The sequence below is a fragment of the Zingiber officinale genome, chromosome 3B (assembly GCF_018446385.1).
Source record: "Zingiber officinale cultivar Zhangliang chromosome 3B, Zo_v1.1, whole genome shotgun sequence".
Lineage (NCBI taxonomy): Eukaryota > Viridiplantae > Streptophyta > Magnoliopsida > Zingiberales > Zingiberaceae > Zingiber > Zingiber officinale.
This window is the reverse complement of record NC_055991.1, coordinates 36382815-36454903: the sequence shown is the minus strand read 5'-3', so window position 1 is coordinate 36454903 and position 72089 is coordinate 36382815. Positions and strand designations below refer to the sequence as shown.

Below are 72089 nucleotides of genomic sequence, written 5' to 3'. Positions count from 1 at the left end.
AATTTTGCAACAAAAATTTTTTTGTTGCAAACTTAGCAACGAATTTGGGGTCGAAAATTTTTGTAATTTGGCAACAAAATTTAGCAACGAATTATATTTTCGTTGCCAAATCCGTCGCCAAATTTGCAACAAAAACCCTTACTTGTTGCAATATTTCATACAATTTTGGGACGAAAAATTTTTTTGTTGCAAACTTTGCAACGAATTTGGGGACGAATTCAGTGACGAATTAATTTTTGTTGCTAAGTTTGTCCCTAATTTTGCAACGAATAAGATATTTGTTGTAAATTTGGCAACGATTTTGGCAACAAAATTTGACAACGAATTAAATTTTCGTTGCCAAATCCGTTGCTCTTTATATGTGGGATTCTGGGACGAATCCACATATTCATCCCAGAATCTGGGACGAAATTTGCAACAAAAAATCTTTTGTTGCGAAGTGATGATAGAATGGCAACAAAAATTATTTGTTGCCAAATTCGTTCCTAATAACAAAACTACATTCCAGTTATAGCTGATTTCTACAATTCAATCCATACATACATATACAACAAATTCAAATAACACATTCAAATACATTCAACACATCCTAATTAACATTATCATATCTTAATTAATTCACATACATCTATTCACAACAAATTCAAATGTTTCAAACTCAACAAGTCATACAAGATCATAATTTGTTTTTAAGCTACTCAAAAATATTTCACAAGTTCAACACTCCAACAAGTTTCCATACAAGTCCATCAATCCAAGAAGTTAAACAAACTAAGATACATCAAGTCATCTTCTTATTCCACAAAAGCTTTCATCCCCATCAAGTCTTCTTTTCCTACATAAAAACAAACAAATAAACTATATCATATGTAACCAGAAAGATAATTACTTAAAATGTAACAGTCTTATAATTAGTTTGCTTGCATGGGAGTGTGGCATCACAAACTTGGTTTGAGGCTTGGTGCTTGAGGATGTTATATAACTTGTATTGTTGGCATAAAACAGATCCAACCAGTAGCCCTAGTATTTGAAGATGTCAAACACACGTAAAAGATGCAGAGGGAGAGAGTATTAATCCGAATTATATTGAGTAGTGAAACAAAAGGTAGATAATCGAACTATCGCTTCAATGTTCTTAAATTGGTATAGGAAACAACACATAATTCTGAAATTCCTTGAACATTCAAAAAAAGGCCCTATTTATCAACGGTATCAACTATCCATTTCATAGCAACGGTAAATTAAAATATAAGAAGTATCTTGAAGCTAGCTAATAGTTTCTTAAATATAATACATCCTATTTCACCATAGCAAATAAAAGCTACAAATATCCTATTTCCATTTGGCATGAATAGCATGAGATATATTCTTAAAAATCCTAACATATGAAAATATCTCAAATGAATAAAACACAAACTAGGTAATATCAAATTGGTTCCAAACACCTCCCTCAAGTAGATTAAAGACATCACTGAATTAGTTTGTTTCAAATATAATCAATCAAATGACCTCCAGAAGATATGATTGGCAAATCCGTCAATATATAACGCAGTAGTAGCAAATCCTTCTATATTAATCTAATTTGATAAAATTTTAAATGATTTAATTCTTTCTTCGTGCTGACCTAATTTTAATTGATTCCCTCCTATATGAACTAATAATGTAGTAGTAGCAAATTTTAACAAATTTATAAAAAGAATGATACCCTTATTTAACTTTTCAAATGCAACTAGAAAAATAAATAAATCAATAAAATTAGATTACATAATACTTACTTTTTTCTCCGACATACATTTCATCTCACCAGCCCTGTTAAAAACAAATCAATAATATTAATTAAAATAAAAATTAGAGAAGTTAAGAAGCCATTAATTAATGTTGAAAATACTAATTAGGAGACATTTAATCATCGTACATAATTAAAATCAAGAACAACCATCACCACCATCATCGTTATCATCATAACCATCATCATCATCATCATTGGAAGGAACCTGACTTTGAGCGGAGGTCAACTGAAGGTGTTGTATGATAAATTCTTGCTGTCGGCACAACGCTCTCATATCTTGCTCCATTTTCTCCCTTTCTAGGTCTCTTTGCACCCTTTCTTGGTTTTTTTACGATATTATTTCCTTCAGATTGCTAACCTCATCAGTCAAGGTATTTACTTGGGTCCTAAGTGTTGTTGAGGAGGAAGATGATCCAACTATTCTTTGGGTTCTGCTCAAGGAACACATTCCCAAAATCCTTCCCCCTTTTGGTCCTCCACTAGCCTCCAACCATAAACTCAAATTATTGCCAACAGACTCCTCAGACCCCTGACTATCGACACCAGCTTGTGAGCATGATTGGGCTAGCTCGAGTTCATCATATTTGTCCTATTTTTTAAAACACATACAGATATTGATTAGATATAATAGAAACACATATAATATTAAGACAGAGAAGATACTTAACTAATAAAATCTAAATCATATATTACGATCAAATAAATATTTATTCAAACCTTGACTGCTTTTGCTCTCCCCCCACTCCAAGTGTTATTTTTTTTTAAAAGTGCGGGTGAAAGTATCAATGAAAGAGGGCTCCTTCCCTAGCTCCTTGGTCTAAAAAAACATAATTACAAATAATGAAATAAGATAATTAATTTGTGGAAGAGTTAAAAAATTACCAATCTACGTCTATGCTCATATATGTTAATGGAACCTCCCGCATATATAGCAGATGAGTCACCAGAATTGCGAGATTGATTCATTTTATTCAGGTCACTCCTTTGCTTACTCTCCTCTGTTGCCCAAAACTGGGTGATCCTCTCCTAATTTTCTTCGGTGATGAAGTTTGGTTTTTTTTCCCGATGCTTGGCGTGACTTAATACATGTCTGATGTGATAGCCACATTTTTTTTTAAATATTCTGCAGATCTCCATTTCATCATTAGGGTCCCAATTATTTAGCCGCTGAAATGGGAATTTTTTTAATTATATATTAATTTTAAATTTGAATTAAATTCAAGAAAATATACCTTGAACTCGCTCCACCATAGTTGTTTTATGGCTGGTGGGGTGCTTGAATATGTCATCGAATCTCCTCCCCAATGGTTATTCACAATTCTATTAATTTCGCGAACAACTCGTATAGGATTTTCAAATTTGCATTAAATTACAAACAAATGATGTTAAATAATTAAGATAAATAAAAAAAATAAAACATTTTATAGTACTTACAAATCTCCGATGGGGACTAAAAAAACTCTATTATTTCTAAACTTAGCAAATGAGCTTCTTGCAGAGTCAGGAAGATTTGTGGGGGCTGGTAACTGCTCTGGGGATGGTAATGGCGGCGGCGAATTTGAAGCCGGTGGAGAAGGTACATGTGATGGTCCTGCCTAATCAGGGGGTGGCATAGGTACACTGATAGGTGATGAATTTGTTTGGTCCTGTGAGCTCCGTCTACGTCCACCACATCGAAATATATGCTGAAAATTCCATCAATATAGGATAAAGTAAATTATAGATATGATACATAAAAAAAGGACATTTAAAAACTTACCATTTTTACATAAAGCTTATAGAATAAGGAGGAAAAAATATGAGATAGTCATCTCTAATGACGTGTAGGAACAAATACAGTGTATTAACAGATAAAATAAATAAAGTTATAAATGAGACACTATAAAAAAAAATATGGTAAATTTCTTTAAATGTCACACCCCGGGGAAGTCCCTGTCTGAAGAAATTTCGGCAGCACCTCCCCTGTACGGGTAACAATCTGAAACATTTCTACAGACACAATATACATCAACCACAGGCGGCTGGAATATATACACAACCACGCAGTTATATATACAACCTACTCGGCTGATACCACAAAAATACAACCACGCAGTTATATATAAATCAAATAGCCCACTCGGCTGTACCAAAACCAAACACAGCGGAAATCCAATAGACAACACATACAACTATAAACAAAGACTGCTAGCCGGCTAGGCTTACACCACACAACAAAATAACACTCTAGAAACATAACTGGAACACAAAGCTAAATACAGAAATTTCATATACCAAAAATGTAAATAAATAAAAACGGAGACAGTTCTTCTGATGTGACATGGGGACTGGCAGGTAGGATACTCCAAGCGACTCCATAAACAACCTGGTACCTGAAAAGATAGTGTCCACGGGGGGTGAGTTCAACAACTCAGCGGGTAACAACTGATATGCATAATAAAGAAAAAAACAACCAGCACTAATCATGCGTACAGTCTCCTGATACAAGAAGGGTAAATGCAACTGAAATAAGTAGGAGAAAACTGTACTAACCAGGACCAAGGTATAAGTACAACAAGGTCGTCAGACCGAGAGTGTCATAAATCCTGTATGCATGTCAATCATATGCATCCATATAAATGTAGCAAGTAAATGCAGCAAACACAAGCAATAAATGCATCATGCATATGATGCAAATGTCATGGTCATCCTTGACGCCAGTCAGCCATCTCACACACAATGGTGAGACCGAGTGGGTAGGGCTATGACAACCGTGCACTCTGATATCACTACTTCTGATGAGTGACCGAGTGGACGAGATGCTGTTGGAGTACACCTATCCTCCTGCCCCAAATCATAAATGGGGGAGCTCAATGCTCTCATCTCCTGGTACACGATGACGGGGAGGAATCTCTGCCGGCTACCACGCTGCGTCACACTACCCATGAGCGGACCAACGGAGCCAAACAGAGTCCAACCGCCTGCCGGTTACCACGCTGCTATACTAAACCAGCGAAGCCAAACAGAGCAGAACTGTCTGCCGGCTACCACGCTGAGTCACCAGACCAACGGAGCCAAACAGCAGAACCACGACACATCTGTTTGATATACCACTAACCCATGAGTGGTGGTGTGTACAGATATATGTAACTGGTGATGTGCTCGACAATAATGGAGAAGACTATCACACAGCATGCAATCATGCGAGATGATGCATGACACTAAACATGGCAATATCCTGAACAACATAGCAATAACCATATATATAAATATAAAATGTGTACCACAGGACAATGAATCAAATCAAAGGTACACAGATTAGATAGGGTATCAAATAAACCCTAGGTCCTGAATATAATATATAACATGGTTGTGTCACTACCTCTATAAGCATGTATGATTTGGTAAATACTAACATGATGTGCATAAAAATAAACAAACAAACATGTAATAGATCGGGTAGTGATCAACCGAAGCAAATGAGAAATACAATCATTGCTATATGTTAAAAACATTATTATGCATATCGAATGATATAAAGTCAAAGTACCCGCCTCCAATATAGATCAAGCTAAACGACCTCTGTGTCAAAGTGCTCGTCTCAAATCAATGTCCTGTAATATCAAACATATACGAATTTAGCTAATACCCTTATGCATTTAATTAGCTAACCAACCATTAATCCAAATCCAACTAGGTTTAACCTAACCCATTTCACCATTACAATGGATTAGGTATCCCCAATTATCTACAATCAAATTGGATTAGATTAATACATGAACTAATCCAAAACTCACCTAACTCGATAATGTTCACTGATGGCTCATGACCGGAGAAATTCGTGATCGGAACTCAGCGACCTGATCTATAGATCACCCTCAATAGAAATGGCTAAAACTACAAAGATTGATCAACCAATTAAACATAATATACCCATACAAAAAAATGCAATCAGATCCTTACAAGTCTGATACCAAACACATCGTACCCCAATCAGGTCCGAAGTTTTCTCTGGTGAAATCCCAATGCCACTGTGGTGCCGAGCCGGGACAAAAAAAGGTGGCGACGATGCTAGGGCACAGCATCAACGATCAACCGATGGGGAAGAGGGCTCGACAGAATCCTGCGACCACAGTTAGGGCTCACGGCAACCGGCGCTAGGGCTCCTGTGGCCGGCGGTGTCTCGGAAGGGTGAGGGAGTCGCAGGTCGGTCGACTAGGGCAGAAGAAGCTGCGGCGGCGTAGGCTGTGGCGACAACAGCGGCTCTAGGGCAGAGGACGATTGGTGTCGGACTAGGGTGATCGGCGATATGGCGGTGCCGGCAGTGAAGTCGTCGCCGGTTGTTGGGTTCGGTGGCAACACAGAGGGGGAAAAGGGCATCGTCGACGTCGGGCAGAGGAGAGGAGGGTGTGCACGTGAGGGAGATGAGGAGAGAATCGAGTTTGGGAGAGGAAACCAGCGCGAGGGGAAAAAGAAGAGGTGAAGGGAACGACTTCGGTTAGGGCACGTCGTCGAGTTCGGCGGGGGAGAAAAGAAAACAGAGGAAAGAAAAATAAAAAGGAAAAAATAAAAAGAAAAAAATAAAAAGGAAATCCAACTTTTCCTCATTAAAATGGGATAACCTAAACAGGCTTTTCCCGGGGCCCAATATGTATCCCCGTAAACTCGTCATACGAGCTCCGAAAAATTCCCGAAATTTTTTCAAAAATTCCCGAAAATTCCCTTATCATTATTCGTCATTTTTTGGTATTTTACATTCTCCCCCACTAATAAAAATTTGGTCCCCAAATTTCGTCATCTACCATCAGCAAGTACTAACAACAGGTAAAGAGTATAAATGTTGAACAGTAAATTAAATCACATACCTCAAGTAAAAAGATGAGGATATCAAGCTCGGATCACATCCTCGAGCTCCCAAGTAGCCTCCTCGTCCTTATGATGCTGCCATCCGACTTTAACAAGTCGGATCGTCTTGTTCCGTAACTGACGCCCTTTCCGGTCCAAAATCCGTACCGGAACTTCCTCATAAGTAACGTCAGGCTGAATAGGAACTGAGATATCGGTCAACACATGTATCGAGTCGGATATATACCTCCTCAGCATAGACACATGGAATACGTCGTGAACGCCTAACAGGGACGGTGGTAGTGTCAGACGATAAGCTACCGCTCCAATCCTCTCCAAGATCTGGAAAGGTCCAATGCATCGCAGAGCTAGCTTACCTCTGAGGCCAAATCTCTTCACCCCCTTCGTGGGTGAAACTCGTAGAAAAACATGATCACCAATAGAGAACTCCAAAGGTCTGCGTCTTCGATCATCATAACTCTTCTGGCGGTCCTGCGCCGCTGACATCCTCCGTGTGATAGTACGGACCAACTCTGCCTCATGCTGAGCCCTATGAGGTCCCCAAAACTGGGCCTCCCCAACCTCATCCCAAAAGGTGGATGTCCGACAAGGCCTACCATACAACGTTTCAAACGGTGCCATCTGGATAGCCGAATGAAAGCTGTTGTTGTAGGCAAACTTTACCAACGACAAATGATCCTCCCAACTGCCTCCGAAATCCAATACACATGACCTCAGCAAGTCCTCTAGAGTTTGTATGGTCCGCTCTGACTGTCCATCTGTCTGCAGATGGAAAGCTGTACTGAAACAGAGCTGAGTGCCCAAGGCCTGCTGCAGACTCTGCTAGAATCGAGACGTGAACTGAGGGTCTCTATCCGATAGTCAAAGGAACACCAGGTAATCTGATGATCTCCTGACCATACAGATCTGCTAATCAATCCAGGGAAACGGTCTTCCGGATCGCTAAGGAGTGCGCGAATTTGGTGAGATGGAGGTACACATAAGGGGCCTCGGAAATATATAATACCCGCTTCATCTGGGGGAAACTCAGTCTGCTGCCCAGAAGCTATCCGGCTGCTAATGGACTGTAAATGCTGATCACCAGCCTGGGCCTCTCGGATCCTCATCTTGATCGACAACTGAGCAACCATGGTAACCAGAATACCCTGCTCTGTCTGTCCCTATTCCTGAAGGCCTAACTCAGCAAAACCCTGAACCAAATCTGTGACCACTACTTGGTGATAAGCTAAAGTCCCTCTGGACTTCCGGCTGAGTGCATCGGCAACCACATTACCTTTTCCCGGATGATAGCTAATGTACAGTCATAATCCTTCAGGAACTCCATCCATCTCCTCTGTTGGGGATTAAGTTCATTCTGAGTAAAAATATATTTGAGACTCTTATGATAAGTGAGAATCTCAAATGTAATACCGTACAGATGATGCCGCCAAATCTTCAAGGCAAAAATAATGGCGGCCAGCTACAAATCGTGTACTGGGTAGTTCTTCTCATACTCCTTCAACTGTCAAGAAGTATAGGAGACTACCCTGCCTGTCGTGTTGCATCAGAACAACGCTTAAACCCTATAGAGACGCGTCGGTGTAGAGCACAAATCCGTCCTCTCTAACAGGCAAAACGAAAACTGGAGCCGACACTAATCTCCGTTTCAACTTCTGAAAGCTGGTCTCACAGGCTTCTGACCAAGTGAACTTCACACCTTTTCTGGTTAGGCGTGTCAGTGGCATAGTTAGACGGAAGAAACTCTCAACGTATCTCTGGAAATATCGACCCAAATAAAGGAAGTTGCGAGCCTCCTCTATAGACTCCGTCTACTCCCAACGGTAACAACCTCTATCTCCTGTGGAACCACAGTATACTCCTACTGGTGACCGTGTGTCTCAAACATCTCACATAAGACAATCCAAATACGCACTACTGATCTTCACATATAGATGTTCTCGTCGAAACATCTCTAGAACTATGTGAAGATGGTGTACGTGACTCACCTCAGATCTGGAATAGATCACAACATTGTCAACAAAGACAATGGAAACCGATTGAAACATCCTAGGAATACCAAATTCATCGAGTCCATGATAACATCTAGGGCACTATTAGCCTAAATGATACAACCAAGAACTTATAATGTCCATAAATCAGACATCCTCAACCATAAGATCCTCGACAATAAATACCAAGTAATAGATCCTCCAGTGTGAGAGCAACGCTCCATCATAAGAAGTACCACATAGGTGGGAGCAATGCTCTACCACAAGAAATCCTCAATATATGAGAGTAACACTCCATTACAAATAATCCGTAATATGTATCTGCAATAAATATGGGAGCAATGCTCCGCTACAAGCAATCCGCAATATGTGGGAGCAACGCTCCACCACAAACAATCCATAACATGTGTGGGAACAACGCTCCACCACAACCAATACATAAGTGCCCAAGGCACCTAACTATCCAGCTAGAGACTGCACAAGATCTCTCTACCATAGATCACTGTGGGTAGCCTAGGGTATAACCACCCAGTAAGAAAATCAAATCCATAGTCAACTCTATCATCATCCTAGTGGGTCGGTCACCCACTAATAGGAGAATTAGTTGATAGGATAATACAACCAATAACATAATGTAGACACTCAACATTCTACATTCAACATAGGTAGAATCATCATGATGCTACCAACCATACACCTGGCACACATGCACATACAACATATGTATGATCGACATAATCCTCCAATTAGTACACACCAAACATACTCACAACATAGGTATAAATCATCGTGATACCTCCAACAATACATACCGAACCTGTGTGCATATATCAACATAGGTATAATCAACAATACACCTCAAACAACACTCACATGACATATATACACCTATGCCAAGAGTATAATCAACGTAATACTTCCAACAAATCATAATCGACACGAGTGTACACAGAACAAATATAATGAACAAGATACCTCGAATATTACACCGAACACATCTGCACATATCACAACTCAGATTAAATCGATAAGATACCTCCAATAAAACACTCAAACACATGTGCACATTTCACAACATAGATTTAATCGACAAAATACCTCCAATAAACTAATCAGACCACTCGGGTATAATCTACTAAAAACCCACAACAATCATAACTGGAAAACTATACACCCTCTACATGCAATTAGATCGTCCATCATAACACTCCTACAACACATAATAATCATATGTACACACCACATAGATATGCATAATCAACATATTTAATCCAATCAACTTGGCATTCCCCATGCTACCTTCTACGTTATCCAACTAGGTACATATAGTCAAAAATGAAAGTCCACATGGAATAGGATATATACATCGATCCTCTATAGACTGACCAAACCGATAATGGTATACCGCTAATTCAGTCTTCTCCCCGTCAGTACAAGTCATGTACCCAATATACTCAAGATATCCAACTAAGCACGAATCACCCAAAGATCAGTATTTTTATAAAATAGAGTAAGTCGATCCCCTGTTGATCGGACCAACCAAAACAATGAATTGGTGATCGACTATCTTAATCTAACAAATGTACATTAATCCTCCGCAATCACAAAGGTATATCGATCTACAACTACCCAAGTCGACAAACGTAAATCAGTCTTCTACTGACCGATCTAACAAGAGTAAATCAATATTTACTGATGAAATTAACTAAGATAAAATAGTATACTACTGGCTAGGTCAACATGAAGATATAGATACTATCCACTACCCAGCTAATAATAGTAGAGGCTGGTATGTGCCTCAATATGCTAACCAACTGGTAGTAACAGAAGCTAAAACTACTGGTGTATGATATGAAAAATTATCAGAAACTGTAATCCTTGATCTTTGATAGGGTCGATCATCATCAGTGCTAACCCATCACATGTAATATGGGCTACAATATCAGACAGATACCAAATACAAAGTGCTAATACATGTCATAACTATCATAGTCAACCATGCACACACTAACAGAAGTATATGATAACAATATACCAATATACCTCCTATAGCTTGGAGATATCCTGCTGCTGCTAGGTCCCAAAACCTGAAAAGTCACATCAAGAGAACTAAAACACGAAATCTGAAACACGGGATATAAAACTCATAAACCGTGCTCTGATACAAATAAATTGATATCAGATAAATCTCGGAAATCTAGAACACATAGCAAGTATTGTATACCTGCCCTGATACCAATAAATTATCACGCCCCAGGGAAGTCTCTGTCCGAAGAAATTTTGGCAGCACCTCCCCTGTACGGGTAACAATTTGAAACATTTCTATAGACACAATATACATCAGCCACAGGCGGCTGGAATATATACACAACCACGTAGTTATATATGCAACATACTCGGCTGATACCACAAAAATACAACCACACAGTTATATATAAATCAAATAGCCCATTCGGCTGTACCAAAACCAAACACAGCGGAAATCCAATAGACAACACATACAACTATAAATAAAGACTGCTAGCCAGCTAGGCTTACACCACACAACAAAACAACACTCCAGAAACATAACTGGAGCATAAAGCGAAATACAGAAATTTCATATACCAAAAATGTAAATAAATAAAAACGGAGACAGATCTTCTGATGTGACGTGGGGATCGGCAGGTAGGATACTCCAAGCGACTCCATAAACAACCTGGTACCTGAAAAGATAGTGTCCACGGGGGGTGAGTTCAACAACTCAACGAGTAACAACTGATATGCATAATAAAGAAAATAACAACCAGCACTAATCATGCGTACATTCTCCTGATACAAGAAGGGTAAATGCAACTGAAATAAGCAGGAGAAAACTGTACTAACCAGGACCAAGGTATAAGTACAACAGGGTCGTCAGACCGAGAGTATCATAAATCCTGTATGCATGTCAATCATATGCATCCATATAAATGCAGCAAGTAAATGCAGCAAACATAAGCAATAAATGCATCATGCATATGATGCAAATGTCAGGGTCATTCTTGACGCCAGTCATCCATCTCACACACAATGGTGAGACCAAGTGGGTAGGGCTATGACAACCGTGCACTCTGATATCACTACTCCTGAGGAGTGACCGAGTGGACGGGATGTTGTCGGAGTACACCTATCCTCCTACCCCAAATCATAAATGGGAGAGCTCAATGCTCTTATTGTTGGGTTCGTCGGGCCGCGAAAACCGCTTTTTCGCGTCGCGGAAACCCCGAGTCAGCCAAAGCCATGGATCTCGTGCAAAGATTCGTAAACAAAATTTTTCGAAAAACCTTTTTCTTGTACGAGTTTGTAAAAACTTTAGATCTACACTAAAGTTAAGATCATTACCCTTGATGCGCGCCCCACGCGAATCTCGCTCGTCCAAATGGTGCCGGATCTCAAGACCGTCAAGCGTACGGTCCTCTAGAAGTATCCACACGGACACACTAGATGGAGGTGACCAAAAACCAAGGTGTGCTAGCACCTATGTGGTTCGGCCAAGGAAGGAGGAGAGGGAGAGAGCAAGAAGAACTCTAGGAGGAAGAAGATGACTTAATCACACTTGAATGAAAAATGAATATTTTTCATTCCCCACTAGAGTGGCCGGCCACATCTTGGAGGTGTAACTCCCCACATTAATTCCAATTAATGTGGAGACCATTAAGAGTTGTAACCCCCATGAGGTGGCACTCTAGGATGATGTGGATCAACACTATTGGTCCACATCTTGCCACCTCACTAAATGACATGGCAACAAGTGTAACCTCCTCATTTAATGTGGGCCGGCCACATTAAATGCTATGGAGGCTTGTAACCTCCATGAGGTGGCACACATTGATGATGTGGAGCAATCCTATTGGTCCACATCTTGCCAACTCACTAGTGATGTGGCAAAAAGTCAAGTCAAACATGACTTTTTCTCTTCCTCTCAAATCAAGTCAATCTTGATCAAATCTCTCTCATGGTTGATCTAATCCAACCATATGATTCAAGCCAACTTAATATAATGAATCTAATTCATTAAATTAAGTTGATTTAATGAGTCATAATCTAAATTAGACTCATTAAATACATGAATCAACTTGAGTCCAACTCAATTAGCCCAATTTGGATTACTCTTAATCCAATATGATTCATCAAATGAATCTAATCCTCTTGGTTCATCATATGAACTAAATCTCCATCTAATTGTCCTTAGTGTGTGACCCTATAGGTTCTTGTAACGTTGGCAATGCCCTAAACCCATTTAGGAGCATAAGTAATGAGCGGTATCTAGCAACACATCATTACTACCCAAGTTACAAGAATGTCGAGATCCGACATCACCTTGTGACTACCAATTGTGACTCCTCACAAAATATATGACAAGTGTCCTTCTATCCTAGACATCTAGATTGATCAATATGAGGCATAGACCGTGTCATCCTCTAATCAATCTAAATCTTGAACTTCAAGTAGACTCACTCGATCAAATGAGCTCAACATCTAATGTTGACTCATTTGGGCATGGCCATGCACTTAGTGGTCTCACTCTATCAAGAATACCGATGTCGCTCCCGTCATATGGGAGGGATAGATCCCATCTACATCACTCACATCCCTCTACATAATTCGTTATATACCCAGTAATCGCCTTTATAGTCCACCCAGTTACGGGTGACGTTTGATGAAACCAAAGTACATAACTCCTTATGTAGGGATCCATGGTGACTTCAGGTCTAAGGACTAATAGTCATACTAATAGCCACATGAGAAAGTATATGACACTCATATAACGATCCATGATACTTTCTCATGGCGGGTCATTCAGTATACATTCTCTAATGCATACCCATGTGTCAGCTTGATATCTCTATATCCATGACTTGTGAGATCAAGTCATCGAGCTAACCTACATGCTAGTCTTATTGTATTAACATTGTCCCTGAATGTTAATACTCGACTAGGAATGATTTAGAGTAGTGTTCTCTATATCATCTCACTATCGATTCAACCAATCGATTGATATAGGTAAGAACCTTCTACTCAAGGATGCTATTATACTTAGTCTATTTGGCACTAATATAAATAAGTATAATAACCAAACAAATGCCTTTATTAATATACAAGAATATGATATACATGAGTCCATACAATCATCAAATGATTGGCTTTAGGGCTCTAACTAACAATCTCCCACTAGCACTAGTGCCAATCAGTATAGGCTCTAAGGCCTAAAGACCTAGTGTGACCATCATGCTTCCTCTGTGCCAAAGCCTTGGTCAAGGGATCTGCGATGTTAGCCTTAGGTACACTGCAAATCTTCACATCTCCTTTATCGATAATCTCTCGAATGAGATGGAAGCCCCGTAGTATTGGTCCGGTGGTGTGAGCGAGGTTCCTTCGCGTGCTATAGCTCCATTGTTGTCACAATAGAGCTCAATGGGTCAGTGATGCTAGGAACCACCCCAAGTTCGATGATGAACTTGCGGATCAAAGCGCCTCCTTTTGCCTCGATGCGGCAATATACTCGGCCATTGTAGAATCACTCACGTATCTGCTTGAACTCTTCGGTGGCACCACCATTAATGCAAAATACGAACCCGACTGTGATCGGTAATCATCCCGATCGGTCATCACTGTAACCCTTTACAGTTAGCTCATCATTGCCTCCATATATCAAGAAATATTCTCTAGTCATTCGTAAGTACTTAAGAATATTCTTGACCGCTATCTAGTGACTTTCACCTGGATCTGACTGGTATCTGCTCATCATGCTCAAAGCATACGAGACATCAGGTCGAGTACACAGCATGACGTACATGATCGATCCTATGGCTGAGGCATAAGGGATCTGATCCATGCGGTCTCTCTCCTCTCTAGAAGAAGGACCTTGAGTCTTCGAAAGACTCACGCCATGTGACATCGGCAGAAATCCCTTCTTGGAGTTCTGCATGGCAAACCGAAGGAGTACCTTGTCAATGTATGTACTCTGACTTAGGCCAAGCAATCTCTTAGATCTATCTCTATAGATCTGAATCCTTAGAATGCGGGATGCCTCACCTAAGTCCTTCATTGAGAAGCAACTCCCTAGCCAGGTCTTGACAGACTGAAGCATAGGGATGTCCTTCCCAATGAGTAGTATGTCATCCACATACAATATGAGGAAGACAACTATATCCCCTACAACCTTCTTGTAGACACAAGGCTCATCTTCGTTCTTGATGAAACCAAACTGTTTGATTGCATCATCGAATTGAAGATTCCAGCTCCGAGAAGCTTGCTTTAGTCCATAAATGGACCTATGCAGCTTGCATACTCTGCTAGTATGTTGTGGATCTACAAAACCCTCAGGTTGTGTCATGTACACATCCTCGAGTAGGTTTCCATTCAGAAACGCGGTTTTGACATCCATCTGCCATATCTCATAGTCATGGTAGGCTGCAATAGCAAGCATGATCCGAATAGACTTAAACATCGCTACTGGAGAAAAGGTTTCATCATAGTCAATACCATGAATTTGCTTGAAACCTTTAGCTACCAAGCGACCCTTATAGATAAGTCCATCCATGTCAGTCTTTCTCTTAAAGACCCACTTACACCCAATGGGTTTTACCCCTTCAGGTGGATCAACCAAAGTCCATACTTGGTTGGTGTACATGGAATCCATTTCGGATCTCATGGCTTCTAGCCATTTCTCGGAATCTGGTCTCATCACAACTTCCTGATAGGTGGTTGGCTCATCCTCTATGAGCACAACGTCATCATGGTCAGACAAGAGAAATGAGTATCTCTCAGGCTGACGACGTACCCTATCAGACCTGCGAAGAGGTATGTCTACTTGAACTGGTTGTTGTTCCTCAACTCTTTGTGGAACAACATCATCCACAACACTTTGTGGTTCCAGTTCAACTTCCATCGAGGCATCAGTGCTATTGTTCGCATCTTGAACTTCTTCAAGATCGAACGTACTCCCACTAGTCTTTCTAGAAACAAAGTCCCTTTCTAGAAAGACTCCAGTCTTTGCCACAACTACTTTGTGCTGACTGGGAATGTAGAAGTAATATCCCTTAGTTTCCTTGGGATATCCAATGAAATAGCACTTGTCGGATTTGGGTCCTAATTTGTCTGAGAGTTGACATCTAACGTAAGCCTCACAACCCCAAATCCTCATGAAAGACACCTGGGCATCTCTCCCAGTCCATATCCTATATGGTGTCTTTATCACGGCCTTGGATGGAACTCGGTTGAGAATGAAAGCTGCCGTGTCTAGAGCATATCCCCATAGATATGTCGGAAGATCTGTGTGACTCTTCATAGATCGTACCATATCTAATAGGGTACGATTCCTCCTTTCGGATACACCATTCCACTGTGGTGTTCAAGGAGGAGTGAGTTGGGATAGAATCCCACACTCAGCTAGGTAGTCACGAAACTCATGGCTAAGGTATTCTCCACCTCGATCAGATCGAAGTATCTTAATACTCTTGCCAAGCTGGTTCTGTACTTCATTCTTGAATTCTTTGAACTTTTCAAAGGATTCAGACTTATGTGTCATCAAGTACACATAACCATATCTACTGAAGTCATCAGTAAATGTGATGAAGTATCTATAACCGCCTCTAGCAGCAACATTGAAAGGGCCACATACATCACTATGTATGAGTCCTAACAAATCAGTTGCTCTCTCGCTATGCCCACTAAAGGGGGTCTTGGTCATCTTGCCTCGTAGGCATGACTCGCATATCTCATATGATTCTAAATCAAATGAGTCCAGCAAACCATCCTTATGGAGCTGGGATAAGCGCTTGTCATTTATATGACCTAAGCGACAGTGCCAGAGGTATGTTTGGTTCGTGTCATTTGACTTGAACCTCTTGGTACTAATGTTATAGATAGGGTTCTCAAGATCTAGAATATAGAGTCCGTTTATTAGTGGTGCACTACAATAGAACATATCTTTCAAATAAACAGAACAACATTTGTCTTTTATTATAAAAGAGTATCCTTTCTTGTCTAAACAAGAAACTGAAACTATGTTCTTAGTAAAAGAAGGCACATAACAACAATCATCTAAATCTAGTACAAGCCCAGAGGGCAGAGATAGCTGATAAGTTCCTACAGCAACAGCAGCAACCCGTGCTCCATTGCCTACTCGTAGGTCTATCTCGCCCTTTGTCAATGCTCTGCTATTTCTTAGTGCTTGTACATTAGTACAAATGTGCGAAGCACATCCGGTATCTAATACCCACGACGAAGAAATAGAGAGTTTGACTTCTATAACATTTATACCTGAAGTAGAAATCTTATTTCTCTTCTTGTTAAGATCTTCCAGGTGTCCTGTGAAGTTCCTCTTCCAGTGCCCTTCTTGTCCTTGATATAGTTGACGAAGATGTGCAACCATATCATAAGCACCCATCAACTCATGTTGCTTCTGAAGCTCAGAGTTCATGGTTGCGAGCATTAGACAGGACACATCTAATGCGTCATCTTGATGCTTCTTGTAAGCATCCCGGTCAGCTCGCGTGGCAGTGGCAGGAGGAGCCTCCGGAATGGGCTGCTCCAGAACGTACAGTTTACGTTCCTGAGTGAGAACTATTCTCAGGTTCCTGTACCAGTCCAGGAAATTTGCTCCGTTGAGCTTGTCCTTCTTAAGGACAGATCGCAGAGAGAAAGTGTTCGTATTCGACGTCATGGATATTCTACAACAGAAATAAATGCAGAAATAAATATCATATTCTTTTAAAAATCATTTAATTAGGCCTTTAATTAAATGATGCTCCCACTGAATACTATAATTCATGTGGGACAAGATCCACATCATACTAACCCTTGAGTTAGTTTTGGCTAATACGCCCAAGGCTTAGTATGATCGGTAGGTAACGATTACCAATTACATCTCTATGCAACTCTTGTTTATAGAATCAATATCCGCATTTATATTAAAACTCAAGTTAGCTTTGGCTAATACGCCCGAGAGTTAATATAAACGTGATTTTGTCCTACCTTTCCAACTATTGGAAGAATGCCTATAGTTGACTCGATCCAACCGAGTAACTAGGAATACTCAATCTAATTGAGTTTGTATTCACCCATGCGTTGATAGGCGGGACCAAGATTGTCCCTCCGTACCCTACCAAGATTATATGTATTGCTCTGCTTTGACAGATTCAACAATACATGTGATCGAGGTAGTGATAGGTATCACGGCACGATTAGGCATTTAGAGTTGGTTCGATCTAGATCTAATCTAATCGAGAAGGATGCATCTTGTGCACGACTTAGATCTAATCTAATCGCAAGGGTGCATCATGTGCACGACTTAGATCTAATCTAATCGTTAAGGCACTAATTAATTAATTAATTATTAAACATGCATCATATACATAACAATTAATTAATTAATCTATTTATGATTTAGTCATGGCCCTACTACGATCTTCTCAAGCCAATGAGAAGATCGAATGGTCAACCTAGGGTCAACAGCTTCTCCAAGCTCCTCCCTTTGACCACCTTGTGTTGCTCGTGCCCGCCTCGGAACTCCGTCTCGTGTGGACCCTCCACCGCTCCAATTTGTACATTACAATTTGAAACTCGAGTTACATTCGAGTCTAAATCTAATTTACAACCAGAATAAGAGAAAGGCACGACGCGCAGGCCGTGGAAAAAAATAAAAATACAGCACACACAATCATATGACGGCACGCAGGCCGTATTATGAATTACAACACAAATCCAATCTTATTGGGTATTTTGGGCCATGACTATCACAAATTAATATATAATTCAAAATTATATATTTTTCATAATTTTCTATAATTTTAAAATAATTTTTACAATTTTTATGAATAAAATTTCCCGGCGGTCCCGTTTAGCGGTTTCGGGCGCAATCGCGGAACGGATCCCCTTGCGGGGCCCAGGGGCAGCGCCCCTACCCGCGATCTAACCATCGCGAGGGTTCCTTTGCGATCCAACAGCGCCTAAACCCGCTGTCCCAAAACGATTTGGGTCGAGACATTGCCGTTTCGGAAAAATCTTCCCGGCGGGTTCGTTTTTAGCGATTTCGGGTGCAATCGCGAAGCAAATTCCCTTGCGGGGTTAGGGGCTATGCCCCTACCCACGATCTAACCATCGAGAGTTGCTCCTTTGCGATCTAATGACACCCGACCCCGCTGTCCCAAACAGATTTGGGGCAAAACGAAGCCGTTTAAAAGAAAACTTTCCGGTAGCCGAAGCCTACAAGTGCCGAGACACTTGCGCTTCGCTTCTACGGAAAAATTACTCATAAAAACTCTAAAAACTCAATTTTTACAGAAAATAACAGAAGGTTTATTTTTCATAAAAATACAAACGAACTCGTACAAGTCTTTGCACGTGGCTCTGATACCACTATTGGGTTCGTCGGGCCGCAAAAACTGCTTTTTCGCGTCGCGGAAACCCCGAGTCACCCAAAGCCATGGATCTCGTGCAAAGATTCGTAAACAAAATTTTTCGAAAAACCTTTTTCTTGTACGAGTTTGTAAAAACTTTAGATCTACACTAAAGTTAAGATCATTACCCTTGATGCGCGCCCCACGCGAATCTCGCTCGTCCAAATGGTGCCGGATCTCAAGACCGTCAAGCGTACGGTCCTCTAGAAGTATCCACACGGACACACTAGATGGAGGTGACCAAAAACCAAGGTGTGCTAGCACCTATGTGGTTCGACCAAGGAAGGAGGAGAGGGAGAGAGCAAGAAGAACTCTAGGAGGAAGAAGATGACTTAATCACACTTGAATGAAAAATGAATATTTTTCATTCCCCACTAGAGTGGCCGGCCACATCTTGGAGGTGTAACTCCCCACATTAATTCCAATTAATGTGGAGACCATTAAGAGTTGTAACCCCCATGAGGTGGCACTCTAGGATGATGTGGATCAACACTATTGGTCCACATCTTGCCACCTCACTAAATGACATGGCAACAAGTGTAACCTCCTCATTTAATGTGGGCCGGCCACATTAAATGCTATGGAGGCTTGTAACCTCCATGAGGTGGCACACATTGATGATGTGGAGCAATCCTATTGGTCCACATCTTGCCAACTCACTAGTGATGTGGCAAAAAGTCAAGTCAAACATGACTTTTTCTCTTCCTCTCAAATCAAGTCAATCTTGATCAAATCTCTCTCATGGTTGATCTAATCCAACCATATGATTCAAGCCAACTTAATATAATGAATCTAATTCATTAAATTAAGTTGATTTAATGAGTCATAATCTAAATTAGACTTATTAAATACATGAATCAACTTGAGTTCAACTCAATTAGCCCAATTTGGATTACTCTTAATCCAATATGATTCATCAAATGAATCTAATCCTCTTGGTTCATCATATGAACTAAATCTCCATCTAATTGTCCTTAGTGTGTGACCCTATAGGTTCTTGTAACGTTGGCAATGCCCTAAACCCATTTAGGAGCATAAGTAATAAGCGGTATCTAGCAACACATCATTACTACCCAAGTTACAAGAATGTCGAGATCCGACATCACCTTGTGACTACCAATTGTGACTCCTCACAAAATATATGACAAGTGTCCTTCTATCCTAGACATCTAGATTGATCAATATGAGGCATAGACCGTGTCATCCTCTAATCAATCTAAATCTTGAACTCCAAGTAGACTCACTCGATCAAATGAGCTCAACATCTAATGTTGACTCATTTGGGCATGGCCATGCACTTAGTGGTCTCACTCTATCAAGAATACCGATGTCGCTCCCGTCATATGGGAGGGATAGATCCCATCTACATCACTCACATCCCTCTACATAATTCGTTATATACCCAGTAATCGCCTTTATAGTCCACCCAGTTACGGGTGACGTTTGACGAAACCAAAGTACATAACTCCTTATGTAGGGATCCATGGTGACTTCAGGTCTAAGGACTAATAGTCATACTAATAGCCACATGAGAAAGTATATGACACTCATATAACGATCCATGATACTTTCTCATGGCGGGTCATTCAGTATACATTCTCTAATGCATACCCATGTGTCAGCTTGATATCTCTATATCCATGACTTGTGAGATCAAGTCATCGAGCTAACCTATATGCTAGTCTTATTGTATTAACATTGTCCCTGAATGTTAATACTCGACTAGGAATGATTTAGAGTAGTGTTCCCTATATCATCTCACTATCGATTCAACCAATCGATTGATATAGGTAAGAACCTTCTACTCAAGGACGCTATTATACTTAGTCTATTTGACACTAATATAAATAAGTATAATAACCAAACAAATGCCTTTATTAATATATAAGAATATGATATACATGAGTCCATACAATCATCAAATGATTGGCTCTAGGGCTCTAACTAACACTCATCTCCCGGTACACGATGATGGGGAGGAATCTCTACCGGCTACCACGCTGCGTTACACTACCCATGAGCGGACCAACGGAGCTAAACAGAGTCCAACCGCCTGCCGGCTACCACACTGATACACTAAACCAGCGGAGCCAAACAGAGCAGAACTGTCTGCCAGCTACCACGCTGAGTCACCAGACCAACGGAGCCAAACAGCAGAACCGCCACACACCTGTCTGATATACCACTAACCCATGAGTGGTGGTGTGCACAGATATATGTACTAGCGATGTGCTCGACAATAATGGAGCAGACTATCGCACAACATGCAATCATGCGAGATGATGCATGACACTAAACAAGATAATATCCTAAACAACATAGCAATAGCCATATATATAAATATAAAATGTGTACCACAGGACAATAAATCAAATCAAAGGTACACAGATCAGATAGGGTATCAAATAAACCCTAGGTCCTGAACATAATATATAACATGGTTGTGTCACTACCTCTATAAGCATGTATGATCAGGTAAATACTAACATGATGTGTATAAAAATAAACAAACAAGCATGTAATAGATCGGGTAGTGATCAACCGAAGCAAATGAGAAACACAATCATTGCTATATGTTAAAAACATTATTATGCATATCGAATGACATAAAGTTAAAGTACTCGCCTCCAATATAGATCGAGCTAAACGACCTCTGTGTCAAAGTGCTCGTCCCAAATCAATGTCATGTAATATCAAACATATACGGATTTAGCTAATACCCTTATGCATTTAATTAGCTAATCAACCATTAATCCAAATCCAACTAGGTTTAACCTAACCCATTTCACCATTACAATGGATTAGGTATCCCCAATTATCTACAATCAAATTGGATTAGATTAATACATGAACTAATCCAAAACTCACCTAACTCGATAATGTTCACTGATGGCTCACGATCGGAGAAATTCATGATCGGAACTCAGCGACCTGATCTGTAGATCACCCTCAATAGAAATGGCTAAAACTACAAAGATTGATCAACCAATTAAACATAATATACCCATACAAAAAAAATGCAATCAGATCCTTACAAGTCTGATACCAAACACATCGTACCCTAATCAGGTCCGAAGTTTCCTCTGGTGAAATCCCAATGCCACTGTGGTGTCGAGCCGGGACAAAAAAAGGTGGCGACGATGCTAGGGCACAGCATCAACGATCAACCGATGGGGAAGAGGGCTCGGCAGAATCCTGCGACCACAGTTAGGGCTCACGGCAACTAGCGCTAGGGCTCCTGTGGCCGGCGGTGTCTCGGAAGGGTGAGGGAGTCGTGGGTCGGTTGGCTAGGGCAGAAGAGGCTGCGGCGACGTAGGCTGTGGCGACAACAGCGGCTCTAGGGTAGAGGATGATCGGTGTCGGACTGGGGTGGTCGGCGATCGGGTGGCGCCGGCAGTGAAGTCACCGCCTGTTGTTGGGTTCGGTGGCAACACAGAGGGGGAAAAGGGTGTCGTCGACGTCGGGCAGAGGAGAGGAGGGCGTGCACACGAGGGAGATGAGGAGAGAATCGAGTTTGGGAGAGGAAACCGGCGCGAGGGGAAAAAGAAGAGGTGAAGGAAACGACTTCGGTTAGGGCACGATGTCGAGTTCGGCGGGGGAGAAAAGAAAACAGAGGAAAGAAAAATAAAAAGAAAAAAATAAAAAGGAAATCCAACTTTTCCTCGTTAAAATGGGATAACCTAAACAGGCTTTTCCCGAGGCCCAATATATATCGCCGTAAACTCGTCATACGAGCTCCAAAAAATTCCCGAAAAATTTCTAAAAATTTCGGAAAATTCTCTTATCATTATTTGCCATTTTTCACTATTTTACATTAAATAACCTAACAAAACTTACCCATCATCAAAAATCAAAGTCATCATTGTCGTTATCATCCTCCTCCTCCTCCTCCGACTCCTCTTCCTCCTCCTCCTTATCATCATCATCAACATCAACATCATCAATTTCACTTCTATCCACGTTTATCACTACACCGCTAGGATCTTGTAAAGTTGGAATAATAAATTCCTCAGTCTGAAAGGTGTTTGCAACTTCCTCTTGTTGATATGCAATGTTTTCCCAACGTGCCTCAATTTTTTTTTCGTGCTTTGGTTTTACAAACAACCCACCAATCAATCTTATCACGCTTTAAACTCGGGTATGCAGAATAAAATACTTGGATTGCTTGTTGTGCCAATACAAATGGTTCACATCTCTTATAAAATCTCTTATGCTTTATTTCAACCAAATTATAATGCGGATGCACCTTCATCCCTCTAACAGGGTCAAACCAGCGACACATAAATAATATAACTTGCATTTGTGGCCCTGGGTATTCTACTTCTATAATTTCACCCAACAAACCATAAAAATCATTGCTTGGACCTCCTTCATTAGATGACGATACACACACCCCACTATTCGTGGTATTCTTTCCCATTCCATATTCTTGAGTATGAAAATTATATCCATTTATGAAATATGCTGGCCAAGTGCGTACGAATGATTTTGGACCCCATGACAGATGGATTAGCCATTCTTGCTCAAGGTGAGCTTGATTACCTTGAACCTAAGGTCAAAACACCAATTGTTAAACGTATGCATATGATTCAACCAAATATAAATTGTTTACTTACATATGATTTGAACCATGCAACAAATTTTTCTTCGCAAAATCTATCGAACTCTTGTGGTGACAATTCAGAATATAAGTTTTGAAATATCCTACTTAAAAAAAACATATTATTACACAACCAATTTACGACATAAAAAGAATTAAAATATAAATATATACTTACTCGTAATATGACGATACTTCTGGATAATTTAGTAAAATATGGGTTTGGGCTGCCCGCCATTCTTTACCAGTTAAATATCTTTGTTTACATGGTCTACTTGGTCAACCAAGATAATTAAAAATTAAAAATGAGTTGACATTTGGATCAATAGGACCCTCATCATTTCTACCCGCTTTTCGCCTTTTGCTAGGGACATGAGGTTCAAAATAATATGATGCAAAAGTTGTTACTTCCTCCACAATGTATGCATTAAAAATAGAGGCTTCAACACGTGCTTTATTTTTCACTTTTTTCTTCAAATGATATAAGAATCTGTTGAAAATTTAACAAATTATGTTAACTATTAATACATAATCCAGCATAATTAGTAATACTTTTTCATTCAAAGAGTTGAAGTATAGGAAAAAAGAAATTCTACCTTTCAAATGGATACATCCACCAAAAATGGACGGGTCCTCCAACTTTGGCCTCATATGGCAAGTGAACTAAAAGATGTTCCATGGAATAAAAAAAAGAGGGTGGAAATATCCTTTCCAAATCGCACAAAATGATTGGAATGTCTCTCTCTAACTTCTCCATGTGTGAACGTCTCAAAACTGTTGAGCAAATATCATGTAGGAAAATACTTAACTCCATAATCGCTCCCCATACAAATTATGGTAAGAGTTCCTTAAAAGCAATAGGAATCAATCTTTGCATTATTATATGACAATCATGACTTTTCAAGCCAAATAATTTACATTTTTTGATATCGACACATCTTCCAAGATTAGAGACATACCCATCTGGAAATTTTAAAGATTTCAACCATTCATATAGGACACGTCGTTGATCCTTATTTAATGTATAAATTGCCTTTGGCTTTGGTCCCCTACTATTTTCATCGACATCAAGAGTGGGTCTTTTACAAATGAGTCGCATATCTTTTCTTGCATTGAGATTATCTTTTGTTTTTCCGTTGATATCCATCACTATATTTATCAGATTATCAAAAACATTCTTCTCAATATGCATTACATCGAGATTATGATGTATCAAATGATTAAACCAATATGGCAAATCCCAAAATATACTCCGTTTAGTCCATTTATGTGTATGCCCATATTCATATGTTGTACCATGAGGGTTTTCAATAACAGATGGAAAGTGAAGCACTCTGTACCAAATATCTAGACCTGTCAATCTCAAAGGCGGAAGTGTTCCTTCAATCCTATTTTTAGTGAATTCATCTTTATTCCTTCTGAAATTATGATTTGTTGGTAAAAATTGCCTATGACAATCAAAATAACTCGGTTTCTTCCCATGTTTCAATCTGATTAACTTTGATCTCTCCATACATATGGGGCATCCCAAGATCCCAGCAGTACTCCAACCTGATAGCATACCGTAGGCTAGAAAGTCATTTATGGTCCAAAGAAGAGTAGCCTTCATTATAAACATCTGGTTAGAATTAACATCATATGTAGGAACACCTTCATCCCATAGTTGTTTAAGTTTTGCTATTAGGGGTTGCATATAAATATCTATCAACTTCTTTGGATTTTGCGGCCCAGGTACAACCAATGTTAAAAACATATAAGGTGTTTTCATGCACATCCCAGGTGGAAGATTATATGGAGTTAAGATAACTGGCCAACAAGAATAATTTCTTCCCAATTTACCAAATGGAGCAAATCCATCAGCACAGAGACATAATCTAATGTTTTGAGTCTCCTTTGCAAAATCTGGATATGTTCTATCAAAATTTTTCCACGCATTTGCGTCTGATGGATGACACATGAGCCCCTCTTCTTTTTATGAGTTGCATGCCAAGTCATGTGTTCTGCTGTTGCCTTTGATGCATACAGTCTTTGTAATCTAGGAGTTAAAGGTAAATAAAACAACTGGCTGTATGATTTACGTCGTTGTTGACTCCTTCTGGTTGTCTTATACCTATCTTGATTACAGAATTTACAAACATCTGCATATGCATCATCTCCCCAATATAACATACAACCATCTCTGCAAACATCAATTCTTTCAACCGGAAGACCTAAATCTTTCACCATTTTTTTCATACTGTAAAAATCAGGAGGCAAAATGTGATCACGTAACAATGTATTGTCAAAATCTTGAACAATATCATTAAAACAATCTTCGGAGACATTATGATCTGCCTTTATATTTAATAGTCTAGTGGTGAGAGATAATTTAGTTTGAGTATCACAACCGACCCATAATGGTTCATTTGTGGCACTCAACACTTCATGAAATTTGTGATATATTTCATCAAGACCTGGTACATCGGGCTCCTCCAACGGTGATGTATTAGAAACAAAAATTTGTTCACCTGTTGGGGGAAACTAGAACTTGCACCAAGCGTATTGGGAATAAAATTCTGACATCTTGCATCAATTACCATCCTCTGATATGGATTTAATTGTTCATCATAACTCTGATCCCCACTAACAGAGGTTTGGAAATTCCGTTTATAATCCTCATTAGATATGAACGGTTCACCATGAGATGCCCAATTATAATAATTTAGGGTAAAACCATATCTACAAAGATGTTCTTCAACTTTATCGGTGGGTAAAAATTTGCCATTGTGACACTTTCTACATGGACACCTTATCTTCTTGCCATCCGTATACTTAACTTGACTAGATGCAAAATGCAAAAATTATCTCAGGCCAGTGATAAACTCATTAGTTAACCCTTGACGATTAGGTAAATTCTTGTTATACATCCAACTTCTTTCATTCTGCATTTTACCTGTATGCAGTTATTTAGTTAAACATTATTAAAAGTTACTACAAATAAATCTTATCATTGAAGACTAAGCAACAAAGAACATCAGATCAAAATGAAGGAACACAATTAAACAACCAATTATAACCTAATTATTTAAAGTTAACTTAATATACAGATAAGAAAATGTATATTAATGTACTTAGGAATACCGAAAAGAGGTGAACAAAAACAGTTGTCCTGATCGTACACTGAGATCACGGCAAATTGAGACCTGCAAAAAATAACACAATGAATTATAAGATCACCTTTCAAATTTTAAATAAAAATTTATACAATATTAATTTCCATGCTGTCGCACTTAGCGGGGGCAGCCGCGGCCATCTGGGGGCAGCCGCGGCCATCCGGGGGCATCCACGGCCAGTATGGGCAGCCGCATTCCTCGCGTCCGACAACGGCCACAGTGGGCAGCCGCTGCCACCCTACATGTGCAGCAGCGGCTGTAACGACCACCCTTCTCACTACTCTCTAAAGGTGACCGTACTTAACTACTATAAATTCTTACTCACTAGTATAGCAAACTGTACATTATTTTTTTCCAGAAAACTTAAAATTTCGGTAGAGTATATGCAGTACAGCAGGACTAAAATACAATACAATACTGACATGCACATATAACACATAATAGCAGTAACATATGAAACTATATCTCAATGCAACCACAAAGTGCCTACTAACTAAACTGTACTCATCTTAGCATGCAATCTAAAACAAGAATAGACTCAAATGACATGGAGTATAGAGTACAATCTCAAATGACATGGAATATAAAGTACAATCTCAATGTTTCTTATTCACTAAAACACGGAAACATAATAACATCCCAAGTCTCTCCCATAGTCCTGGCATCACACATCATCGAACACCTCCTTGTCGCCTTCCTTTGCTATAGCTTTTCCTTTCCTTTATCTGCAGTAAGAGGAATTGCAAACTATAAGCGAATGCTTAGTAAGCGCTGTCTAACTCACAAAAACTCGAGTATGCATGTAAGCTGAAAGAAATCTAGAAACTGAATGCTCAAAATGAAATACTACTCATGCTCATCTAATAGCAAAAGAAACATAGCATACTGAAATACTAAACATGTAAGTAAATCTAAACAACATGTCAGCATATAAGAAAACTAAACTTGCTGAACTTTAAACCTATGTGAAGCTTATTTCACTTGTTTAAAATCTTATACTTTATACTTTTATACTTATGTGAAACTTATTTTACTTGTTCAAAAGCTTATACTTTTAATACTTCAAAATAATAATCAACTTCTATTGGGCCCAGGTGTAGTACCAAAGCGCGCTCCCTAATAGAGACTGTGGCAGCTAATCACCAGTCCTACGAGGGTAAAGACCTTGGTCTTACCAGGGCCAAGACCTTGGAATTGGTCACTTGGATTTTATTTAACGACAACCTTGGAAGTCGGGTACTAGCCTCTTAAAAATAAAATACTTGTTATCTTTTATTACTTCTTCTTTAAATGTCTTGACATTTAAACAAACACCTTGTGTGCCAAAATCCCTAAAGTCTTGACTTTGGGATCTACTTAAGGCCTTGGCCTTTTTCTTTCTTTTCTTTATCTTGCTTATACTTTTCTTAAACTCAAAATACTGATAGAGAACTCAAAATCTGGAACTGAAATGCTCATGCCATTCTAATAGTAAAGGAATCTATAAAATCTGCTCATGTTATTCTAATAGCAAAGCACTAAAATACATGGCTGCTCATGCTTGTTAAAATAGCAAATGAAAACTAAAGAAACTGCTCATGTATATCTATTGTTACACAAAGAAAAACTAGGAAATACTGCTCGTGCACATCTAATAGCAAAGGAAATACACATGCTTGACTGATAGCACATGGGAAACTACTCATGTTCACAAACAGCAAAGCAAGGAGGAACTGCTCATGCTCGCAAACAGTAAAAGGGGAATTAAACAGCAAAGGAAATAAGCAAAATTCTGCTCGTGCAGATTCATAGCATATGAAGGTCTAAACAGCATAGAAAAAGAACTACTCGTGCACTGCTATAAAAATATGAAAACTGCACAACAAAACTAACAGTAAGCTCCTCCATTCATGCCCCTTTTTGTGGCACAATTCAAGCTAAAACCTGCTACTACACAAGCGAAAAAAATCTGCACTACTACAAAATCTATTCACTCCCTTTCATGCACGTATATAACAAAAGAAATCTGGACTGGAACAAGCTCCAAGAGGGGCTGTTCTAAGCTCCAATAGAGCTGTTCGTGCTTGCTGCAAACAAAAGGAAATCTAAGTTTGATATGTTAACATTCAAGGGTTGTTCTTTTAAGGTTTAACAGAAAAACCTATAGCAGAAATGCTATAATCCATACGGTAAGATCAAACCACATGTATAAGGAACTATTAGCGGAAGACAACTACATATCAAACCTAATATCAAACCTAAACAATTCCCCTCTTGTATCCTTAATGAAACTCATGGCAGAGACTTTTAAAAACCATTCATCTTCATGACATACTAAAAAAAAATACAAGTAAACACCAAATCAAGTTCGGAACTACTCTTACCGCAGGTGAGTAGCAACTTACCCTTCGTGTTCTTGGACTCACAGCTGGGAAGAAGGCAGCTAGGGTTTTGGTACACTTGGAATCTCAGCCCCTTCTTTGTGCCAACAAGTTCTCCTCGACGAGAGGATCACAATGGTGTAGAGAATCCTTCGGATCGTTCCTTGGCCGGCTGCCAGAGATGATGCTTTAGCTCGGCTTCGTTTCCGCCCGAGCAGAGGCGCCGCGCACGCGAGAGGAAGAAGGGGAAAAAGTTTAGGTCACGACCAAATTTCCTAAGTTCCTCTCTTATAACTAGGTATTCTATTAACTATTACCATATAAATATTTTTCACTCTTTCCTTAATTAGCACGGCCCGCTTGGGCACTTGGTCAGCCGGATTCGCTTAAGAGTTGGCTCGGCCGGAGGTCTCCGGTTCGAATCTCGGCTTGGACATTATTTTTGTCGAAACTTCTTTCGTTTAGTAAAAATACCAAACGACCTCCAAAAATAACATAAAAATACTCTAAAAATTTCTAAAAATCTCTAGAATATTTCTATAGCATTTCTAAGTATTAATAAGGACTTTTAGAACTTAAGACAAGGAAATTTTAGGTCGTTACAATTCCCCATACCTTATAAAAAGTTCTTCCTCGAACTTAGAATAACTCTGGATATTTCTGTCTCATGCTGTCCTCACGCTCCCAAGTAACTTCCTCGTGCTTCTGATTCTGCCAGATGACCTTCACAAGTGGTACTTCTTTGTTCCTTAGTCTCTTAACTGCTCTGTCCACTATCTGTGTAGGTCTGCTCTCATAGCTAAGATCCTCCTGGATCTGCATTGACTGAGGCTGAATCACTTGGCTAGGGTCGTGGAGACACTTCTTTAGCATGGAGACATGAAATACGTTATGTATTGCTGACATGTCTTGTGGTAAGTCTAGCTTGTAAGCTACTTTCCCAATCCTCTCTATGATCAGGTATGGTCCTACATAGCGAGGACTTAACTTGCCCTTCTTGCCAAATCTCATCACTTCCTTCATCGGAGCAACTTTGAGAAAGACTGAATCCCCTACTTGGAACTCAAGTGGCCTACGGTGTGTGTCAGCATAACTTTTCTGTCTACTCTGGGCAGTCTCAATTCTCTGTCTGATCTTCTGGATAGCCTGAGTGGTTTCATCTATCATCTTTGTCTGGATGCCCAGCTCTACTTCCATTTCTTTTCTTTCACCTGCTTCTTGCCAGCAAATGGGTGATCTGCACTTCCTGTCATACAACGCCTCATAAGGTGCCATCTTGATGGTGGCCTGATAGTTATTGTTGTAGGCAAACTCAGCTAAGCACAAATACTTGCACCAACTTCCCTTGAAATCTAGCGCACAAGCTCTAAGCATATCTTCTAAAATCTGATTTACTCGCTCTGTCTGTCCATCAGTCTGAGGATGAAAGGCTGTGCTGAACTTGAGTTTGGTGCCTAGTGCATTCTGAACACACTCCCAAAAGTGAGAGGTGAAGCACCCATCTCTATCAGACACAATAGATTTTGGAACTCCATGAAGTTTGATCACTTCCTTAACATACAGTTGTGCCAACTGCTCTATAGAATGAGACACTTTGATGGCTAGAAAATGGGCAGACTTGGTCAATCTGTCCATTATTACCCATATCACATCATATCCATTTGTAGTTCTTGGAAGACCTGTTATAAAGTCCATGGATATTTCTTCCCACTTCCACTCTGGTATTGGGAGAGGCTGTAGAACTCCTCCTGGTCTCTGGTGCTCTACTTTGACCCTCTGACATGTCAGGCAGGTACTGACATATTTAGTAACATCTCTTTTGAGTCCAGACCCACTACAAGAAAAACACCTTACAACAACACTCAAACGACAACAGTTTTATACCAAACCGTTGTCTTTTTGCCTTTTAACAATGGTTTTAACAAAAACCGTTGTCTTTTAGCAATTTTTTTGGCCTACGACAACGGTTTTTAAAAATCGTTGTCTATTTATATTTTTTTAAGACTATGACAATGATTTTTAAATGCTACAACAACAGTTTTTGAAAACTGTTGTCTATGTGCGCTTTTTTTTTGGGATTACGACAACAGTTTTTAAAAGCCGTTGTCGATTAAGTGATGTTGAATACTGGTGTTTTTTTTCCTTCGTAGTTTTTTCCCCTTCGCCAATTTTTGCCCCGCTTTTTTTCTTTCCCTCTCCCCGAAAGTTTTTTGCCGCCGCATTCCACCCATTTATCTTCTCAATCCATCCCTCTTTTCTCTTTTCTCACAATCTCTCACTCACCGGAGCCGCACAGGAGCAGCAGCAGTCCACGAGTCCATTAAGGACGCCCTCACTGGCAAGACCTCCGACATGAAATCCACTAATAGTAAGTGTCCTCTACTTCTTCCTCCTGCATCTTCTCGTCGAAAACCCTAGATGCTCCACTGCCTTCCATCCTAGATGGGCCTCAGGTTCGCTTCTGCCATATGCGTCGCTGCCGCCTCAACTAAAAGGCCTCTCTATCATGCACTCTTCAACATGCGACTCAGTGATCAAACACAAACCCTAATGAAAATGAACCTGCGATGGAGGAAGAGATCTCTGCTACTCTTGGACAAACTTCTTCTCCGCGTACTCGCCACTGTCACTGACACCCTTCGCCTCCCCGCCTCCCTCATTTTCAAATCATTTGAGGGGTTTTGTTCCTTATATATTTTTTATGCTTGTTTCTGCCCAAATAGAGTCCTTTTTGTGACCTATTTCTGCGTAAATTTTTAGTTACAAAATCTTCAATTTTTTGACTGATTTCAGGTCGATTCTTAGGGCTTCCAGTCGTGAGATGTTGGTGTTCAAGCTTAGTAGAGTTTTGAATCTACTCATCCCTTTTTCAATGATTTCCAGCATCAATTTGGATTTTTCTGGTGAGTATAGCCTCCTGCTCTATTCCAGCTTTCGGTATATCAAGTTTAAAGATTTTTAAGAGCTCGATTTCAACCTCTAGTGTGAAATTGCAGATGGGTTTCGTGAGGTATACAGGCTGCCAAAATGGGAATTTTACCTACTTCGATTTAAATCTATTCACTGCAATGATTTAGCTCATGATCAAAGTAAACTTAAAGGATTAATCCAGAGCCTATGGGAACTTTCTGAATTCATTTTATTTAAGGTATTCTTTCCTTTAATGGTCATCCCTTTAGTTTTCTTTGTATCAGTATATTGTTATGTTACATATCTTTTTTTTGTGGGAATACTGAAGCTAGTTACATGATTATCTGTCATAATTGCAAATAAAACTAAATTTTTATGTTTGGGGTGTTTTCTGTTGTCAGTCTTATTATTGGGGTACTTTCTAAATTATTTTTAGAGTTCAACCATGTGGAAGGAAAATGCATTTGGTAAATATATATACAACACGACAGAATATGTTGCTTGTTCTTGTGTTGGATTTATTATTAATTATGTTTTTTTCATAGTGTTAAAATATATTCTAGTTTGCATTTTACTACTTCACATCAACATATATATCTATATATATATTGACTTAAATTTTCTTGCAGCATCATTCTATCAGAAGACTGAAGCAAGGCAATCTCACTCTCCTTCTGCCATTGTCATTGGTGGTGGATTTGCAGGGATTGCAGCTGCTCATGCATTGAAAAATGCAACTTTTCAGGTGTTATGTCGATATAAATTAACAGTTTTTTTAGTTGCCTTTACATATTAGATTCTAAGTTCTGATATGAATGCAGTGTGTGAAGTGGCTGGGTAAATTTGTATCACATGGAAGTTTATTTTTTATTCCTTAGGTTGTGCTTTTAGAATCTCGGGATAGAATTGGTGGCCGAGTTCACACTAACTACTCATTTGGTTTTCCTGTTGACATGGGAGCAGCCTGGTATGCTTCTTTTTTTGTGTTTTTGTTTTCATTCCTTCTGAAGAGAATTGTGGCCAGCCTTCAAAATTTCAATGACTAGAAGTTTTAATTTGGACACTTCAGGTTGCATGGTGTCTGCAACGAGAATCCATTGGCATCTTGGATTGGAAGACTTGGTCTACCAATTTATCGAACTTCTGGTGACAATTCTGTCTTGTATGATCATGACTTGGAGAGGTAATGGTTAACTGAATAACTAACAGATATCACTGATCATGGAGACTATAATCTTATGGAGACAAATTTACTTCTATTTTTCAGCTACGCACTCTTTGATGGTGATGGACATCAAGTGCCTCAAGATCTAGTGGAAAAAGTTGGTAAGGTGTTTGAAACCATTCTGGAAGAGGCAAGTTCTTTATTAACCTTATATCTGCAGTGCTGATAACTTGGAAATATTTCTCTTGTGAAATGATTGTTCAACGTTTACAGGCTAACAAACTCAGGTATGAAACAAATGAAGACATGTCTATAGCACAGGCTATTAAGCTAGTCATGGAGAGGCATTCAATATGATGCATTATTAATGAATTAAGTCTACTTTATGAGATTTCAGATTTTTTTATTATTCATAGGCATTTAGTTTAGATCAAGTGACATTTCTTTATCTTCTTCTTACAGGTGGAGTTTGAAGGATTAGGAGAATTAAGAAGCAAGGATGAAGAAGATGAAGGATTAGGAGAATTAAGAAGCAAGGATGAAGAAGATGAAGGCATTTAGTTTATCTTCTTTCTTTATCTACTTGGTCCACTTCGATCCAAGTACGATGCAAACATGGCAAGGATGAAGAAGATGAAGGATTAGGAGAATTAAGAAGCAGTGTTTTGTTACTCTTCTAGTGTTGTACATGGTAAAAGTAGTTCAAATGATCCAACTCTTCAAAACTGGATATCAAGATTAGGATGTTGTGTTACTCTTTTAGGATTAGGATGTTGTGTTGTTCTACCTTTGTTTTAATAGTGTCGTTGTCATTTTGTTGGCTGCTTTTGAAATTTCTTCGGAATGTTGTAAATATTATTTTTGAATGTTAGAAAATTATATGTTAAATTTTATTTACAAATTTAGTATTTTGAATGATTTATAATACTAGAAAATTGTATAATAAATTTTAATATTTTTTTTATTTTTTATCAAAAAAAGACAACGATTTTTCACTGTTGTCGTAAATAGTTTAAAACTGTTGTTGAAGACCCTGCTATTAAAGGTAGACGCTCAAAGACAACGGTGAAAAACTGTTGTCTTTGAAGGAAAAGACAACAGTTTTTCACCGTTGTAAAAACTGATGTCTTTGTCTTCAAAGACAACGGTTAAAAACTGTTGTCTTTGAGTACCCCCTTTAACAACACAGCCTTTAACAATAATCCAAAAGGGGCTACGACAACGGTGAAAAACCGTTGTTGTAAGGCTTTTTTCTTGTAGTGACCACCAGAATCTCTGCTTCAAATCTTGATACATCTTGGTGGAACCAGGATGCATGGAGTAAGGTGTACTATGAGCTTCTTCTAAGATTTTCTTTCTCAGTTCTTCACCATTGGGAACACAAAGGAGACTCCTCTGATAAAGAATTCCACTGTCTGATACTCAAAACTCTGATTTTTCTTCTTTTTGTATCCCTTGCTTGATCTTCTGGATATTTGGATCTTCACTTTGCTTTCTCTGTATATCCTCAAGTAAGGTTGACTCTAAGGTCAATGCAGAGAGTTGGCCATAAATAATTTCCATTCCAAAATCTGACAACTCCTTCTGCAGTGGCAGGGCTAATGATGACAAAGACATCAGAAATGCACCGGATTCCTCAACACATAGAAACTTATTTAATGAAATTCCGATATCTCTATTTCCATATTTAGTGAAACATAGATAGTTTACTATTAATTATGTTAACATTCAATGCATGTTTAGATATGTGTCTAAAACTTAAAATATAGACCTACAAATGTCAGAATTTCATGAAATAAGAGTTTATAAGTTTCTAATTTTCTCTTGATCATAAATATATCCTCATCCTTAATTTTAAACTAAAATATTGAGTATCATGAATTTTTTAACCTGAATTAGGTCAAATTTGGGTTTAAAATCACCATACTTAATATATTAGGTTAAAATTATGGATGAGGACATATTTATGATTGATACAAAATTAGGAACCCATAGAAACTTGTTTCATGAAATTCTAACATCTCTAGGTCAATGTTTAGGGCATCTGATTATTTTTTTTTTAAATCTAGGATGAATCTTGGATTCATCCCTAAATTTGGGACAAATCCAAGATTCGTCCCAAAATCTGGGACGAATCCAAGATTTGTCTCAGATTTTTTTTTAAAAAAAAAGAAAAGTCATTTAGAATGTAACGACCACCCTTCTTACTACTACTACTACTACTCTCTAAGAGTGACCGTTACTTAACTACTAACTCTACTTAACCGGTATGATTAAAAATCACATGGAAACCCTACCGAAAAATTTCGGCAGAATCTCCTCTGTACCGGTGACCTTATTCAACAATACATGCAATATAATATACACAGCCACAGGCGGCTGGAACACATATCAAACACACAAAAGGAATAACATCACCACGCAGTTTAATGAAATCAAATCATGCAAGTAATGAATAGCGGAAACAAATTAAAAATATACAATTAACTAACAGCGGAAGACTAAATGACTCATCTAATACATTCTTAATAAATGGAAATCTTAATAAATTCTTAAACTAAGTCCCAAGGCTTCCATAGTCCTGGCATCACACACCATCCGCGCCACCTTGTCACCTTCCTTGCTAAATCTTTTCTTTTCCTTTATCTGTAGTAAGAGGAAGTGTAGTCTATAAGCAAAATTTGCTTAGTAAGCGCTATCTAACTCACAAAAACTCGATATGCATGTATATAAATAAAAACATGCTAAAACTGAATGCTAACATGTAAAGCTACTCATGCTCATAAATAGCAAATAACAGTAAGCTAACTCATGCTCTTCTAATAGTAAAGAAGCATACTGAAAGGCTAAACATGTAAGACAAGTCTATACTATCATGCTAGCATAAAGAATTTAACTTACTGAATTCTAAACACTTTCTGATTCTTATTAAACTTACTTAAAAACTTATTCTTTTATTTCACTTATTTAAAACTTATTCTTTAATACTTGTAAACTTTTGTAAACACATTGTTTTATTAGTTCAAAAGCTTATACTTATAATACTTCAAAATAATAATCAACTTCTTCTTGGGCCCAGGCATAGTATCATCTTATGCGCGTTCCCTAATAGGTTGGGGTAGCGAGCCACCAATCCTAAAAGAGCATACCTCGGTCTACCAGGGCCAAGACCTCGGAATTGGACACCTGGATTTGTTTAACGACAACCTTGGAAGTCGGGTACTAGCCTCTTCTTAAAAGTAAAATACTTTTAATCTTAATTACTTCTTCTTTAAATGCCTCGGCATTTTAATAGGCACCTTGTGTGCCAAAAATCCCTAAAGTCTTGACTTTGGGATCTACTTAAGGCCTCGGCCTTTTTTTTCTTTTCTTTATCTTTCTTATACTTTTCTTAAACCCAAAATACTGTTAGGGTATCTTTCGGATGCATCTATGAATGAAATTAACTATGTAACACATAATCATGCATAGAATACAAAGGAAATCTGCACATACAATAGTTATCAAAAATCTGCACTAATTCTTAACAGAAATCTGCATACTAGCTTAATAAAAATCTGCATACTAACTTAACAGAAATCTGCACTTAAAATTCTGCACGCTAAGCTAACAGTCAAATATTTGCAATGCAAGCTCTAAAACTAGTACACTACAATAATTAGTATGAACCTAACAAATCTGATTCATTCTATAGCTTATAAGAAAAATCTGATTTAAAACCAAAATGATTGCTCACAAAAATCTGCATTAAAACAAACGAATGCTTACACATCTGCGTTAACTAAGATAACTGCATATGAAAATTGCATTATAAACCATGATGATATTTATCTTTTCTTCTTCAGACTTGGTCTTTACTTTACTTATATCTTCTCATGAATCCCTAAAAGGATTAGATAGAACACTATATGTACATATGAATTCTAGAGTTGCATAGAACGAGTTCACTTCGTTAAGACTTGCTGTGAACATAAGGAATGGCATCTAACTGTACATGCTGTTCGATAACAAGGAAATCAAATATTTGCATACATTAATTTAGACCATTCAAGCTCACTGATTTGCGAGGGAAAACCAATCCTAGGTGCTTAGATTAAGGGTTGTACGTGCCACCTTATAGCACCAAAAGAACTGAACTTGTTGAAGCTTTAACTTCTATAAAACCTGCCCTTAGAGGTTCAATAATAATGGCTTTATAAAATCTATGTAAAACCTATGAAAACTTATTCCTTTAAAGAGCAATAAAAATCTTCAAGCCACCCTAAAGATGTACAGAGGGAAATCCTAACCAAGGAAAACAATAAAGCACTTGCTGCCCTTTAAACTTCAAGCTATCCTAATGCTGTAAGAAAACAATGATACACTTGCTGCTCTTAAATCTGAAGCATGGAAACAAAGCCATAAAAATCCGGAAGCCGAATACAAACTGATAAGAAGCAAAGGGAACGTCTAAATCTGAAATGCAATCATAAGACAGAAGGATCTAAATTGCATGCCTAACCTATACAAATTCTCCTTCTTTCTTTAGGTTTCATGGCAGCCAGCACCAAAAGCAAAAAACTTCTTTAAACATGCTTCGAAATCCAAACAAGAAGCTAGCTTGAATCCGAAAATAGAAAAGGCAAGGAAACTCATGCAAAGCTTCGGGAACAAGGAGAGGAACAAGCAATAAATCTCGGAGCTATCCTACTGCAGGTGAGTAGCAACTTACCTTGCTATTCTTGAGCTTACTACCGAAAGAGAAAGGCGGCTCTAGGGTTCCCGAGATACTTGAGTTCCCGGTTCCTCCTCGTGCCCACAAGCTCTCCTCGACGAGAAGATCACAATGGTGTAGAAGACTCTCGGCTTTGATCCTAGGCTGGCTGCCGGAGACCAAAAACCCAGCTCCTTCTTCGCTGTCGCCCGAGCAGAAACGCCGCACGCAGACGGAATCGGGAGGAGGGAAAAGAATTAGGTTTAGGTTACGGAAAATTAAGGCCTTAAGTTCTCCTCTCTTATAACCTCATATTCTGTTAACTTGTTAATAAATTTTCTTACCTTTTCTAAACAAAACCGACGGTTGGATCACTTGGTCAGCCGGATTTTGACCAACTCTAAGGTCACGGCTTCGATTCCTTAGCCGCGCACTTTCCGTTTCGATTTATTTCCAATGTTCCTAACTATACCTTATATACATTTTATTCCATATATAATTAACAAAACCTTTGCAGACCAGTTGGTTGGTTGGGTTCGGTTAAGACACGGGCTAAGTCCGAGGTCTTGGGTTCAAAACCCGGCTTCAATACTTTCTTTTTCTTTTCTTTTCTTTTAACTTCTTCCGTTTGGTAAAAATACCAAACGAACTCCAAAAATTACATAAAAATACTCTATAAATTCCTAAAAATCTCTAGAATTTTTCTAAAACATTTCTAGATTTTAATAAGGTCTTTTAGAACTCTAAATCATGAAATTTGGGGTGTTACATAGAAGTCCTAAATATGGACCTAGAGATATTAGAATTTTATGAAACAAATTTCTATGCATTCGTATTTTTCTCCTAATCATAAAAATATCCTAATATAGAATTTTAACCTAATATATTGAGTGTGGTGATTTTTTTTAACAAGAATATGACCTAATGCATGGTAAAAAATCACAACACTCAATATATTATGCTAAAATTATGGATAAAGATATTTTTAAGATCATGAGAAAATTAGAAATCCATAGAAACTTATTTCATAAAATTTTAACATCTCTAGGTCGACATTTAGGGCTTCCGATTGATTATTTTTAAATTTTTTTTTTTGAAATCTGGGACGAATATTAGATTTGTCTCCGATTTAGGGAAGAATCCTGGACTCGTTCCCAAATCTAGGATGAATACAAGAATTCGCCCCAAAATCTAAGACGAATCCAAGATTCGTCCCAGAATAAAAAAAATAAATAAGACAATAAAAATGAATCAAAGGCTCTAAATATCGACCTAGAGATCTCAAAATTTCATGAAACAAGTTTCTATGCATTCATATTTTTTCCTTGATCGTAAAAATATCATAATCTAGAATTTTAACCTAATATATTGAGTGTGGTGATTTTTTAATCCGAATTTGACCTAATGCATTTTAAAAAAATCACCACACTCAACATACTAGGTCAAAATTATGGATGAGAATATTTTAATGATAAAGAGAAAATTAGAAACCTATAGAAACTTGTTTAATGAAATTCTGATATCTCTATTTCCATATTTAGTGAAACATAGATAGTTTACTATTAATTAAGTATGTTAACATTCAATGCATGTTTGGATATGTGTCTAAAACTTAAAATATAGACCTACATAAAATTTATATGTAGGTCATTGACTTGACCCATTCCCATCACATTCTTGCATCCCCAGTGAAGCAGAAGGAGACACACTTAATCTTTTCTACCTCTGGCTAGTCCAATAGCTCCATTATACTCTCCAGGGTTTTGAACCATGCCTGAGCATCCCATGGTTAATTGGTGCTAGAGAAATTCTCTGGTTTCAGTTTCTGCCACTGGAGGAGGTATGCTTCTTGCCTCACCACCTTTTCTGGGGCTACAGGTGTAACAGATGGTACTTTAGCTATAGTAGGTGTTACCATATTGACTTCCAGTGGGACCACAGGGGGAGCTTGTTGGTTAGCAGTTAGGGCGGCAATAACCTGCTGCTGCTTAGCCACTTGTCTCTGAAGCTGAGCTACTACTTCTAAAAGGTTGGGCTGTGGTGCAGACTCATTTTCCCCTGGTTGAGGTTTATTAACCCTCGACTGTCTAGTTGGTCGTCCTCTAGCCATTCTACATATCATAAGTCAAAACCAGTGAAAACATACGTCAGCCACTCCTCATTCCTACTTGTTATAATTACTACTTTCATCTATAAGCATGCTGAATCTTAACAAGCATTTCTTACTTGGGAGTTGTAGGATCAATGCTTGTTGTGTGTGTGTGGCGGAAGGATGGAACCACTCTGATACCAAACTATAACGACCTCCTGACTGAAACCCTAACTTAGAGCACGGACGTTACTCTTTTTATTTATTTTTTATACCTTCTAAGGACATTGTTATTTGCACTTTGCTCGATTCAGAAATCTAGTCTGAACTTGTTTCGACGGTAAAGCCATGGTTTGGAGCGAAGCAGAGCTGAGAGGAACTCTATAGTTGCTGAGGGGTCTGGGTCGTGTGACCCTAATCAGCCCTGTGGCCCTACTCGTGAAGGGGCATGCTATGGCCGTGTGGTGATGACCGGCCGTGTGGCCTTACCAGACCCAAGTTTGGGCACGGCCGTGTGTGCCACACGGCCGTGTAAGGCCTTCCCTGCTGGAGCAGGGCACTGTCATGTGGCTTCCACACGGCTGTGTCACCTGGGCAGTTAGGAAGAGGGGGCACGACCATGTGGCTCACATGGCCATGTCATCTCGGTTGTGACGAAGGGGTGCACGACCATGTGAAACCACACGACTATGTCATCTTACCCGAGAAGAAGAGGTGCACGGCCGTGTGCTTCACACGGCCGTGTCACCTTGTCCGAGACCAAGAGGAATGCATAGCCGTGTCACTCCGGCCGACAGGAAGAGGTGCATGGCCGTGTGAAACCACACGGCCGTAACACCCTGGCCGAGAGGAAGCAGGGGATGGCCGTGTGAATCCACACGACCATGTTACCCTAGCCGAGAGGGAGCAGGTGATGGCCGTGTGGACCCACACGGCCGTGTCACGGGCCGTGCAGGGGGTCACACACAACACTACAAAGGAGGTTGGTTATCCCCTTTGTACTCTCTCTTGGCTTACCGTTCTCTTCCATTTCTTTAGGAAGAGTCTTTGACATGCTAATTACTAACAAACTATCAATTTCATCATACACAATTCTTAATAGTATTTTTATACTAAGCGAGATAAGAAAATAGGTCCATCAGTACAAAAAATCTAACATATTCCATGCACTAACAAGTTCCAAGATCACTTCCCACTGTTCCGTCACACACACCAGCAAACATTGCTCCTACTGCCCCTCCTTACTCGAGCTTTCCTTTACCTTTATCTGCAGTATAAGAAAAAGTAATCTATAAGTAAATGTTTAGTAAGTACCGTCTACTCACAAAATAATGCATTCAAAGAGTACATATTTTTCAAACTGCTTGCGGAAACCCAAATCATGCACTTAACAATCATTTATGCTAAAATACATAACTCAGAAATATGTATATGACATGCATTTTAAAATCACCCTGCACTCTCTAACTCTAGTTCTCAACTTAATAATGTTTTCACTTTAACAAATCAATAAGCTTTGAAAACTTTATCTTACATACTAGTGAAAATAATAATCACTTGCTTTGGGCCTGACATTATACCACTTTGCGCGCATCCTTAATAAAGTCTGAGGTAGCTAATCTCAAACTTATTAAGGTACTACTAGGCGATCTAGGGGCCCAGGGGGGATCTAGGAGCCCACCCATGGACCTTGTGTCTAGTACATGCCATCTTAAAGTAAAATACTTTCTTTTTAATACTTCTTTCTTATACTTGCACTAACTTATCATTTCAGCAAACACCTTGTGTGAACTTAATCCCTCACACTTATAGGGAAGCACCTTGGGGCACTTGATTATGCTTCTTAGTCCCAAAACTTAATGGGAAGTAAATCAAATACTCTAAATGTGCTCTTAATCCCAAAACTTTAGAGGGCATCTTACAATCATAACACCTATCTCCTTTAACATACATAAAACATATCATGGCATGAATCTTCTTTTAACTTACATAGATACATACTAAAACATGCATCAACGAAGTAACTTATACCGTAGGTGAGAAGTACTTACATCCTTTCGCTAAATCTTACTAGTATAAGATGTAGGGAAGATAATCTTCTCTTGCCCTCCCTAATTTCCAAGACACCTTCCTGCACGTTCTACTTCCTTGGGAGAGACCCTCCCCTTAGATTCTTCCCTTGAAGAGCTTAAAGACTTGAAGCCCTAGGTTTCTTGGCCGAAACTTGAAAGGAGGAAGGAGAGATTTCGGCTAGAGAGGAGAAGAGGAAGATGAAAAGCTAGGTTTTCATCTATTCTTTTCCCTTTTATACTAGGTGGAAGTTGAAGCATCTTTTCACACAAAATCTACTTATAATAAAATGTTTCCTATTTCCAATGTGATGCTTTACCACCACCCTAATGGCAACTTTAATTAATCTTAAATAAAAGGTCTTGGGTTCAATTCTAGCTCAAGGCTATTTATAAATATATTTATATTTCTTTTGTTGTCTTCTATTTATTTTTGCTCTTTTGACTTAGAGGAAATTTATGGTATTATAGTAGGTACAAGAACTATTAAAATGAAATATCGATAACAATACTAAAACAAAACTTGAACCGCAAGTTGTCGTGTTGGTGTAGGAAGCATCCGACGATTGAACCTAAGTTTTGATAATGGCAAAGGGATTCAAAGTTAAGATTCTCTGTTATCTAACATGTTGAATGAGTATTTCAGGAAAGTCCTAACTGCGGTTAGGCAAGTGAAAACCCTAGGGGGTGGTAACCCTAGGTCCTAGGGGGTGGTAACCTTAGGTGGAGAAAAGTCCTAGCTGCGGTTAGGCAAAGGGAAAACCCTAGGGGGTGGTAACCCTATGCGGAAAGTCTTGGTAGGTCGATGTCTTCAGGCAAAAGTCCTAGGGGGTGGTAACCCTAGGTGGAAAGTCCTGGTGTCGCGAACCAGGTGAAAGACTGGATTGGCCGGGAAGCGGATGTCCAGCAGAAAGTCCGGAAGCGTCGGGTGCTGAGCAAAAGTCCAGTCGATCTGGAGGATCGACTAGCAACAGGTAAAATCTCCTGAGTGGAGTAGGTGAGGACGCGTTCCCCGTAGAGGGAACAGTAGGCGTCGGGTCGACCTAGGGTTTCCGGTCGGAAACCCGAAGTCAGACTCGGACAGTCCAGAGACTGTCTATACTTTATTTATCATGTGTTTTGTGCTAACTTTGTGTTGCAGGATTGTGTTTGGAACTAACATATCTTGCAGGTGCAAAGGAGCAACCTAATTCCTCGGATGAACAGTGTCCGAGGCGCCTCCATGGAGCTTGGAGGCGCCTCGGGTACAAAAGCTGACCTGGCCGCGAAATAGGGTTGAAGGCGCCTCAGCTGGCTCTGGAGGCGCCTTGAAGGCCCTTGAAGGCGTCCTCAAAGGTGATAAGCGCAAACTGGTCAGCGCTCATCTGCACGATGGACTCGGAGCCTTGAAGGCGCCTTCAGAGGCCTTCAAGGCGCCTTGGATGCCCTTTATAAGGGGACTTCGAGCAGCATTGAAGCATAACAACTTCCAAGCGATCCTTGTGCTGCGTGCTGCTCAATCAACGACCCTGAAGTGCTATTACGAGTCCATGACGACCAGGAGCTTCGAGATTACGATTCTGTCGTCGGTATACTTGTTTTTAATTACTGTACTAATTGTAAATCTTGTACTCCGTTTCGTACTTATAAGTGTTGCCCACCGAAAGCGATCAAGGATCGCGGGCCTTCGAGTAGGAGTCGACCTAGGCTCCGAACGAAGTAAAACTTCTTGTGTCCCTCTGTGATTGCATTCGTTATTTCCGCTGCGTATATTTACTTTGATAGTTTTACGATTCCGATACGATCAAAATAGCCGCGAGCGCTATTCACCCCCCCTCTAGCGCGTCTCGATCCAACATGTCGGAGTAGCTTCACAGCGTCGTAGGGGCACAGCGCAACAGAGCAGTTGTAGAAGAAGTTGTTGTAGTAGCTTCGTGGAGGCCTTCTTTTATAGGCATGCTTCGAGCACCTGGATCCCTTCTGGGTGCCCGGACCGTGACGTAGGTCTGGCCAATCAGTGCGCTCCTTATATGTGACGAGATAAATTTTGCCTTCCGGGCGCCCGAATCCCTTCCGAGTGCCTGGACCAACTCCAGACGCCCAAATTCCTTCTGGGCACTCGGACCACCATTTTACTGAAACTCTTTTTTCTGTAAGAAAATGTTAGTCCAAGGTAAAATAAAAATTAAACTACCTTGCAAAATAAAAGTTAGCACAATTTATATCCAACAGAGTAGTAATTAGATTCTGTCTCCTCGAGACTTGATTCTAGTCACGATCTTAACTTAGATTTTTGAAATGGTTCTAAGTTGGATCGACGCCTAAGTTCTCTAACTGGGAACACATCCTCACCAAGTAACTCCCCTCCAGTGACTTACCTTAACTTACCTGCCAGACGTCTAGTCAGCCCGTTGACCCGTTTGGACTTCGTGCCAGCTATCAGGTCAGCCCGTCGACCTAGCTTGTCACACCCCCAGAGGAGTCCCTGCCAGACAAAAATTCGACAACATCTCCCCTGTATCGGTGACAATCTGAAGCATACATACAAACAAAATACATCAGCCACGTACGGTTGGAATATATACACAACTACACAGTTAAATAATCAGCCCCCTCGGCTGGAATAAGAATAAACACAACCACGCAGTTATATATATACATTAAATAGCCCATTCGGTTGTACTAAAAACCAACACAGCGGAAAAATGATAACGGCAAGTCTATACAAAACAAATCAACACACTGCTAGCCGGCTAGGCTTTATATAACAACCACAACAATACAAATACAACAACAACACCAAATACACAAATACCAAATACAAGTAAAGCATAAACGAACCCAAAGCGGTCTTCGGATGTGACGTAGGACCCGACAGACAGGATACTCCAAGCGACACACCAAACCATCTAACTGCTACCTGAAAACAGAAAGGTATAAATACAGTGGTGAGTATAGGTAACTCAGCGAGTAATAGACAGAATAGTGCATGGTCCATAATAAACATAGAGATCAAAGGTATACAGTCTTAGTAGGGAGTAAAGAACATGATCATACCGACATAGCCAATAAACACAACTACCAGGACCAGTCTATTCTACATGGTATAATGATCATCACTGACATACAAACTGCATGAAACACAACTAACATAATGATAAATACATACCCAATCTGGAATCGACACAAGGTACAAAGATTAGTAAACTCATCAGATCTGCAACAGACCTACTCGTGACACTTGTTCAATATAAATATGACTGCATATACATGTAAAATAAATAACATGTATGCAACATGACAACCATATGCAACAATCATATCTCAAACAAGTGCAACACCTCACAATCACATGCAACTAGTATCTACTAGGCATGTATGCAATATATCTCCACAGATGCACCACACATCATATGCAAAAATGCGTATGCATGCTCCATGGTCACCCCGCCACCTCTCTAGACACCACGACCCCTGTATGGCTGAGAGGCTTAGGTCCGTGACGACTATACTACCCTCCATCCCACTATAAAGTGGTCGAGGCTGACAGTCCACTAGTAGTTATCTAACTACATAGCATCAGGGTCCCTGACTGCTCACAACGCTGGATATCATAAGCCTCATGACCGGGTGGCACGACAGGACAAGTGACAACTGCTCTAGCTACCACTACCTATGAGTGGCCAAGTGTGCAGCGCTAAACCAAAATGACTAACGACTCTCTCACACAAGGGAGACAATGGTCGACAACATGCAATTAATGATGAACACACACACCGTCATCATCCATGCAACCTCTAAATCCACATAAGTACCCCACAACACGTGTATAATCGTCATGATACCTCCATATATCCCACCAAACAGATGCACACAACCACACATGTATAATCGACTAAAAATCTCCAATAATCCCCCTAGGCATATGTATACAGAAGATAGGTACAATCAACATGTATCCTCCAGTAAAACACATCAGACACGTATATATACAACAAATATACAATCAACACAACTCCTCCAAAAGTATATAACAAATACGTGTGTACATACAACATGCAAATGTACGATCAACATGATGACTCCTATAACACATACCAACCTATGTACAATCCTCATCATATGCACAATTAGCATGGAAATACAATCAACCAGACAATCCCTATAATACATACTCTACACATGTATACACAACAGAGTAGAAATCAAGAGTTAAGACTGTATATGATATAACTAGAACACCTCAAAGATCAAGCATAAGTATCAAGAAGGAAGGTAAAAAATGAACACAATATAAGGTAAAGTAGCCTAATCCATCGAATATTAACCATGCACTAAGATGAAAGGAAAACTACATAGAGGCCAAGGAAGAAATACCCATCTTTATACGTAGATCGTGTCAAGTACTCCAATGTCGAGACGCTCGTCTCGAACCCAAGTCCTGCGATCACAATATGTATAATATAACTAGTCAAGTAGGAACTAGTTAGCTAAATCCATCATAAACCAATTAGCCAACTTGACCCTAATCTGATTGTTAACCCATCCTATTAATCCTGTTAGGTTTCACTCAATCCATAACCTTCATCAAAATAGATTTAATCCTTCTAATATCCTGATAATGATCATGCTATCATCTAAATCAACCTATCAACCAAATAATCAAACCACAACCGATCACAAACTCCAACATCCCATTATTATCCACTAAACATCATGAATCAAACACGCATAATCATCCTCATGATCCATTTCTAATCACTAAATCTGATAATCAATTTTCATCATATCTAAAACCTTCTTTCACATTTCTTATACTCTAATGAATTAACCCTCCAAGGCACCCTTGAACAACAACTCACCTCAATGTATAAACAATAAATCAGATGCATACACCCTAGCAAGAACACCTAATCAATCACTGATCCACAAATTCCAAACTATTACAATCTGATGTCAAATCTATACAAAATCTTGTAATCAAATTTAAAACTTGGATTCAATAACCTTACCTCCAAATCCGAATACCCCAGCTGATGATTTGCTGCTGAAGAAGATCACTGCTGGAGCCACATCCAACAACATTCAGCGACGCATGTTTGATGACATTGCCCATGGTTGTCAAGAAACCAGTGGCGACTCGTGCTTGCTGACTACACAGAAGAGGGCAGATCGGGAGATGAGAAGACAAAACCTACAATCTCTATGGTCGCAGCCACATGGAGTAGCACCAATTCAAAAGCAATCAATAAAGTAAAGATTGGTGGTGGTACCTTTGATCATCGTCAACCATCAACAGGACGGAAAAAGATCGGATAGTCGGGGGCATGACACACCGATGTTGCGGTGAGGAACAGGAGCTAGGGCTCACCTTTACCCCCCTCTTGGCCGAAGACCAACCCATCCGGTCGGCTACGCGATGGCAACGAAAATCTAGAGCTAGGGCACGATCGAATAGGGGCTCGGGTGCTCGATGCTCGCTGAGATTGGCAGATGCAAAGGCTCAGCCGATGGTGGTCGAACGATGATAGCATCCGAAGAGGGGTGGCTTGGCTGCGGCATCTCGTGGGTCGACGGATCGCAACGGCACGAGAGGGAAAGGGAGGAGGGAGGCTCGACCGAGGTTACGTCGACGGACGGTGGCGTGCTTGGTGTCGCTGGGAGAGAAATTGCAAGTGAGGGGAGAGGGCTCGCGATCGGGCAAAACGGAGAAGAGGAGGAAATTGAGAGGGGGAAGAGGGAATTTTGGGATTAATAAACTTAGGTTAACTTAATTAACCTCTAAGTTTATTCCTCAATCAACTCCTATTTAAGGGGTATTCCAAACAGACTTTCACTAAATCCAATAACTCTATCTCTTAAAACATATCATACGGGCTCCAATTAAACCCAAAAAAATTTCTAAAAATTCTAAAAAAAATCCAATAAAGTTATTTCTCCAATAACCTTATTATTTAATTATTATTTGGGTGTCATATTTTACATAGCTGGACCTCTTGCCAGATATCTGATCATCCTGTCGACTTATCTGGACTTCGTGCCAGCTATCAGGTCAGCTCGTCGACCTAGCTGGGCTTCGTGCTATCTATCGTCGATCCGTTGACCTAGTTGGGCTTCGTGCCAACTATCCGGTCAACCCGTTGACCTAGCTGGGCTTCTCCTGCACACTTCGTCAAAGTGTTAAATCACAACGAAACTAACTTAACCTATTTTGTCATTCATCAAAACCTGAGTTAGATCGTCAGTGCTAACCACACCAACAATCTCTCCCTTTTTGATGCAATGACAACTTGAGTTAAGTTAGTAAAAAAATATGCAAAACATAAGCAAATTATAAGAAATGACATGGTTTTTTAAGTTAACCTTTTTTTATGTTTGGTATTTTATTGTTAACTAATTTAAACCACCTAACCCCTCCCCGTTTGGCATTCATCAAAAATAGCAAGCATAGATAAGTAAAGAAAAATGGCAAAGTAAAAGAAAACAAATTTGACAACAGAAAATTTTGATAAAATAAAATTTTCAGGTTGACTTGGGGTACTTACTTAAAAAAGCATAAGCTTTCAATTCAACATCTATTAATGTTTTTAAGATAGCTAAGTTTTGAAAGATAACTTTTGAACATATATTAAAAAAAACTACTAAATTTTCATAATTGTCAACATAGCTTAGTTTTTAAGTTAACTTGAAAAATATTTTCAAAAGTGATTTTTGCAAAATATTAAGGAAAAAAAACTACTAACTTTGTAAGTTAACTTATTTTTGTAAGTTTAAAGTAATTTTCAAAACAATTTTTAAAAATAAATTTGCAAAAGTATGTTTGCAAAATTAAAGCAAGTTTCAAAATAATTTAAAAAAATGAGTTTACAAAAGTAAAGCAATTTTCAAAACAATTTTACTAAAGTATTTTTAAGGAAATGAAAAATACTTTTCAAAAATAATTTTACAAAAATATTTTTAAAGAAGAGAAAATAACAAGTATGAAAATAATTAATTCTCCCCCTGAACCTGACAAAAACATTTAATGTAAGATTTCCAAAGTTTTTTTTTTTAAAATTGGGGCAGTATTTTTCAAAAGAGATTTTAAAGAGAAATTTGATAAGGAATAAAAAAATCTATGGAATTTAATAAAAAACTTAAGGAAATATTTTTTTAAAAAAATTGATATATTCCTGAATTTATTACTCCTCCTTAATTTATTATCCTCCTTAATTTATACTAGAGTTTTAGTATATTAAAATGTACAATATATTATTAAGGTTTTTGCTCCCTCTTAATCTAGCACTTTCTGGTTATCTTTATTAGCAACAAGATTTTTTTTAAAAAATAATTTTTAAAGGATTTTTAAAATAATTTTCAAAATAAATTTTAAAGTATTTTTAAAATAATTTTAAAAGGATTTTTTAAAATAACTTTTAAAAGATATAAAATAATTTTTAAATTTTTTTAAAAGGCATTTAAAGTAAATTTTAATGGATTTTTATAATAATATTTAAAGGATTTTTAGAATAACTTTTAAAAGATTTTAAAAATAATTTTAAAGTATTTTTTAAAATAACTTTTAAAAGATTTAAAATAATTTTTAAAGAATTTTTAAAATAATTTTCAAAGGATTTTTATAATAATATTTAAAGGATTTTTAAAATAACTTTTAAAAGGTTTTTAAAATAATTTTTAAAGAATTTTTAAAATTAATTTTAAAATAATTTTTAAAGATTTTTATAATAAATTTTTAATAGATTAATTAATCTGTTAAATAAATTAGGAGATAGGTAGGTTAGGTTAGTTTTTTTTTAAAATAAGATTAGGAATTAAGTAAATTAAATAAGTTGTTAATTTGAAGTTGTTTAATTACGTTGAAATTTAAGTTTAGTGACATAGATTAGAATTAATTTTAATTTTAAGTTTGGGTTTAATTTAAGTTTAACTTAATTTAAATTTAACTTTAAAGTTGAATTTTAATTTTAACTTTAATTTTAAGTTATTATAAGTTTAAAGTTTAACATAACTTTAATTTAATTTTTAACTTAATTTAAGTTTTAAGTTTAACATAATTTAATTAGTTTAATTTAATTTAATTTAATTTTTAGTTATGCAAATTTTAAATTTGATTTTTAATATATGTTTTAAAGTTAAATTTTAAAATAATTTTTTGGTTAAACTAATTAAAATAATTTTTAGGATAAAATAATTTGTAGGTTTAAAACAATTTTAAAAATAATTTTTAGGATAAAATACTTTTTAGGTTAAAATAATTTTTTAAAATAATTTTTATGTTATAATATTTTTTAAAAAATATAATTTTATGTTAAAATAAATTTGAGTTAGAATAATTTTGAAATAATTTTTAAGTTAAAATATTCTTTAAAAATAAATTTTATGCTAACATAATTTTTAAAATATTTTTTATGTTAAAATAATTTTTCGGTTAAATTATTTTTTAAAAAAATAATTTTTATGCTAACATAATTTTTAAAATAATTTTTATGGTAAAATAATTGTAACAATAATTTTTATGTTAAATTAATTTTTTTATAAAATAAATTTTATGCTAACATAATTTTTAAAATGATTTTTATGTTAATTAATTTTTTGGTTTAAATAATTTTTAAAATAATTTTTAGTCTAACATTATTTTTAAAATTATAGTTAAAATAATTTTTAAATATATTTTAACTTAGTTTAATTTTAACTTAATTTTAATTTTAGTTTCAATTGAATTTTAATTTAAATTTAAATTTAATTTAAATTTAATTTATTTTTAATTTTAATTTAATTTATTTTTAATTTAATTTTAATTTTATTTTTATTTAGTTTTAATTTTCATTTTCATTTTAAATTTACCTTTAATATGATTTAATTTTAATTTAATTTAATTTGATTTGATTTGATTCGATTCGATTTAATTTAATGTAATTTTAATTTACATTTGGTCCTTAGTCATCTCACATGATCTAAATTTTCAATCAAAGAATCCTATAATTTTTGTGAGATGAGTTGGATTCATTTACAGGGTTTGGTTTATCTTTATGTTAGATTCAAGTTTAGCTTTGGGCTCAGCAAACAGACATTCTTTGGATAAATTTTGGGGCTATGGTGAGTCACCTAGACATCATTAGAGTAATCATGTCTTCGAGGTTTTCCAAATAGTCCTATCCACTGAACTTAGTACAAAACCTTGGTCTAACTGGTTAGGATCTGTACGAGGTAGCTTTAGTTAGTTCCACTTACCCAAATGCACTAGGTCGAAGTCATATCTCCCTAGACATACATAGACAGAGCTTCCTTAACCTACTATTATCCAAAATTTCACTAGTACTGTAGGTCAAGTATAACTTAGTCCATTTTTAAACTAATCCTAATTACCCTGTCGGGTAGGTTACTTTTGGAGGTGCCAACTAGTTTGGAGTCTCTGGCTTGGCTATAAAAGGAGGGTCGACTAGCAGCTTAACACAACAGATTCAAAATGATCTTCTTATATGCGCACTACCCTGGAACAACTCAACAACATCTAACTGCTACTCTGACAATCAACAAACTACTAATCATTTGTTGTTGGTACACTTTGCTTTTGTTAATACTTGTACTTGCATATTTGTAAATCCTTTTCAGATCTATAGTGATTATCAAGCAAAAGCGATCAATGATCGTGGGGTCTTGGAGGAAGAGTCATCACAGGCTCCGAACCAAGTAAAACCAAAGGTGTCAACTTGGTGTTTGTTTTACTTATTCTTTATTCTGCTGCATTTACTATGTGTTTTCCAAAATGAGTGAAAAAGCCATAAGTGTTATTCACCCCCCCTCTCTAGTATGTCATCGATCCTACAATTGGTATCAGAGCCAGGACGCTCTGAATTAGTGAAACCATCAATTGAGAAGGGGGTCTTTTTTGAAAAAGTAAATTATATATCGTGTTTATTTAAAAAATATTCTTACGCCTTTCATTTTCCCTCTAAATTACTTTTTCAAACAATTTACTTTCATTTTTTCATCATTAGTCAAATGTTGTGAAATAGTGCACTTTACAAAATTTTGTCATAATATTTTTATTATTATTTTAGTATTTTCCTTGAAATTCATGTAATATTACTCGAGTAATTTCTTTATCTCCCGCATTACTAATCCAAGACTAAGTCTTGGAACAAGTTTTATATTTTTTGTGTACAAGATTTATTTCTTAAATGGCCCACCAAGAAGAGTATAGCACAGCACGCCCGTCTCTTTTCTCCGATGAGGATTTCGACTACTGGAAGGGTCGAATGGAGTACCACATCCAGACACAAGTCGAGATGTGGATAATCATCCAGATCGGCCTGGTACTTCCACTCGACGGCACTAGAAAACCAGTATTATGCAAGAACTGGGATACAAATTTGATGAAGAAGATTGAAATCAACGCCAAGGCAACATGTACTCTATAATACAGCCTGACAAAAGAAGAGCTGAACAGAGTCGGTCATTTTTCAAGCACAAAGGAGTTGTGGGAAAAATTGATCGAGTTGCATGAGGGTACTTCCAACATGAAGGTAATTAAAAGAGACCTAATTTTAAATAAGTTATATAACATAAAGATGCAGGAAGGTGAATCTGTTGGGGTTCAATCAAAGTCCCACATTGAAAAAATTTGGTAAAGATCATGGGGTTAAAAGGATGCATGATATCTCCATTGGCATGAGGCCTTTTGGGTAGAGCCCAAGAGCAAAACCATGAGGGCGTAGGCCCAAAGTGGACAATATCATGCCATTGTGGAGATATGTGGACATCCTTTGGCACAACAATTGGTATCAGAGCTAGGGTTTGCCTCTGTGTGTTTGGTTTTCAATTTAATTATACATATGTCATACATAATTTAGGCAGGATAATAGTAGGATATGCTAACTCTGTGGTTGCAGGCTCCAACTATTATGTCTTATAGATGTTGTGTATGATTGGACCCTTGGACATGTCAAGGGCATTTTATTGTGTGTGCATGATTGTATTTAACTAATACAGCAGGAGCTGTATTAGCCCTAGAATTTTACATTTATGTTTGATCTAGACTTGATGTACATTCCCTTGTGGAATATAGGATCGATGTATGTAAAATTTTATTTTATTTTTGTCGCGGATCGAATTCTTGCGAGGCGTGGTGCTAGTGGAGGACCAGAGGCGCAGCGGAAAAGGAAGCTCGATGGACCTGACGACATGATCCCTAGGGATGACAGCACACGAAGGACAGTGATGTTAGAAGCCTTAATAGTTGGAAATTTAATTTCCATATTTATTGATTTTATTTACTGTGATGTGTGTGTGTGCATGTGATGTATGCTAGCATAGGTTAAAATTCCTCACCTTAAATAACTAAGTGGGAGAGGGATTTTTAAATAAATTCCATGGTCTCCATCCTAATCCAAATTCACTGATTTTAGGATCAGTCTTTAACTCGAAGCTGATCGATCAACCGATCCAGGTGCTTGATCGACCGAACCTTCTGAACCCGCCCAGCTTCGCATCTAGATTATGCTACCTGGATAAGAGTCTACACTATTGGTGCGGCAAACATTCGACGATCGAACCCAAGTTTTGATAATGGCAAAGGGATTTAAATTTAAGTTATTTTGTTATCTAAACATGTGTGAATGAGATTTTTCAGGAAAGTCCTAAATGCGGTTAGGCAGGTGGAAAATCCTAGGGGGTGGTAACCCTAGGTCCTAGAGGGTGGTAACCCTAGGTAAAGGTGTAAAATACGGTGCCCAAATAATAAGGTTATTGGAAAAATAATCTTATTGGATTTTTCAGGAATTTTTAGAATTTTTCTGGGATTTAATTGGAGCTCATATGATATATTTGAGGGGATAAAATTGTTGTTCCTGGAGAAAGTCTATTTGGAACACCCTTTAGTGGGAGTTGATTGAGGAAGCAACTTATGATTTAATTAATTGAAACCTAAGTATGAAAATGCCCAAATCCTATGCGTTCATTCCCATCTCGCCTAACCCCTTTACCCCTACCCGAGTCTCATTTCTTCTCCTCTGCTCCCGACCCTCTCCTTCACCTCTTCTTCTCACGCGATCGGAGCAGACGACGCCCCTCTTTGCCGTGGGATGCTGCCACCGTCGACGCCGAGCCACCCGCTGTGGTCGTCGGTGACGCTCTAATGCCACAACCACCTTGAGTGCATATTCTTCCTTTCCCCTAATCTCGTGGCCTTGCCCTAGATTTGCTGGCGCCTCACACTCCACCTCTTCTCCTTAATTCCCGACCCCTCTCATCTTCCTCACGCGCTGCCTTCTCCCGATCATCCTCCTTGTGTTGTCGTTGGCCACCACAGCCTGACGCCGAATGTCACCGCCTATCGCCAGATCGCCGGTTCACGCCGATTCCCTCTCCCTCTTACATGTCCCCGCAACCCTAGCTGACACCTCTTTCACGACCCTGCTACCGGTCGCTCTCCGACAGATCCAGCGCCTCAGCAATCACCTGGCACCGCCGTGCTATACACCAACCTACCTTCCTCCTAGAGCCGACACCGTCGGTTATTGCAGACCACTGTCGATCGAGAGAGGGGCGCCACTGCTTCGCCTCTAACTGTTGCCAAGAAGCCATCGACGGTGCTGGATGGAGGAGCAGGACAACCATCAAGAGAAGATCTCTATTTTCCCATTGTTGCGTCTGGGATCATCATTGAGTTGATGCAGATCCGAGTGAGGAGCTCAATGTTCATCGTAGCTACACTTCAGAACTCCACCGGGCAGCTGCAAATCAAATTGGGGTAACAAAACTAAACCTAAGTAGCTAGTGAGTAATGCTTAATTGTTAATCTTGGATCTGATTATGGTTTGAGGTTGTTAATCTACACTTAGTTGGTTGGGATTGATTTGGTGACGTAGCAGATTTGGAGTTCGATGGAATGTTGAAGATGGAAATCGGATTTCATGGTATGTAGTGGTTTGGTTAGCATTGATCTATGTTTGTTTAAATTGGTTGGGCTATGGAGTTATTAGGGTTATTGAATCTAATGTAGTTATGATTGATGGTGAAAGAGATTAGTCCATTTTATTGAGATAAAACAAGTAGAGTTGATTCATGATGTCTAATAGGTGATACCATGGATTAAATGATGGATTTATAGATTTTGATTATGATTGAGAAGATTAAAGGAATCATGTTGTGTGTAATTGATGTTAATCATTTCGATTAGGGTTTCCCCTAATTAGTTTGGGTTTTAGGGTTTAGCTAGTTATTGCATATGTGGTTAGCTAAACTGTATTTTGTGTGATTTGCAGGGCGTTAGTTTGAGACGAGCGTCTCAACGGGGGATTGTTTAGCTCGATCTACATTTAAGGCGGGTACTTCTTGTCTTATCTCTTTTATATATTGATCTTAGTGCATGAGTTATATTTTCGGATAGCTCCTGTATTTATCTTGACTCCACTCGCATTTTTCCCGCGCTTGATACTTCCACTCAATCTTTGAGCTACTCATGTCTGTTTCTATACAATCTCTTGTTGTTATCGATGATATTTAGCAGATACTATATTACTAGGTATCAGATACCAGATACCATATACCAGATATTAGATATTAGGTATTGGATATATGGGCACCTGATACCATGTTTACATGCTTTGGTTTGCTGTTTATTTACACACCTTACTGAGCATGCTGGCTTCATGTAGCATACCTGTTTCTGTTTATATATATATGATGACTGTTGCATTGTTCGCATCATGTCATTGCATGCATTGCCGACGCTCCTGTCTCTAGCACGCTCGGCCACTCATGGGTAGTGGTAGCTGGAGCGTGCCGCTTGTCCTGTCGTGCCCCCCACTCGCACACTCATGGGTAGTGATAGCTGGAGTCGCGGGCAACAGGGACCCCCGTCGCAGACGTAGCTATTCAGCTACTATGCACCTGTCCATCCGGTCACTCGAGAGTAGTGGCGGCCTTTGGGTGGTACAGTTGTCATCGATCCGGCCTCTCGACCATACAGGGGTCATGGTGCAGAGAGGTAGGCGGGGTGACCATTCTTACATACGTTGTTGTTATTTTATCAGCTATTATTTACTATTGTTGTTGTTGCTTATCTATGCTGCTGTTACTAGCTTATGCTGTTATTGTTTACTTATGCTGATATGCTTACATAGGTTGAGATATATACCTGTGGTATGTGTTTAGACACTAGCTTACTTACTATTGACATGTATATACCTCACATGATACCATGTAGTTATGAGTAGTACTGTAGGAGGATTTTGCTACACCTACCTTCCCTTACTAGCCTAGGATATGGTTTCAGGTATGGACACTTATTATGATATCATTGTAGTATTTGCTATTTCCATACGAGACTGTATACCTTTGCATCTCTAGTTCTTTACTATACTCATGTACTATCTGTCTATTACCCGCTGAGTCTTTATACTCACCACCCCGTATATTGGTAATTTCGCCAGGTAGCAGGTAAAGGATTTATGGAGTCGCCTGGAGAACCTGTCCGCCAGTTCCACGTCACATTCGAGGACGATATTATGGTTTTGGTATACCGTACGTTAGTTGTGCTTTGGTTTTGTTTCTTGTTCTGGTGTTTGTATATCTTGTACTTAGTTTGATTTTATTGTGTCAAGCCGAGCTGACTCGCAGTTAGTTGCTTAGTGTATTGTGATCGTTGTTTGTGATTTCCGTTGTGATGGTTTTTAGTACAGCCGTGTGGGCTGATTAAGATATTTATATAACTGCGTGGTTGTGTTTATTTCTGTTCCAATCGAGTGGGCTGATTATATAACTGCGTGGTTGTGTAAATATATTCCAGCCGTATGTGGCTGATGTATTTTGTATGTATGTATGCCTCAGATTGTCACCCATACAGGGGAGATGCTGCCGAAATTTTTCGGTAAGGACTCCTCTGGGGCGTGACAAAAGGAAAACCCTAAGGGGCAGCAACCTTAGGTCCTAGGGGGTGGTAACCCTAGGTGGTGGAAATCCTAAGGGGGGGTAACCTTAGGTCCTAGGGGGAGGTAACCCTAGGTGGCGAAAAACCCTAGGGGGTGGTAACCCTAGGTCCAAGGGGGTGGTAACCCTGGAGGAAAGTCCAGTCGGTCTGGAGGACCAGACTGACATTAGGTATGCTCTCCTGAGTGGAGTAAGTGAGGACGCACTCCCCAGAAGAGGGAATAGTAGGCGTCAGTTCGACCTAGGATTTGCGGTCGGAAATCTAAAGTTAAAACCGGACAGTCCGGAGACTGTCAAAATATTTATGTTATTGTGTTTAGTATATGCTAACTTTGTTTTACATGATATGTTGGTATTTTGTGAACTAACATATTTTGCAGGGACCAAAAAGTAAAGTATGCCTCGGATGAACAGTACGCGAGGCGTCCTCATGAAACTTGGAGGCGCCTCAGGTGCAAAGGAGAAGATGTGCGTGACGCAAGGTTGGAGACGCCCTCATGGTGGCTTGAGGCGCTTCCGACAGCATTGGAGGCGCCTTCAAGGTTTATGAAGGCGCCTTCAAGAGGATAGACGAGGACTTCTTCTCAGCTCATCCACGCGGCTGACTCGGTACTTTGGAAGTGCCCTCATGGGGCTTTGAGGCGCCTCCAACAGCCTATTTAAAAAGATCTCGACCAGCAGCTTGAGGAATCAATCAACAAGCAATCCTTCTGCAACAAGCTGTGAAAGAGGCATTCCGACTAAGCTACGACAAGTCCCCGACAACCTGGAGATGTGGTTTTACATTTTATTATTACCGGTATAAGTTTCCTCTACATTTAATTGTAAACACTTATTGTACTGAATTTGTGATATTATAGTCGTTGGCCATCGAAAGCGATCAACAATCGCGGACCTTGAAGTAGGAGTCACTCAAGGCTCGGAACCAAGTAAATCTTGGTGTCTTTGTGTGTTGTCTGTATTTCTTATTCTACTCGTTGTGTTTTTCAAATACGAAAGTGAAAGCCACGAGCGCTATTCACCCCCTCCCCTCTAGCGCTTCTCGATCCAACAATTGGTATCAGAGTGGGGACGCTTCGACTTGATGCAACCACCAGTCAAGCACTTTTTCTTGGTATTTTTTAGTTTTTTGGAGTCGATCAGAATCGGTATTCTTACCATTTTCCGATCTAGTTTTCTTTCGTAATTGAATTTGTCTCGAAGTTGGTGCAACACCACTCGAGATCATAATTTATTTTTACTTTTATACCACACTGTTAATCCAGGATCAAGTCCTGTGACTCATTTTTTATTCATTTTTCTTTGTGTACAAGATCTTTAATGGCTCTTCAAGAAGGATATAGCACCGCCCACCTACCGCTCTTCACCGGAGATGACTTCGGTTACTGGAAGGGTCGGATGGAGGCTTATCTCCAGACTCATTTTGAAGTCTGGATGATCGTCAAAATCGGGCTGGAAATACCAACTGACGGCACGGCCAAGCCACTATTATGCGAGAATTGGGATGCAGCCCTAATAAAAAAGGTAGAAGCAAATGCCAAAGCGACCTGCACCCTCCAGTGTGGCCTAACAAAGGAGGAACTCAACAGAGTAGGACCTTTCTCAAGTGCAAAGGAATTGTTGCAAAAGCTGATCAAACTACACGAGGGTACATCAGACACAAAGGTAAGCAAGAGAGACCTTATTTTAAATAAACTATATAACATCAAATTGCAGGAAATTAAAACAGCAAGCCAACTGCATGCCCGCATACAAGACCTATTGAACGGACTCCACGCAATCGGCCAAAGTGTGGAGAACAGGGACATCATAAGATATGCACTCAATGCCTTTCCTAGGAATACCTTGTGGGCATCCATGGTAGATGCTTACAAGGTATCCAAGGATCTCTCGTCAATAAAATTAGATGAACTATTTTCTGAGTTTGAATTACATGAGCAGACTAATGCACCCCCCAGCCGAGAAGGGTGTAGCTTTCATTGCAAGTACAAGTAGAAGGCACAGAACTGAACCGGAGTCAGAAGAAGAACCGGAGTTGAACGACGATGACGATGAGCTCATGACTGAACTGGTCAACCTGGTGAGGAAGCTCTACAGAAAGAAGAAGGGATTCAATAAGAAGGATGTTAGAAAGGTGATCCAATCCAAGGAGGCACAACCAAAGGTGAAGTTCGAGGTGACATGCTACGGATGCAACCAAAAGGGGCATATCAAGGCCAACTGCCCGAACTAGAAAGATGCAAAGAAACCAAGAAGGAAGAAGGCCCTGAAAGCGACTTGGGATAAATCTTCTTCGGAAGAATCCGATGGTGAAGAACTCAAACAAATGAGTTTCCTTGCAATGATGGCCTGGGACTAAATCAACGACTCCGGAAGCGAGGACCAATCGGAAGCTGAGTCCGAGAGAAGCCACGGATCCGTATCCATTTCCGAAGGCCTAAACCCCTCTATAAGTACATTTCGGTTATATATTTTGATAAATTACTTAATGCGTAAACTAGCTAAGTCTAATATTCAGATCAAGTCACTTCTAAAGGAAATAACATCCCTTAAAGAAGTGACTAACTCCGAATCCTTGACTGACCCAGTTCAGACTGGAACCTCAACTGAAGTCCAAAAGCTTGAGGAAGAGAATTCCAGCATGAAAAATCAAGTCAAAGATTTGAAGTTAACTTGGAACGGTTTACACTGGGTTCCAAGAATCTCGACTTGATTCTTGGAAATCAGAAAGTTGTATACAATCGATCCGGACTAGGATTTAGAACTAAAAAGAAATACCAGTCTTATTTATCTCTTGTTAACAGACCGAATAGAAAGATAGTCCAAACATGTGTATCTAAGTCCAACTTGGTCAATCAAGTTGAACTTGGTCAATATTAGATCCAGGGGGAGCAAATAGAAAACCTATCTCTAGAATTGTTTGATGCTTGTTTATTTTCTTTCTTGTATTAAGCATGTTTAGACTAGGATAGATTAAGGAGCTAGGTGTAATTTACACTTATATAGTTAAACCTAGGGGTTTCAAAAGGGAAATTAAATATATATTTTCTTTGAAAGGCTCTGTTTAGAAGTGGTGGATGATCCCATACTCAAGAAGGCCTAGTGTCTCACTACAGCCTGGGAGTCAATCTTTGAAATGTATATTTAATTAATCAATTTGAAAACCCAAGTTTAACTCAAATGTAAATTAATCCTTAGAAATAATCTATATCAAAGATAATCATCTCACAAAACTACTTAAGGTTGCCTGATTGTTAACTTAGAATCGGGTGAGATAGATCCAGGTTGAAATTAGTCTAATTCATTTAGCTTATTAATCAATTTAATTAACTAATCAACTAAAATCTAATTAATCAATTTAATTATTTAATTAACTTATTAACTAAAATCTAATTAATCAATTTAATAATTTAATTAACTTATTAATCAATTTAATGATTTAATTAACTTATTAACTAAAATCTAATTAATCAATTTAATAATTTAATTAAATAATCCACTCAAATCTAATTAATCAATTTAATAATTGACTTATTAACTAAAATCTAATTAATTAATTTAATAATTTAATTAACTTATTAATCAAGTTAATGATTTAATTAACTTATTAACTAAAATCTAATTAATCAATTTAATAATTCAAGTAACTTAATGATTAACAATCTGATTCAATAATTAACTTAATAATTAACAAAAATATAATCAATTTAATAAATTAAATTAAACCAATTAACTTAAACCATCTCACAAACACCCATAGAAATATCATGGTTGATCATCCAGACTGGGTGAGATGGAACATTAAGTTAATTTCAGTCAAACTATCTTCTAAATCTAGTAAATTGACCCAAATCAAATACTTTATGTAGGAACATAAAGATTTGGATCAGTGGATGCTAGATAGTGGATACTCCAGGCGCATGTCTGGAGACATACTGAAATTCACTAAACTGAAACTCAAGAACCTAGGGTTGGTTGCATTCGGCAACGACGGAACTCTTAAGGTAATCGGAATAGGTAATATCCAATTAAATTCTGATTTTTATATTCGAAAAGTATTATTAGTTGAACAATTTAGTTTCAATTTACTTAGTATTAGTCAGCTATGTGACTCAGGATACTTAGTCACTTTTTCAAAAACTGAATGCATAATTAAGAATATTAATAATCCTGAAATCACACTTAAGAGAATTAGAAAAAACATTTATACAATAAACCTACCTACCTCTTCACTAGAGTGTCTATTAACACAACAAGAGGAAACTGAGTTGTGACACAGGAGACTGAGTCACACTCATACTAAACTCATTTCAAAAATGAGTCAAAATAGTTTAGTCAGAGGTCTGCCTAAATTAAAATTTATTGAAAATTCAACATGTGATGCTTGTCAATAAGGTAAACAAACCAAGTCAAACCATCAGTTAACCAACCTAAACAGAACAACTTCTATACTTGAGCTCCTTCACCTAGACTTGTTTGATTCACACGGAGCCAAGTCACTAAGCAAAAACAAATATTGTTTAGTAATAATTGATGACTACTCAAGATTTACTTGGGTAAAATTCATAAAAACTAAAGATGAAACCTTTGAAGTTTTTAAAATCTTTTGCAAATTAATAGAAAATGAAAAAGACACTCAAATAAAAAGAATTATAAGTGACCATGGGGGAGAATTTGAAAATCATAAATTCATTGAATTTTGTGAAATTAATGGCTATAAACATGAATACTCATGCCCTAGGACCCCCCAAAAAAATGGTCTAGTAGAACGAAAAAACAGAACCCTACAAGAAGTCGCTAGGACCATGTTGAATGAATATAAACTATCTAACCAATTTTGGACTGAAGTAATTAATATAGTCTGTTACATACAAAATAGAATTTTACTTAATAAATATCAAAATAAAACACCTTATGAAATATATTATAATAAAATTCCTAGCTTAAACTATTTAAAAGTATTTGGCTGTAAAGTATTTATTTTGAACACCAAAGACTATTTAGGAAAATTTATATAAAAAATTACCCCAGGAATATTTTTAGGGTACTCAACAACTAGTAGGGCATATAAGGTTTACAACACAAATACCCTAAAAGTTGAAGAAACTACAAATGTAATTTTTGATGAAGATTACTTACCTAATGTAGTAAATGAAAATATCAATATAGAAAATATCAACTCAAGAAATTTAGAAGATGATGAAGAAATTCCACTTGAACCTAGTGAATTGCAAGAAACTGTACCAACTATAAGACCAACAAGAACAAATACTAATTACCAATCTGACCAAACTTTGGGTGATCCAACTCTAGGAGTCAGAACCACTTCATCCTATAGGAACCTAAGCCAAATAACTCTGATTTCCAAAATTGAACCCAAATCTGTAGACGAAGCTCTACCCGACCCAGACTGGACACTAGCAACGCAAGAGAAATTAGCCCAATTTGAAAGAAATTAGGTCTGGGAATTAGTACCTAAACCCATTAATGTAACGACCACCCTTCTTACTATACTATACTACTCTCTAAGAGTGACCGTTACTTATCTACTAACTCTACTTAACCGGTATGATTAAAAATCACATGGGAACCCTACCGAAAAATTTCGACAGAGTCTCCCCTGTACCGGTGACCATAATCATTAATACATAACATACTATACACAGCCACAGACGGCTGGAACATTCATCAAACAACCACGCAGTTTATAAGACACAACGACTAAAGAATAAACTATTCTAGCAATAACAAATGAATAAAACTCTAATAGTGGAAAATAACCAAACTAACAATGCGGAATGAAAATACAATCTCAAAAGACATAAACCATAAGGTACAACTCAATTATTTCTATCCACTAAACGTGAAAACTCAAAACTTCCCAGGTCTCTCCATAGTCCTGGCATCACACATCCATCCGCACCTCCTTGTCGCCTTCCTTTGCTAACACTCTTCTTTTCCTGTATCTGCAGTAAGAGGAAATGCAAACTATAAGCAAAATGCTTAGTGAGCGCTATCTAACTCACAAAATCTCGATATGCATGTACATATATCTATAACATGATCTAACTGATTACTTACTGAAGACTACTCATGCTCATCTGCTAATAAAAGAACAAAACATGCTGAAATGATAAACATGTAAAGCTACTCATGCTCAGAAAATAGCAAAGAACAGTAAGCTAATCTAAATAACATGCTAGCATAAAAGAAAACTCAACTTGCTAATTTTAAAACAAAGTGAAACTTAATACCTCTGTTCTAAACTTATTCTTTAATTCACTTGTTTAAAACTTATTCTTTAATACTTTATACTTATGTAAAACTTACTTTACTTGTTCAAAAACTTATACTTATAGTACTTCAAAATAGTAATCAAGTTCTTCTTGGGCCCGGCAACTATACTTGCTTTTACTTTTGTAACGACCCGACCCATTTGGCGGCCCATTTGGCGGCCCATTTGGCGACCCTTGGGTCGTCGACCGTCGACCGTCGGCCGAGCCATTACTACTAGGTTATCTAAACCTAGGGACGACTATGGGAGCCCAGCCCAAGGACAACTGAGAGTCCAGTACAGTGCCACAGATAAAAGTAAAATACTTGTTATCTTTTAATACTTCTAATATATAATGCCTTGGCATTTTAATAAGCACCTTGTGTGCCAAAATCCCTAGAGTCTTGACTTTGGGATTTACTTAAGGCCTTGGCCTTCTTCTTTCTTTTCTTTATCTTTCTTATACCTTTCTTAAACTCAAAATACTGTTAGGGTATTTTTCCATATGCATCTATAAGTGAAACTAACTAGGTAACACACAATCATGCATATTTAAGGGAAATCTAAAGCCTTGTACTACAATGCTTTCCATAAACTATCTGTTAGCAAATTGCACTGCTAAAGAAACTAAACACTTAACGCAAATCTGCACTGCTAAAGAAACTAAATATTTAAAGCAAATCTGCACAACACAGGGATCTAAACTGCACTATTACTTAATAAAATCTGCACTCTAATACTTAATAAAATCTGCACTGCTCTTCTTAATAAAAGTCTGCACTGATCTACTTAATAAAATCTGCACTGCTCTTCTTAATAAAAGTCTGCACTAATCTACTTAATAAAAATCTGCATACTAGCTTAACCAAAAATCTATACTGCATACTTTAAAAATGAGGACTGTTCTTTCCCGATGCATAGCATAAAAAGATCTAACCAGCAATCTTAAGACAAGGCTGTTCCAACTAATTAAGAAAGCATCAGAAACTAAATCTGAAACTGAAATCTTATACTTAAATCATAATTCAAGTTATCACTTTTTACCTCAGAATGAACTTGAGCTCAATGACAGTGAAATTCAAATGAACTATGCTTGAAGTCAATGCTACAGTTGCAATAGATCACAATGTCCTGACCCAAATATCCCTAGGTGGCTATGCTAATGAGTGAAACTTCTAACCGTGACAGCTTCCATGCACTCACATTCTAGTAAAGTCTTCAGTAAAGCTATACCAAGCAATGAAAGCAACATAGTAAACCTAAAGATAATCAAGTAGATCTTGAGATAAAACTCTATCTAAATAACCAAATTTCCATCTGAAGTTGCTTCTCTTTCCATTACTCTATATCCAGATTCCTTGATCTTCACTAAATCTACCTAGGCAACCAATCTAAATTACCAAAGCCCTAGGAACCATCTTGTACAACATGTTCCAGAATCAAAGAAGCCTAACAACCATCCTGCTAAAAGGCTACTGCATACAAAGGAACTCCAATCTGAATCTTATGAAGGCAAATTCAGGTTCAATACAGCAGCAAACAAAGGAACATAAACCTAAATTCTACATGTTCCGGAAGCATGAAAGGGAGGCTAAATCCCTAACCATAATTTCTGTGCAACACAATCCGAAACAAAGAAGGAAACTAAAACTCGAAACTAATTCTCCTGTTCTTCATGCTTAAACTAAATCAATCCTTCTCTTCTTTCTTTAGGGCTCACGGCAGCAAACAAAACCAAGAAAGAATCAACAACAGAAATTAAAATCCCTAGCAGTAAGCTACAAAAATCAACACAATAGCAAGCTTCGGAAATCATGAACACAAAGATCCGCAACCTCAATTCACAGCAACAAGGGCAGAAAATCTCGGAACTACTCTTACTGCAGGTGAGGGAGCAACTCACCTAGCGTTCTTGGACTTACAACCGAGAAGAAGGCTTCTAATGCTTCTAGGGCTTGCGGAGAACTCAACAATCCGACTCCTCTTCGTGCCCGCAAGCTCTCCTCGACGAAAGGATCGTGAGGAGGTGGAGAACTCTCGGAAAACTCCCTCAATCGGCCGCCGGAGTGAAGCCCTAACCTTCCTTGCCTTCCGCCTGAGCACGGCCGTCGCGCGCAGAAGAGAGACGCGAGGAGAGGAGAAAGGAAAAGTTAGGTTTTTATTTTCGAAAATCACTTAAGCCCTCTTTTTATAACCTAAGGTAATTTCCGTTATCAACTATTGCTTAAGAAATTTCGTGCCTTACTTTTTAACGAAATATCTGCGGCTAGTTGGTTGGCTGCGTTCCGCTTAAAACTCGGTTCGTGGGTTCAAGTCTCGGCTGCAACTATTTTATTTCCTATTTATTCTCTGTTTCCTAGGTACTGCTTAAATAGAATTTTTCTCCTTCTTTTATAACAAAGGATTGCTAGCACACTTGGTCAGCCCGGCTTTAACCAAATCCCAGGTCACAGCTTCGATTCCTCAGCCACGCACTTTTACTTCCAATTTATTTAAACGTTCCTAAATACTGCTTATATATATTTAATCCCATATATGTTCACCAACAGGTCGCAGACCAGCTGGCTGGTTGGGTTCGGTTATGACTTGGGCTAAGTCCGAGGTCTTGGGTTCAAAACCCAGCTTCAACACTTTCTTTTTTTTTTTTAAACTTCTTCCTCTTGGTAAAAATATCAAAAGAACTCCAAAAATTACATAAAAATACTCTAAAAATTTCTAAAAATCTCTAGAATTTTTCTATAGCATTTCTAAATATTTTTAAATTACTTTTAGGACTCTAATTGAGAAAATTGGGGTGTTACAATTCTCTCTACCTTATAAAAAGTTCGTCCTCGAACTTAGAATAATTCTGGATATCTCTGTCTCATACTGTCCTCACGCTCCTAAGTAAATTCCTCGTGTTTCTGGTTCTAAATAACTTTCACTAATGGTACTCTTTGTTCCTTAGTCTCTTAACTTCTCGGTCCTCTATTATTCATTTCGCATCGTACCCATTAGTGGTCTTTGGAAGACTTGATATATTCTCTATCCTTTCTAAACATACTTATGTATATGAATATAAGAGAAACAAAACTATAATTGTCTCTATTCTTGTAACGACCCGCCTCCTACTAGCTAGGCTGCGAGGCCGGTCGCTACAGTTATGCTGTGCTGGACTATTAATGCGGAATGAAAACTGACTAATTTAAAATTTTACTGAACTAAATGCTATAAAGTTTAACTTAGTGTTCTGGGTGTACCTAGGAGTTGTACACATGTTAGAGAAGATAATCTATGCCTCTCGGATGGCCTGCTAGCTGTAAACAGGCACTTCAATCGATCCATAGATCGATTGGGCTGTGGATCGATCCCGTGATCGATCCAGCTTGTTACTGGCCTGGAAAAACTCTCTGGATCGGTCGGCAGACCGATCCATATGCTCCCTCGCCTCTGTATGTGGCTGGATCGGTCTATCAACCGATCCAGGAGTACCCTGATCGGTCGGCTTGACCGATCCAGTAGCTCACTGATCGGTCGGCTGACCGATCAGTGAACGTCGGTGCTCTTTGTTCGCACAATGGATCGGTCGGCTGACCGATCCATAACAGAGGCCAACTCTCTGTTCGCGCATGGATCGGTCAGCTGACCGATCCAGCGGCACAACCCACTCCCTGATCGGTCTGTAGACCGATCAGAGTTCTGATTTCAACCTGAAACTTTGATTTCAGCATGAAACTCTGATTTCAGTACTTGGGCGTGCCAAAATCTCACATATGAGTTATACACTACATGAGAAACATTCTAATAACATAAAACTAGTATTCTAAACTTAACATGACACATAGTTCACTGATTCATAGCATTACACAACTAAACGTGCATGAAAGTAAAACACTAAAGAGTTCTACGGGTTAAACTTGCTAAGTCCCCTAAGAATCTTTTATTCCAGTTCCTGCCACACACACCATCTCTGCATTGGCCTCCAGCTTCCTCTGCTAGTCCATTTTCCTTTTACCTGTATCTGCAGTATAAGGAAAATAGTATCTGTAAGCTAAAAAGCTTAGTAAGAAACCATCTACCTCACTAAAACATGCATACGATGCAAATATGATTTTAAATCATGCTGTTTGAAAGGATATGCTAAGTATACTGAATAAACTAAACATGGCATGGCATATAAGCATACAATCATGGCATATCTAAAGCTGAACATGATATCAATCACATGGTATCAATGAAGAACTAAGCTGATACTAAAAAACTGAGCTACTGCTAGGACTGTACTGAATTCACGAACTAATTTGTGAAAGGTTAAAAACCATATACATATAGTAAGTGAAAATACTAAACATGCTACTGATGGGCCCTGACAACTGTACTTGCTGTGCGCGCATCCCTAACTAGACCCGGGATTGCAAGTTCCGAATCTAGTAGGGTTTACTAGGTTAGCTAAACTTAGGGACGACTATGGGAGCCCAACCCAATGGATATCTAATCCAGTATAGTGCCACTGAAAAGTAAAATACTGAAATAGCTAATACTATTTTGCTGAATCTAGGTTATCTGAACCTAGAACTAGGTTGTCTGAACCTAGAGGCGACTGTGGGAGCCCACTCATTGGACCGTGGTCCCATATAAGCTAAAATAAACTGATTTACTGATTTAAATGCTTCTAATTCATTTAACTGAGCTATTAAAATGCCTAATTTGCATTTTAACTTAACTAGCTATTTTATCGAACACCTAGTGTGCCCCAACTCTCCCCTCTATTAGGGAGACCACTTCTAGGTACCCGACAACGTCTAGGAACCCCCACTGAAGAGGGAATACATGTCCGGCCCATCTAGAAGTACTCACTAAATCCCTAAATCTGCGAGGAGGGTCAAATTCACCCTATGCGTCGATAAAAAACTGCATATAGCTAAAATAGTGCGTATAAAACCAAACGGAGCTACTTATACTGCAGGTGAGGGGTTTCTTACCTTGTGTGCTAGATTTCTTACAAATCTAATCGCTAGAAATTCCGGTGGAGACGACTTCTCGACGATTCGCTCGCGTCCACGTGCTCTACTCGTGGAGGGGAACGTCCTTGTGCTGAAATCGTCGCCGGAAAGTGACCTTGGGACCCTAGGGAGAGAACCCTAGGTCTCCTTGTGGTTTGTTTGGGCGCCGAGAGGAAGAGGGAGGAGAGGGCGGCGTGAGGTCTCGGCGAAGAGGAAAGTTGCCGAACCAAACTCCCAAAATAAACCAAACCAACTTATGTTTTCCTATTTATATTAAGTGGGTATTTTGGCCCAACTCAATTATAAATATATTTGATTCTCCTTTCTCTCAGCACGGCCCTGCTGGGTTCACCGGTTACTAAGGCTAACTAAAGGTTTAGCGGATCCGAGAGGTCCCGGGTTCGATTCCCGCTTAAGCCATTTTACTTTTCTAATAATTTTTCCTACTTCTGCTACTCAGAAAATTCCGGAAAAATATCTAATAATTCCAGAAAAATCATAGAATATTCCTAAAATAGTTTTGAGAATTTTCGGGCGTTACAAGATAGATTCAATTTAGAATAATTCGGGTACTTCTGTCTCATGCTGGCTTCGTCTCCCAAGTTGCCTCTTCTGCTATGTGACTGTGCCAAATGACTTTGACTAATGGTACTTCCTTGTTCCGCATTTCTTAACCGCTCGGTCTATTATCCGAATAGACCACTATCATAGCAGGTCTTCGTGGATCTGCACTGACCGGGCTCAATCACCGGTGGCATCTCGTATGCTTCTTCAAAGATAGAGACATGAAATACGCCAGGTGACATTTCGGGTAGCTCTAGCTCATATGCTACCTTGCCCACTCTTCTGCGATAAGGTATGGTTCCACATATCTGGGACTAAGTTTGCCCTTCTTCCCAAAACCCATCACTCCCTTCATGGGAGCTACTCGAGGAACACCGATCCCGATCGAAAACTCTAAGGGTCTCGCTGTATCAAGATAGCTTTTCCGGCCTGGTCGTCTCTATCCTCTCGCGGATCTCAGATAATCGTGGTATCCGCTACTAGATCCGTCTAAAGTTCTAGTTCTTCTGCTCTCCACTCTCATACCAGCAGATTGAGATCTACACCTCCGCCCATAGAGAGCCTCGTGGTGCCATGCCGATAGTGGCTCGATAGTTGTTGTTAAATTCTGCTAAGCTCAGATATTTGCACCAACTTCCCTTGAAGTGTAGGGCACATGCTCGGAGCATATCTTCAAGTACCTGATTTACTCGCTCCGTCTGACCATCTGTCTGAGGATGGAATGCTGTGCCGAACTTTAACTTAGTGCCCAACGCTGACTGTACACACTCCCAGAAGTGTGATGTGAATCTACTGTCTCTGTCTGAAATGATGGTTCGTGGGACTCCATGTAGTCTGACGATCTCCTGGAGATACAACTGAGCTAGCTTCTTCATGGAGTAGGATATCTTGATATCTAAGAAGTGGGCTGATTTAGTCAACCTGTCTACTATTACCCAGATGGCGTCAAAACCATTCGTGGTTCTGGGCAGTCCCACTATGAAATCCATAGAGATATCCTCCCACTTCCATTCTGGAATCTGTATAGGCTGCAGAACTCCTCCTGGTCGCTGATGTTCTGCCTTGAACCTCTGACAGGTGAGGCAGATGCTAACATATCTGGCGCTTCATCCCGGGCCACCAAAAATGGTTCTTCAGGTCTTGATACATTTTGGTGGAACCTGGATGCATCGCATAGGGAGTCTTGTGAGCCTCATCTAAAATCTGTCTCCGTAGCTCCTCCTGATCTGGAACACAGAGTCTGTCACCAAAATACAACATCCCGCTATCGGACACTCTGAATTCTCTACTTTCTGATTCTGCTAGCCCTTGCTTGATTTTCTGAATTTCAGGGTCCTGCTCCTGAGCTGACTGAATATCACCAAGCAAGGTAGACTCTAAGGTCATAGTAGAGAGCTGTCCAATGATGAGTTCTAGACCGAAATCTACGATCTCCTTCTGTAGGGGTGGTGACATGGCTGTAAGAGATAATAAGGTAGCACTGGATTTTCTGCTAAGTGCATCTGCTATCTTATTGGCTTTCCCTGGATGGTAGAGGATGTCTATATCGTAGTCTTTGACCAGCTCGAGCCATCTGCGCTGTCGCATGTTCAGATCCTTCTGAGTGAAGAAGTACTTCAGACTCTGATGATCTGTATACACTCTGCACTGAGCTCCATATAAGTAATGTCTCCAAATTTTGAGAGCGAACACTACTGCTGCAAGCTCAAGGTCATGAGTAGGGTAATTCTTCTCATAATCCTTGAGTTGTCTGGAGGCATAGGCGATCACCTTGCCGTTTTGCATCAGTACTGCTCCTAGTCCCAACTTAGAGGCATCACTATAGATGTCAAAGCTGCTGGTGTTGTCTGGTAGAGTCAAAATGGGAGCACTGAATCTTATGAAGGCAAATTCAGGTTCAATACAGCAGCAAACAAAGGAACACAAACCTAAATTCTACATGTTCCGAAAGCATGAAAGGGAGGCTAAATCCCTAACCATAATTTCTGTGCAACACAATCCGAAACAAAGAAGGAAACTAAAACTTGAAACTAATTCTCCTGTTCTTCATGCTTAAACTAAATCAATCCTTCTCTTCTTTCTTTAGGGCTCACGGCAGCAAACAAAACCAAGAAAGAATCAACAACAGAAATTAAAATCCCTAGCAGCAAGCTACAAAAATCAACACAATAGCAAGCTTCGAAAATCATGAACACAAAGATCCGCAACCTCAATTCACAGCAACAAGGGCAGAAAATCTCGGAACTACTCTTACTGTAGGTGAGTGAGCAACTCACCTAGCGTTCTTGGACTTACAACCGAGAAGAAGGCTTCTAATGCTTCTAGGGCTTGCGGAGAACTCAACAATCCGGCTCCTCTTCGTGCCCACAAGCTCTCCTCGACGAAAGGATCGTGAGGAGGTGGAGAACTCTCGAAAAACTCCCTCAATCGACCGCCAGAGTGAACCCCTAACCTTCCTTGCCTTCCGCCCGAGCACGACCGTCGCGCGCAGAAGAGAGACGCGAGGAGAGGAGAAAGGAAAAGTTAGGTTTTTATTTTCGAAAATCACTTAAGCCCTCTTTTTATAACCTAAGGTAATTTCTGTTATCAACTATTGCTTAAGAATATTTCGTGCCTTACTTTTTAATGAAATATCTGCGGCCAGTTGGTTGGCTGCGTTCCGCTTAAAACTCGGTTCGTGGGTTCAAGTCTCGGCTGCAACTATTTTATTTCCTATTTATTCTCTGTTTCCTAGGTACTGCTTAAATATAATTTTTCTCCTTCTTTTATAACAAACGATCGCTAGCACACTTGTTTAGCCCGGCTTTAACCAAATCCCAGGTCGCAGCTTCGATTCCTCAACCGCGCACTTTTACTTCCAATTTATTTAAACGTTCCTAAATACTGCTTATATATATTTCATCCCATATATGTTCACCAACAGGTCGCAGACCAGCTGGCTGGTTGGGTTCGGTTAAGACTCGGGCTAAGTCCGAGGTTTGTGTTCAAAACCCAGCTGACACTTTCTTTTTCTTTTTTTTTTAAACTTCTTTCTATTGGTAAAAATATCAAACGAACTCCAAAAATTACATAAAAATACTCTAAAAATTTCTAAAAATCTCTAGAATTTTTCTATAGCATTTCTAAATATTTCTAAATTACTTTTAGGACTCTAATTGAGAAAATTGGGGTGTTACAATTAACAAGACCATAATTGACACTAAATGGGTTTTTAGGAATAAGTTAAAGGATCAAGGTGAAATAGTTAGAAACAAAGCAAGGTTAGTAGCTAAAGG

At 38.7% G+C, this 72089-nt stretch overlaps 1 protein-coding gene and 1 long non-coding RNA gene across 3 annotated transcripts; both read left to right on the top strand.

Moving 5' to 3' along the window:
• Positions 1-31974: 31974 nt before the first annotated feature.
• On the top strand, positions 31975-32986 carry LOC121968207. Its single transcript, XR_006107999.1, has 3 exons — positions 31975-32061; positions 32698-32813; positions 32947-32986. It is a non-coding gene; the product is annotated as an uncharacterized LOC121968207 (long non-coding RNA).
• Positions 32987-33741, top strand: LOC121968206 (polyamine oxidase 3-like). Of its 2 annotated transcripts, XM_042518675.1 has the most exons (5): positions 32987-33035; positions 33138-33251; positions 33336-33423; positions 33507-33520; positions 33696-33741. In XM_042518675.1, exons 1-5 carry the CDS (start codon positions 33022-33024, stop codon positions 33712-33714), a joined length of 249 nt encoding a protein of 82 aa, XP_042374609.1. In that variant the 5' UTR covers positions 32987-33021; the 3' UTR covers positions 33715-33741. The 2 variants fall into 2 exon arrangements, with proteins under 2 accessions (XP_042374609.1, XP_042374608.1); XM_042518674.1 differs by having other exon boundaries at positions 33507-33734.
• Positions 33742-72089: the final 38348 nt, after the last annotated feature.

Excerpts from the sequence above, each read along its gene's own strand:
- LOC121968206 (XM_042518674.1), top strand. Across the intron at positions 33,252-33,335 it reads TATGATCATGACTTGGAGAG|CTACGCACTCTTTGATGGTG; the intron begins GTAATGGTTAAC and ends TCTATTTTTCAG. Across the intron at positions 33,424-33,506 it reads TTGAAACCATTCTGGAAGAG|GCTAACAAACTCAGGTATGA; the intron begins GCAAGTTCTTTA and ends CAACGTTTACAG.